The following is a 72,089-nucleotide window of genomic DNA, read 5'->3' as shown; positions in this document are numbered from 1 at the left end:
CTTATTTTGGAGAATTTTACTCCGAAACACGATATCCAACATTAGAAACGTGTAATGTCTAATTGCTGACATGAAAATAAAACAAAGTCAGGAGACATCTTCAGACGGTTGCTGAGGGATTAGTCCTGTTTGTAAGGCCAGATTTCACCTCTTCCCAATGCAGCTTCACTTGTTTCAGGAATTTTTCTGGGAACATAAAGTATTTTTGTGTTGAAACGAGGCAGAATGAGGCAGATTGGTCTCTAGGATCAAGAAAAATGGCAACAAGTTGATTAGATCGGATTTTTCTTGAATCAGAAATCATTTTCTTGATCTTAGAGGCTGATCTGCTTTATTCTGCCTCATTTCAACACATTTACACTCGTTCCCAGAAAACAATCCTGAAACTGCACTGGAAACAAGTGGGATTATCTCATCCCACTGGCAGATTCTTGTACCTTAACTTTTAACAAAATTTCAGCTCTGAATATGTGACTGGATGCCTTGTTAAGACTGAGAGTGTTTGTAGGGTTAGGGTTCACTGGTTGAACATACCCACCATATGAACCATATTTGAGTTGGGAGTGTATGAAGATGTTGTAAATTTATTTCGAACAACAGCCACATGAAATGGAAGTTTTCATTTTCTCTCGACTGGAGGAAATGCAGGAGTGTTTTCATTTTGTCCAAAAAAAAAAAAAAAAAAAAAAAAGTAACTAAAGTTGTCAGCATCCTCTCCAAAACACCATCATTTTTATTCATTTTCTGTCATCAGTCGCTCCGGGAGAGCAGGTGTTGCCGTCGCTGCTTCCAAACGGTAAAAATCTCATTTTAGGACGATTACCTTCGAAATCTGTGTGAATGCATAAACTGTTGTTTTGTTTGTGTGCTTTGACAAAATCAGCGGCACTCGACGTTCACGACCAGAACGAGGCGTAAATGAAGTTAAAAACAAACGGACGGAAACGGGGGAAGACGAGGAGCGAGGTCTCCATCGCCTGACCTGCTTTCCTCTCACATCCCAGACACTGCAGGCATCCTGCTGCATAATCCACCACTCTGCGTGTGTGTGTGTGTGTGTGTGTGTGTCATCCCTCCAAAGACTCAAACAGTGAAGGCAGGAGCCAGGGAACAGTGTGTGTGTGTGTGTGTGTGTGTGTGTGTCCAGGTAGGTTGTGTGTACGGGTATGGTATACCTTAGTGTGTCTGTGTGAGCATGCATGACAGTGAACGAATCTTGATGTGTGTGTGTGTGTGTGTGTGTGTGCATGCGTGCGTGTGTGTGTGTCATCCCTCCAAAGACTCTTAGCACCACAGAAACAGTAAAGGCTGGAGCCAGGGAACAGTGTGTGTGTGCGTGTGTGTGTGTGTGTGTGTTTTCTTGTATTACTACCCTTCTTGGGACATCACCCCATAAAAGTACCTTGCATATTAGGGCCGCTGGACAAGTTAGGACCAAAATCATGGTCCCAATAAGAAGGACCATTGCAACTGATAGAGAATGTTTTTTTAACATGTGTGGTGCAGAAATCTAGAAAAAACGGTGTGGACCCCAGAAGAAGGTATTTTCAAAAGTGTGTGTGTGTATCGGTTTTAAGAAGCGCACCCCCTTTGGCCAACATATGTAATAACAAGTGTGTGTAAAATTTAAAAGTGTGCCCCCTTTGACCCAGTTATGTAACTGCAGGTATGACTCAGACCTTAAAATGAAATATCTGTTTTGTAACTGCCTTAGAAAAAAAATCTATTTGTGTATTATGTATATATTATTTATATATTAATAAAAAGTAAATTTAAGACCACAAAATATTACATAAATTCTGATTACATTAATGGATTGTATATAATTTCCTATACATAATTACATTTCAGACAATGGGTGGCTCTGTACTCATGTTCCCAGTAATATTAACAGTTTACTTTTTTCATTGGCTCCCTTTGTCAAGTTAGAGGACTTAATACACCAGGAGATGATGGCAAAACTGTTCGATCAAATTCATAACATTTCCTTTTAATTTGTCAAGACAAAGAAATTGCTTCTATAGAGGTATCCGGGAAAAAGTTCATAAATGGCAAGAATGCATAAATAATACAACCCAGCAGTGAAGATGAGTATGTCCCAGCATCATCAGAGGCCAGTTCAGATGAATCATCACAACAAAGTAGTCAGAAGCAACACTGTGTGAAAGGGTTAGGATTCAAACTCCACAAGCAAAGGCCAAAGACTTCATTAGAATAAAAAAAAATGACTCCAGTGGGTTATCAGGAGACAAGATAAAGAGGCGAGGCAGGGAAGCAAGTGTGCATTCCAGAGAAGAGGATTCAGATGACTCAAGACTCAAAATAAAGAAACAACACAACAGAAGTGACAGGAGATGCTCAAGTTCAAGTGAAGAAGAGGATTCAGGCGAATCAAACTCAAAACAAAGACAAGATACAAAAGAGTGACAGAGGCACAATATCTCAAGTAGAAGGTGAGCCAGATGACTCTGCATCAATCAAAAGAAAGAAAAATAGGAAGACTTACACAAGATGTAAAAAATCTACTGATAATGCACAGTCAGTTGAGAAGAGTGATTCTCTGGTTGTAGCTGATGTTCCAAAAGTAGATGGGTCCAAAAAATACCACCAGAAGAGAAACTAGTGTATTTACTGCAAGGAACCGCAATCAAAAATTGCATGCCACTTGCAACATAAACATGGGGATAAAATGGAAGTTGCTAGTGCAGTGATGTATGCAAAGATGTCTAAATAAAGGAGAAATCAGCTGGCTCTCCTTCGCAGGCAAGGAAATCGGGCACACAACACTGACACACTCACAAAAGGAGGAGGGACACTGGTACCTTGTAAATAACAAGGTACCTGAAAACGATGGAGGATTACATTAATCCACAACACTTTCACCATGTGATCCGAGCTGTCAAAGAAGTAGCTGGCTTTGATGAAAAGAGGAACGAGATTGAGAAACCCTCCCTAGCCACAAAGTTAGGGCAAAGCATCCAGAGTGTTGCAGACATCATGGAAGCAGAAGCTCTGTCATCTCAGAACGATGAAAAGAAGCAGGAGCGGTCCAAAGGACTATCAGCATTGTTTTGCATGCTTTGGGTACTTAAAACGCAAGTATATGTGGAAGCATGCAAAACGGTGCTCACCTGCTCAAAGTGTTCGCAGAACATTACCTGGAAAAACAAGAATACAGGCACTCTGTGCTGCTGCTCAACCTGCATCTACAGACGTGAACATGAAGGTATGGGCCCTCGTGAATGGCATGACTCAAGACGAAATTGCCCATGCAGTAAAAGAAGACAAATACATCATGAAGGTTGGAGAGAAGATGTACAACCGGCAACGTGAAACTGCCTCTCAGCATGACAATGTTCGTCAAATTATGCGAGGACTGGGGAGACTCTTGATCCTAGGAAGGACGGTGACCCCTCTGAAAATGATGGAGGATTATATTAATCCACAACACTTTCACCATGTGATCCGAGCCAAAGAAGTCAAAGAAGTAGCTGGCTTTGATGAAAAGAGGAACAAGATTGAGAAACCCTCCTTAGCCACAAGGCTAGGGCAAAGCATCCAGAGAGTTGCAGACATCATGGAGGCAGAAGCTCTATCATCTCAGAATGATGAAAAGAAGCAGGATGTCATAGAGTTTAGATGCATGTACAGTCTTATCTGGAATGAGATGATCTGTTCTGCTGCATACACTTGAGAAGAAATGGAACAAATCCAAGCTCATTCCGTTTTGCAGAGGATGTGCACATGTACATGACTGACAAACAGAAACAATATTATGGGCAGTTGTTGGATGACAAAATCTCAAGGAATTGGAGCAATCTTGCTAAAGTAATAATGGCACAGATAATCCTTTTCAACTGAAGGCGAGAAGGCGAGGTCTCAAAGATGTGTTTGGAATCATTTATCACCAGGGACAACTCCCCATTTAATGAAGATATTGGTGAAGCGTTGACAGCATTGGAGAAAAGGCTCTGCCAGCATTTCGAAGGTGTGGAAATTCGAGGGAAGCATGGCAGGAAGGTGCCTAATCATCCTTACTCCAACAATGGTGCAATCTCTGGAGCTACTTGTGGAGGAGAGAAGCTCATGTGGAGTAGGTGAAAGCATCTACTTATTCGCAAGACCAGGTTTTGACACGAGGCTTAGGGGGTCTAACTGCATCCGTGAGTTGGCTAAAAACTGTGGGGCCAAAAAACCTGAAGCTCTGTCATCCACAAAACTAAGAAAACAAGTGGCCACTCTGTCAAGAGTACTGAATCTAAATGACACCGAACAAGATCTTTTGGTGGACTTTCTGGGTCACGACATAAGGGTTCACAGGAAGTTCTATCGCCTCCTCGAAGGGACTTTGCAGTTAGCAAAAATCAGTAAGGTATTGATGGCCTGTGAACAGGGCAGACTGGCAGAATTCAAGGGGAAAATTCTGGACCAAATCTCGATCAGCCCCAATGGTAAGAAACTATTAATTGTAAGGGCAAAGTTGACTGTGTGCCTGTATGATTTTAATTTACACATATTTCGTTTGATACAATTTGCCTTTGTTTGCCATCTTGAAGACCAATCTGAAGTTATGGAAGAAAGCTCAGGGGAGTCATCTGAAAATGAAGATCATCCAGCTGCTCCAGCAGGTATGTCTATGCTTTTGATTGGTGTGCTCAATCACAATAACATTTCCCTTTTTTGTATTAATGCTAACATCCTCAATCTATGGACACCATACAGTCAGACTGTATAGATGGCCAGTCATGCCGTGTACATAACTTTGTTTCCTATGAATGTTTTCCAGGAGAGGAATCTGTGACTCGAGAAGAGAAAGGCACTTCAAAGCAGCAGCTTGGACGGAAGCGAGGCTTGGGAGGTAAGAACATGGTAAGAATGTATGTTAAATTATTGTTCTAGCTGTGTTTGGTTAGAGCATCTGTACACAGTAACTCTGGACATTTATACACATTACAAAACATGCAGAGGCTCATTTTTGCCCTGTTTATGAGTTCATTTTCTATGAATGTTTTCCAGGAGGGGCTTCAGTGACTCGACAAACAGCAGCCTGTAGAAGAGCAAAGCTCACCCACATAGCAAAATTGGTCTGGCCCAATTCTGGCCCACATAACGCACTTACACTCGGCCGACATACCGCAAAGAATGACGGCCCTTTGGTGGCCCGGATCTCATTTGCCAGAGCTGGCCCATACATGGGCCAGCACAAAGCCAGCTGCAGACACACTGCTGGTCCTGTTCTGGCCCCGAACAGTTTCTGCACTGGCACCAGATGTCAGCCTTAAGTATACCTTAATCAAGCCATGTAATAACCACACATGCCCTATTTGGCCCAGATTAAAAATGACTCAACAATGATGGTACAATTATACAAATGACTTGTATTTATTTTGATAAAATTAAATGAGAATTCGAACATTCAACATTCAACATTCAACACACTGACTGCCTATCACTCCATGTACAAATTCACAAAAATTGTATTAAATTAAAGACAATAAATCAACCAAACACACCATTAAACTGTAAACACTGAAACATGACTGGAACATAGTGCAAGAGTCAAAAATGCATTATTATGCATTAGAACATTGTCACTGTCCTTTCTTCACAGTTCAAAAAGCAGCATTAAACATCTGTAAACATCACTAAAACTCAGTATAGACTTTCAAGAGTCAAAAATGCATCATGCATTGCAACAATGTCATTGACCTTTCTTCACATTTTTTTTAAACAGCAGCAGCATCTGTAAACAACTTGGCATAGACTTTCAAGAGTCAAAAATGCATCACACATTAGAGTTTCTCTCATTCTCTTTTCTTCTCATTCGTTCGCTCCTTCCGCCATTCCTATCAGGTGCATTTTGAAGCCATTTTGTAATCCTGGACTCGATTTCTTGGTCCGTGGCATCAGAAGTCAGACGATTACGTCGAACAGCCGCTAAAACACACACACACACGCACACACACACAAATGAATTAATAACATCACTACAGTGCAGTGCGTAAGTGAGACACTTTTCATAACTGGTCCTTTAATGCCAAGAAGCTCTTGATCAACAATCTTTTTAACAACTTGCATAACCCTCTACTACTAGTTTTTAAAGATTAATATTGTAGTATTTCCTTTTACACTTTGCTGTACATTGGAAAAAGATAGTTTTCTCTTTGTTGCCTCAGGACAGTATTGTGCAGAGACAGGTACTTTCCAGAGTAGTATCATGCTCTGTGTAAGATATCATCACTGTCAGGTGGAAACCTTGTATGTCCAAAACTGTTACTTTTCAGGAAATGGAAAAAAGAATCTGTGTTCCGATTGATCCAGTGTAGTTATTATTTAGTCACAAGCTCTTGTTAATACTTTTCATTGGTTAAATATTTATAAAACCCAGACAGACTTAACCACTTTCACTTTCAAAATTCTTCAAAAAAATTAGCACAAATAACAGATCTACAAGCTCACAACTATTTTCACTACTAATTGTAATTTGTAATTTGTAAGCAAGAAATTTGTGGTAAGGTTCAAGAATTTTCATTTTCGACTGTGCATTAATTTACGAAAAACATAAAAGTTGAAATATGGAGACACAAGGCTCCTGTCTGATAACAATGATATGCCGCTTTATCTAAAATGAAGACCTTGGTCAATATTTCTGTGAATATATCAACTGCTATTCACAATAAATGGACATAAGTTTTCTATGTATGTAAGGAGCAAGCTGTATTAAACACAGTCATACTGAACACATAGTGAAAGTGAGTCTGAGAGGGAGACCGTGAGTCTCAAGACAAACTTACCAATCACAACATCTTTAATGTGCAGGTGCTGGAAGCCAATCTTCCCATTTATTCCTCGCATGTTGATCTTCGTCGCCAGAGAGTGTGTTAATGTTGCACCCATGACTCTCTTTACACACTCTTTAACGCCCCCCCCACCTTTAAGGGCCAGCATGTTTCTCTGTGAATTGATATTTCTTTGTTAGTTGATAAGCAGTCCAAGACTCCCTAACACTTTCAAACATGTTTGAAATTATCAGCACAAAATCTTAACTGGTCTGATAGTTTAAGCAGTGTATGACCTATGCAATGAAAGCACAGCAGGAAACCAGGAGATAATTTGTAAAGTAAAATAAAGGATCTGCAAAGTAAAGTCAGCGTAATATTCATGTATCAAGTCTGACTTCACTTGGCTATACAGTTCCTATGGTCTCAACTGGGTCATTCCATGGAAATTCAACAAGTGCCTCCCACCTGACCCCCTCAGCATCAGCTGATTTTTTTCCCTCCAAATGCTAGAAAAAACAAAGTGAATAACATAGCACCAAATTTAAGTATGAATGTCAGATTCTGCATGGGTCCACTGAATATGCAAAGGATACTGGAGGAAAAAAAAACAGCTGATGCTGAGGGGGTCGGGGGGGGGTTTCTGAATTGGCTGATTTTATATGGAATAACCCAACTACTTTCATAGTATTTGTGGCACCTGTCAAACCTGCTGTTAGATTATTAGATTATCTGTTTAAATATAAATGCCAAATTTTTCTTTTACCATAGAATAAACAGCTTCTCGATTCTATACTGTATGTCCCAGCAAGATTATTTAAAGCCTATTTAATTACGATCAGGGTTAGCATTAGACAACTCTTTTTTCCTCAGGAAGAACTGATATTCTTACCAGTTGGTTTTTGAGGTCAGGGCTATTTCTTAGCCGCTCCTCCAGGTTTTCAAGAGACTGGCGATCAGCTACTGGCAGCAGATTTGTTTCAACACCTATCTCTTCTTCAGTTACAGATTTCAATCCCTGGACAATTGTGAAGATGATTTTCATTTGGTCCATCATCATCTCTTGATTTGTGAGAATATTTTGCAGGAGTGCTAGGAAGAAGAAAAGGTTTTGTGGTTAAGTACAACTGATCCTATAAAAATGTGTGCAGTAGACAGCAGATCACAGTTAGCTATAAATACAATAAAATACTCACATGTATGAAGACTGGTTTTTGGTCTCCTTATCATTTCATGTGTCTCAGAAGAAACAGTCTTTGTCTGGTGCAGGTCAGGTGATGAAACGCTTCTCTGATGCAGGCTAGAGGATGCACAGCTTCTCTGGTCAGGGCTAGGAGACGCACGGCTTCTCTGGTGCAGGTTAGAGGACGCACGGCTTCTCTGGTGATGGCTCGGGGACGCACAGCTTCTCTGGTAAGGGCTAGAGGATGCACGGCTTCTCTGGTGCAGGCTAGAGGATGCACAGCTTCTCTGGTCAGGGCTAGAGGATGCACGGCTTCTCTGGTGAGGGCTCGGGGACGCACGGCTTCTCTGGTGAGGGCTCGGGGACGCACGGCTTCTCTGGTACAGGCTCGGGGACGCACGGCTTCTCTGGTGAGGGCTCGGGGACGCACGGCTTCTCTGGTGCGGGCTCGAGAACACACGGCTTCTCTGGTGCGGGCTCGAAAACGCACGGCTTCTCTGGTACAGGCTCGGGGACGCACGGCTTCTCTGGTACGGGCTCGGGGACGCACGGCTTCTCTGGTACGGGCTCGGGGACGCACGGCTTCTCTTGTGCGGGCTAGGGGACGCACAGCTTCTCTGGTACGGGCTCGGGGACGCACGGCTTCTCTTGTGCGGGCTAGGGGACGCACAGCTTCTCTTGTGCGGGCTAGGGGATGCTCGGCTTCTCTGATCCAGTTCAGGCATATGGTGGACTCTGCAATCAGCATGATTAACATTAGATTTTTTTGGCTTTGGATTGCAAGGATGCCCTTCCTTGGTTGGTGGTTTTCTGAATGGAATATGTTCTTCAGAAATTAGGAATAAATAAAGATAAAGATTACTGGTGCATTAGACAGTCCATCTATTACGCAAGGAGACAGAGCAAAGCAATCCAGAAAATTTTCAGATTAAAATAATAGCTAATCAAACTCAAATTAACTGTAGCTGGAGTTTACCGTGGTTGTTCTTTTGGTAAGACAGCTTCCCCACCAGAATCATTCCCTTGGGGATCAGGACCAAATGGAGGAAGAATCTTTGGTGCACTAGGCAGTTCAGCTGGCCTGCAGTGACATAGCAAACCAAATATATTAACAACATTTTACATACCAATAGTAGAGGATCAAACTCAAATGAGCAGCGATTGAAATTTCTTACTTACTTCTTCCTTGGCTTAGCTTTTGGCAAGACATCTTTGGCCTCATCTTCATCTTCATCATCGCCAGGGAAGAGGATGTTCTTTGGTCTAATTAAGTAGTTGATGTTATTAAAATTGAAAATGCATATAGATATAGACATGTAGAAATAAAACATAATAACTTACATTCTTCGCCTTTTGGGTTTAACTGGAGAATCCTCCCCATCTGTCCCAAGGTCAGTGTGTTCAACAGCTTTTGGTAGCTTTAGCCTTGCCTCATTGTAATCATCTACAAAAAAATAATAACAAGAACTTACCATGGATTGTCTGTCACAAATAACTGGTGTGTTGGTTAGTTAGTCATTAGTTGGTTCATTCTTTTGTTATTCACATTTAAAAGCTCAAATACAACTGGTTAAATTTCAATAATGTGACTGATAGTTTGTCTTTCCACAGAAATTCTGTTTTCTGATTGGTGTGCGACAACTTATGCCTATATACACATTTAGCAAAGATATTAGTCTCAACATGTAACAGAATCCACACAATTGGACTTACTTGATGTGAATATAACTCGGACTCTGTATGGTTTCCAGCCTGCTCCAGGTTGTTGTTGACTTTTTGTGGCCTTGACGACATCTACTTTGTGTGGTGGCCACATACATTCCTCTCCATTGACCCACTTTGATGGTACCACTTCCACCTCATTAGTTTTCTCAAAAATGACAATGTGATACATTGCCTATGGATAATGAAAAGACGTTTAGTCCTTTTTTAAGTTACTTTCGTTTGTTATCTGTTAAGAACTCACGAGCAATATGAGAAGAGACTAAAAAAATGTATCTGATGTCAAAAGGAACAACAAGGACCACTTACTTTGTTTGACTCAGCAGCAGATTTGAACTGGAAACACATACGAAAGTGTCATACTGTATGTGTTTAAAACCTGCTGCCAATCAATCGAAGCTATGGGAAACTGAACCAGAACAGGAAATGGGTATGCCACCTTTGGGAAACCCAGGACTACAGTTTGCACAGAGGCAACTGATTCAGTGACCCCTGGTGAGTGATTCATTTGAATGTATGAGGGGCACAACAACAAAGTCATTATGATATGGCAACCTGATGTACTTTTGTACACTTTCCTCCATCTGAAAGTACTTCACATTCATGGACAGGTTAGAAACTTTGTATATTCCTAACTCTCTGGAGTCAAATGGATATACAAAGAATGGTTCCTTGCATCTGTATTCTTTGCCTGCAATGTATTCTATTCCTCCATCAATGACAAAGTTTTCAACCAAAACCACCTTATTCCTAATTCTGATGCAGGAATCTCTCCTTGATGGTTTGACAATTATACCATCCATGGACAACACTTTAAATTGGTGTACTTCTCCACTGGTCGACTGTGGCACTGGACCATCTTCATGCTCCAACGTATATGCTTTAGCCTTTTGTGAACAAAGATCAGGACTAGAGTTGACATGATCCATTTCAGACAACCTGCGGATCACTTGAGTCAGCGCATTGCGTGGCCCCCTAACCATTTTTTTAAGTTGTCCTAAGAAATTTTCAAATGGAAAAGCTGAAATGAGATCCAAATTGCCATGCATTTTGACATCCTGACTCAGATGCACAAGACCATGTATATTGTAAACTAAAAATTCTTGCCCATAAACACAGCCAAAGTGTTCAACAAATGAAACCAGCAAGGAGTTTGCAAGGTCATTCATGCTCAAACAATATTCCGAGCTCACCAAAATGTACACACCAACAGACAGAAGCATAAAATTGTCATAGATTTGAGACTTCAAAACATCCTTCAGTGCAACAGGGCCAGTATACAACAAAAATTGGCGTAGTTCTGTTGCCTTCCATCTGTTTCTCTCAGCCAGTGTACGCGGCCTTCTGGCAAACTCTGATGGAATGTAATCCTTCATAGCAAGTAGTCTCTCTGAAACCAAAGAAACCTGACTAGATGACATACGACAACACAATGGACCAGGAGGACCCATCCACAAATCAAGCAGACGCCTCATTACCCCTAAGCACACCAAGTGCATGTAATCATGAGGGAAGGTGGCAACCATGTCAATATCAAGGTCGGAGAAAGGTGAGCGTTCGTGGTGGTGTTCCTCATCAGTGGCTTGTCTAAAACACTTGTCGGTTCTACGCCTTGCACTGGCCTCAGGGAATGTCATCCGGCTACCTATTCGAACACCAGTTTGGTGGCACTTGTCACATCCATGGTATGCAGTATGTGATTTAACACCTCTGATAAAAGCACGGGCTGGGGTGTCACACACAACAGAGGTGACATTCATAATGAATGTCTTTCCCTTGAAAACGAAACCAGTACTCAGTGTTTTTAATTCATTTACCAGATGCTGCAAATACTCTGACAAAGAATTTGGTTTAGAATACCCACAAAAAAGACCAATCATCACTGGCTTCTTACTGTACCCCTGCAATATTCCAAGTATTGGCCAAAACTGAGCACCCGTGCTCTTAAAAAGTGGCAGACCATCAAAATTCAGCTGTAGTCTAAAGATGTGTCTGTCTGGGAGAACAGACCACACCCTATCCAGAATCCTATGAAATGCATTCAGAACTCCAAAATAGTGAAATATTCCACCTGCTAAGGTCTCAATTTTGTATTTTGTTCTTGTTCTAAGTAATGTTCTTCCATCTTTGGGCAGAGAGGGATGGAGAGGTTTCAGGATGGACAGCAGGGCCGATAGAGCCATCAGCGAAATGCCAAACTCAATGGCCCAGTCTGCCAGAGAAGTCCTTAAATCAGTCATACTCTCACTGCATGCATCAGTATGATCCATGTCCATCTCATCAGAATCATCAAACCTAGGTTCTGCCTCCATATTTAGACTATGCTCGCTCTCTCCATCACTATCAGCATGCATCTCTTCACACCCACCTGATGCTTCAATATTTAAGCCTTCCTCCACATTTCCATCATATTTTGCATTTTCCTTCTCATTTTCACATGATTCTATTAGTTTTTTAACTTTTTTCAGTGCTCGTCTTCTCATATTGCTCCGCTCATTGTAGGCCCAATTCCCCTCCATATCACTTACACTTCTGCAGTTCTGCTTCAAGTATCAAGCCCAAACACAGCCCTGCAAGGAAGGAAAATGTAAGATTAACTGTAATAAAAACAATAGCAATAACAATGTATACAAATATTGAGACAAATACTGATTGTTTACAGTTGCCATATTTTATTTTTAAAATAAAAAAATTAATTAAAATTGAAATAAATTAGGCTATATGAGATCAGTGGTTCTCAAACATTTTTGTGTCAAGGACCCCCAAATTGATATGTATGTGGCTTTAGACTTTTCATTTACACTCTGGCCTGCACAGCCCTGCAATTTAAGTAAACTAAATATAAATTACTGAGGTAACTTCATAATTAACTAGTTCAAAAAGCCATATAATTATTCTACATAGAAACCCCAGTTATGTTTTTGTTTTTAGCGGCTTGTTGACTTCTAAAACGTCTACACCTAATCATATGCACATTAGTAACTGAGTTAGCTTCACTCCTTTTTGTACCCTGGTGACAAGACCAATTTGTTACAGGTAAACAGAATTTCAACATACAGGGTAGCAACACTATGTAACTTTGACCGCTAACCCTGGCTTCCAGACTTAAGGATGCACATTCATACTTGCATAAAACAGCAATTTTAGTAAAACCGGGTCATATTTTACAGAGAAAATGTCCTTTGGTTTTCTCTCTGATGTCGTGCGACTGTTCTGCCTCAACTCTGTGGTTCACGGAGGTTCCTACAAGCTGCATGTCCGCGTCCTGCCAACTGAAGCAGCAGCTACAGCATCGGGACGACCGCGGGTCGGTTGCTGGTGACAGCTCCGCGAAAATAAAAGGCTGGAGACAGGCAGAGCAGTCGTACGACATCAGAGGGAAAACCAAAGGACATTTTCTCTGTAAAATTGCTGTTTTATCCGACGTATGAACGTGCATCGTTAAGTCTGGAAGCCAGGCTCCACGGTCAAAGTTACCCACAGAATACTGTTACAACACATAACAGCTTGCGGGGACATATGTGCACTGTGTGTTAAGTCACAAAGTTATTCCTTAATCAACAATATTCAGAAACTGTACAAGTGGATATAATAAGACCGTAAACATACCTCCTCTTTTCTCTCTGTTTCTCTCTGTTTCTCTCTGTTGCTCTCTGTTGCGCTCCAAAGTAAACATTCAATTCTGTGCGCGGGAGTTACAACAGGAAGTAGCTACAGCCAATGAGAGCACAGGAAACGGAGTCACATGTTGAGAGTTGGCCAATGAGAGTGAAGTACACAGCCTGACACGTTGAGTGGCGACCGAGCGGTGGTTTTATTGGTTGGCTGTCAGGGAAACATCACGACCAATCAGCGGACAGTCTTTCAGGAATCAGGCAGTGAACGTTTTCTTTTAATATAAATAATATATTTAATATATGATATTTCTCAACACAAAAACACGAAGTTGTCCTTGATAACTCAACAATAAGGTTAAGGCCATCAGTTTTAATTATTAGCCTACTCATTCGATTCTGAGAAATAAAGTTTTTTTTTTTTTTTGTCAGTGTTGAAGCTCATTGTGTTGTGGATGTGTTTATCATTTTAAATTCACTTATTACTATAAACTCTTAAAGACTCAACTGAATTAGGAGTGTATATGTATTTTTGGGTGGTGATGTGTGAGACAAGGTAGAAAAACATTTGAAAGGTAAGACTTAACAGTTCTTTATTTGTACAGAACCATATGCGTCAGTTAATATAAGACAGATCTGGGCCACATAAACCCAACCACAATCGGCCCACATGTGGCATGCCGTCACATAAACAGTGCCATCAATTCCAGACCTGGCCCACATCCGGTTAACATACCACTTGCCATGCCAGCAGTAGCCCAGCAGTGCCGTCTTAATGCCGGATCCGGGCCAGACCCATCTGCTATGTGGGCAGGAGGTAAGCATGACGCATGGCTCTTACTTTTCCCACCATGATATATACAAGTGTGTCAGCAGCAGTTTCTATACTCCGTAACGGATCAGCAAGAGGAGAAATCAAAGGCTGATCGACCCTTTTCATGCCAGACACCATGCAGCCACCATGCAGCCAGTATGTCCAGTCTCTTCTAGTGGGGCTGCTAAGTTGAAGTATTCATGACAATTGTGCATTTTTTGGAGCGCTGATATCAATATCTTTTCATAACATATCAACCTACATGTCCACCAAATCTGTTGCTTTTATTGTAAAATGCACAATTGTTATGCTGAACTGCCCCACTGTTCTGCTTGGCTGGGATATTTACTTTGTCATTACAATGCCTTTGCCTCACAAATGGTGTGAAGTGAAAATATCCTCTTGATTGTTTTTATAGGACAAGGTCTGTAGACCCCTTCATGGCATACGTCACTGCGACGTCACGACACTAGCTGGAGGCAAAACAAACTGAAGCTGGAGGCAAGCACTGTACACACAGTACGAAGAATGCCGTCCTGCTGTGTTTTTGGGTGCCAAAACTGAAAAACTAAATACACAAACTTAAAATTTTATCGAATACCAGCAGCTGCAACTCAAAAAAATCATAGACAGCGGTGGTTGAACACGATTACACGAAAGGATTGAACCGAAAATATCAAAAAACGCCCATGTTTGCAGCGTACACTTCATATCAGGTAAGGTGGTTAATATGCAATATATCATCAGTTTCAGCCTGAATAACCTCATGGACTAGACTAAATTGTGACTGAAATAAGTTTTAAGATTAAGTTCATCATTATTTACATGTTAACGCTAATTCTAACTGCTAGTTAACTCAGTGTTGTCCAGGGGTCCGTTTCCCAAAGCAGGTTTAATGAAAACTCTGTGTCTGTTGACCCTGAAATGAGGGAAACTCTGAGTTTTCCGTTTCACAAAGGGAGGTAGGCCTAACTCAAAGCAGAGAAAGAGGGGTAACTCTAGCCTGTTTCACAGAGGGAGGTAACTTAAGCTCTCGGTCAGTTACCGCAGTAACAGACTCCATGAAACTAACCTGGTCGGGACCAGGTTTTTCTCATGAAACCTCGAGTTTCTCTCTGTGTCCGCCTTCTTTCAGCCACACACCGTATTATTATTATTACACGGTAACGTCCTCATTCATTCATTCAGTCAGTCAGCAGGCAAGTTTTGGCATGGCATATGAGTTATGCCGTCGGTTATTAAAAAAAAAAAAACAGTCAGTAGGCCTTCATTAGAAGTCCGTTAGTAGTTAGATGGCGTCTTATTTTCACGAACATGGCATGTCCTTTCGACAACGATCCCGTGGATGAACGTGCAGTGTTACTGTGCAGAGAATTAAATATTCGTCGGGAGATGGTTATAAGACTGTGCATGAGATTATGCCGAGAGTTTGTTGAACCTGCTTCGTGAAACGGACCCCAGGCAGGAGTAGCATGCTGCGTTAAGCCCCACAGTGGTTCCGCTAACTCCTTGTAATATCTCTTGTAATATCTTTCTTTTGTAATATCGTTTCGGGCAGTACCGTCATATCGTCCATCCAATGAGTGATCATGTAGGGGTCGGGGAATTTCATCCCATCAGCAAGAGTCAGGTTTTTTTTTGATAACATTCACGCTAAGTAAACAGCAGTGTGAGAGAAATTACCAAACAGGTAGCTACTTAACAATGTATTGAAAATGAACATGAAATGAAATAAGCAATTTTACATACAGACAAGTTGTCCAGGCCAAAAATAGGTAGGCTCTCAAACCAGTCAACGACCCCTTGAGACTGAACGGCAGCACATACACCTGTTGGTGGGAGGGCAGGAAAGTCAGACTGGCTTCCCCTTTCCTGTTAATGTCTGACAGTTTTCAACATGTATTAAATTTCCTGTGTATTAAATGTTCTTTACAATCTCTTCTCCAAGGTGCTAAAAAGGCATAACGAAAGTGGTCAACAGAGGAGGTGAAAGCAGTTGAAAAGTTGAAAAGACTGTGAGAGGTGCATCGCCGCTTCCCCTGAAGCCCTCGCTGAGAGGGACTGGAGAGGTATAAAGTTTTATGTTCACAATAGAATCGTTTCAGATCAGAGGCTGTAGACATGGACCATGTTTACAAAGGTACACCTTCCACACCATGACACTATGCCTTCTGTTTCCATAGGAGCAGAATAGTCACATGGGATATAGCGACTGTATGTTAGCTGTACATGTAGCGAGGCTGAAACTAAAAAAATGACTTTGATCATTGTTACAGGGTTTGATTAAGGGACCCCAAAGGTTCAAGGGACTTATAATGCAATGCAATACAATGCAACAACTTCCTGGTTCATATTTTCTACTGCAGTGTACCTTTTGATATGTGATGTTCTGTCTGAAAAGGCGCTGTTGTGACTCTGACTTGTTGAGCTGTATTTAAGTCACGTGTTCACTATTTTATGGTTTTAACCCTTTGAGTAGTGAGGGTTTTGTTTTTTTCAAATGCTGCTTTCAGCATTCACTTCAAATAGTTAAGGAGCTTGAAGGTCTCATTTTTATGATTTCACCAATTTTATGATTCTCATGTGTCTGGACTTATTGTTTGGATATCATTTTAATGTGATATGTATTTTTTATTATTTATTTATTGATTTATTTATTTTTATCTCAGCCTAAAACAAGCCATTGTTTAGATAGTGTCCTTGGCTCTATTTTGGGCTGTGCACATTTTAAGTTATGGATAATTAGCTCTTTCCTTGGATGACATCACGAGGGGGACCAGTTCTGAACAGCTTGTTTAATCCTCCTTTCAGTCCTTTTGTAATGTTTTCTTTGAATTTCGAGAACAGTACATCTGAATGATGTCACAGTGTCTATGGTCAGAGGGGTAGAATTCTTATAGTGTGATTGTAAATCTCTCTCTTAATCACAGTTTTTCAGACACCATCCTTAACCTAATGGCAACTTTTCACTGTCTTAGTCGACTATGACAAGCCAACACCCCTTTTCCATAATATGAGACCTTTAAGATTTTGTTGTTTTGAAAGATATTCACATTTTGCGAATGTTTATATGTTTTGCTCATACAATGCACTTTTTCCACTTTTCATGGAATTCAGGAAAAAAATAAAAATAAAAAGCTGTACTGCATAGATACATGGATTTTGTTTCTACAAATAGTACAAAATTGTTTTTGTACAATGACTTTGTATTGGAGCTGTCCCTAAAAGAATTGTTCTTTAAAAAGCAACATTAAATGCTAATGTTCTGGCAGAAGTATCTTTGATTTCATTAAGTTCCATATCTTCCCAGTCTTAATTCGGATGGCTGTGGTATTTGCTCTCACTTAGACACACTGGGATGGGAGAGACATGGTTGTTTGAAATCTAACAGCTTTAGTCTCTGGCACAAACTCAACACGTCGTATATTTATTGTCTAAATCTTCATCTTGAATTGACAACACTGTTATGGTGTTGTTTCAATATGAACCTAAACATAGGACACAGAGGTGAGGTGAAGTCATGGAGATTTATTGCAGGCTGTTTGTAGTTAGTAGTTAGTGCTTGTTGCCTAGTAACAAATGAGCTGTTTTGAGTTGTATCACAGTACTGACACATACAGGATATTCAAAATTTACTCTGTGTACTTGATTGAACTCATAAAAGCCAATGAAGCAGGGTTACTTTAAAAAAAAAAAAAAAAAAAAAAAAAAAAAAGTTGAGGCGGGCCTAACTAGTAAAATTTATGTAAAATAACCTCTTTTTATTTATTTTTTTTTGTGGATCTTAAATCTGAAGTGAAATTATTAAAATAGATTTTTGGTCCCAGCAAGGTAGGCATTTAGACGAGGTCCCAAGAAGGTAACAAATACAAGAATGTGTGTGTGTGTGTGAGAGAGAGAGAGAGAGAAAGTGTTGGAGTGTGTGTGAGTTCCTAGTACATGTGCATGTGCCTCTGTGTTTGTGTGTGTGTGTGTGTGTGTCCAGGTTAGTTGTGTGTAGGGGTATACCTTTGTGTGTCTGTGTGAGCATGCATGACAGTGAACGACTCTTGGTGTGTGTGTGTGTGTGTGTGTGTGTGTGCGCAGAGAGGCTTTGAACTCTCTGTTCTCTGCAGATGTCAGTGTGACCGAGATGATTTGACTGGAAATGTGTGTGTGATGGTGCTGTTTTCCTGTCTCTGTGCCTTCCAGATTCGGAAATTGTTAAAATCTCCTGGAAATATTCTTAAGATACTGGGAAATTAGAAAAATGACCTGAGCTGACATATTTAAATATTTTCCTCCGTTTTTATTATACCTGAACCCTGACTTCGTAGGGCAGACAGACAAACACTGACATTCACACACGCAGTCACACCTAGGGGCAATTTAGCTTCTCCAATTCACCTGCATGTCTTTGGATGGTGGGAGGAAACCAGAGTGCCCGGAGGAAACCCACGCAGACACGGGGAGAACATGCAAACTCCACACACAAAGGACCCTGGGTGGGAATCGAACCCAGGACCTTCTTACTGTGAGGCAGCAGTGAGTGAGGACACCACCATGCCGCCCTCATCCACACATGAAAATAAGAAATATTAATAATAACAGGAGGAAACGCTCTGGATGACACTGAAAGACAAATGGACAAATCAGCAAAAAACACAGATAATAATAAATAATGTTGATAAATAAAAGCATATGAAGCCAGCACAACGTACAAGCCATACTGTCCAGCAGACGAAAGGCCATGAAAGTGAATAAAACTCAAAGATTATAAAAAGATTCATGATAAAAGTCAGTTTTACAGGTGAGAGATTCTGCCCACAGCTGTGTTGCTGTTTTATCTCCTTACATCTTATAGTGATGAAAAATGAAAAATCCACCTAATGCGAGCTAAAAATCAATGAATGAATTATAAAAATAATCTCCTCTTTTGAGCTGCCTGATATTAACAGCTTTAATAAATTCAAGGTTTGTGCACTAAACTAATATTTTCAATGACTCTCCAATGAGTTCTCCAAAAAAATCCCTGTTTTTTTGTTTTGTTTTGTTTTGTTTTGTTTTATATTTTCAACTTTTAACAAACTGATTATATAATAAATACACAATAGACATCCTACAGCAGCACCACAATGCTTCCACCCTGCTATATCTTTTTTTTTTTTTTTTTTTTTTTAAATGAGTCAAAGTTTAACAGGGAAAGAATTTTCCATGACTTTTCCAGGGCCGAAAAATTGTATTGTATCCAAAATGTTCATGACGTGTGTGAACTGCAGCCGGAGTGTGTGTCTCGTCCGTCTCCACTTTCCCCTCGACGTTTATCGCCGACTCGTCTCCTCGGCTTTAAACTCTGAGCTCTGAGCGTTTCCTGTCCCCGCGCGCAATTTACCCGAGACATTCAAGCTCTGGAAAAAAAAAAAAAAAATCCATACGGGTCAGTCGCCGGCTGTATCTCTCTCTCTCTCTCTCTTTCTCTCTGTCTGTGTCTCTCGCCCAACCTTTAAACAATGAAGAGCTAAAAATCCATCAGGTTACGAGTTAGACGTCTCGCTCTCTTTCTCTCTGTGTTACTTCTCTCCGTCTTATCGGCCTCGCTCACCTTTCCTTCTCCTCCGTCTCTTCCCCTGCAAAGTTAAAGAGCTAAAAATCCATACGGGTTACAAGTCGGCTGTCGGCTGTCTCTCTCTCTCTCTCTCACTGTCTCTCTCTCTCTCTCTCTGTTCTCTTTCTCAGTGTTAAAAATCCATAGGGGTCAGGGATTAGTGGCTAAGTCGATGCTAAATTAGCGCTGCGCAGGGGGGAGACGGGGCTTTGAATCATGGCGGAAGCCTCCAGACACCGAGAGGCGGCAAGGGTTCGTCTCCTGACAGAGGCTGTGGGATTTCTAGCCGGAGTTTTTCACGCCGGCTGATGAAGCCGAAGTCAAGGGTTTCGTTTTCGCGATGAACCCCTGAACCTCCAGAATTCAATCCACGGCGTTTTTTTCCTCCCCCGACACGTTCACGTTTCATTCACAATTTAAATGAATCCCACAATGTTTTGGGCAAAATCCCAAAGGAGATCAGGAGAAGTTGAGGAGAAGTTAATTTGTGGTGGATCTCCCTCGACCTTCAGCGACGGAGGGATAAATGTGCTCAGTTACAGCGCCACCATCTGACTTCTCCTGAAATGACTTGAGTTGTTTTTTTTTTTTTTTTTTTTTTTAAATCCCAAGATGTGTATTTCAAATCCACATGACCCACTGTGTAAACCAGACAGCTCCGAGGTTACTGTGAGGTTTATTTTTTTCACTTTGACACAGCCAGGCTAACGACTCCCATAGATTTCAAGTCTTTATGCTAAGCTAACAGGAAATGCTACCCATAGGAGGCAAACCACTGGACGTACAGATCTAAGAAAATAAATAAATAAATAGAAATGGTATTGCGGCCAAAACTTTGGAGTATTCCTTTAAGACCTAATTCATTTCATGACCAAACTGGCAGAAAAGTATAACGTATATGAAGGAATATTTGGGCCCCAGAATTACTTGCAATGTGGAACTGTATGTTTTGCAAGAGTAATGTGTGTGTGTGTGTGTGTGTGTAGAAGAGCCACCACATCACAACATGCCGGCTGTGTGTTATTTCTGCCTATTTTTTCTCCCTGTTTTCTCCCCCCAGTGTGAGGCTCTAAGGACAGAGGATTCCTGTAAAGCCCAAATTTGTAATTTGTGATTCTGGGCTAAATAAATAAAATTGAATTGAATTGATTTATTGGTCTCATGTCAGTTTGGTTTTTGCAGTTTTGTGATCAGCACCAGTTTTTCCCCAAAACTCATTTAAAATCCAAACTGAGGTGAATGCACCTTTATAAAAAATGACCTAAAGTTTTGCAGATCAACATCACATGGGAGACATTTGAAGACATTATAAGGCCTGAAATCCAAATGACTGGGTTTTGGACTTTTCAAGGACTCTGTGAAAAAAAAAAAAAAAAAAAAAAACCCTGAGGGAGAGCAGCCTCCTGGGTTTTATTATTCAGTCCAACATCTGGAGCGTCACCTCCTCCCTCCTGACCGCCAGGCTGAGATGCCGGAGCTCCTGGTCGTCCCAAAAAAAAAAAAAAAAAAAAATTCACAGCCAATCCTTAGCGCTGTTATAATGAGTCTTAAATTCATACTGCAGTTCATAACAGGATAATTTTACGTAATGTACACAAAACTGAAATAAGAACACAACAAAACATAAAACACTCCACATTTAAGTACATAATATGGCCAAACATTTCAGTGAAATATGATCAAAACCCTAATATGCACCAATCAGAGGAGGTGTAATTGTCTGATGAGGCTAAAATGCGACAAAATATCATTATGGGTGCAGATTGTGGTTCTACAGACGTAAGAAAACACAGAATGATCTTTGTTTGGAGCAGGAGAAATCAAAGAGGTGGGAATAAAAAAAAAAAAAAAAAAAGAAGCGGATACTCCTGGGGAAAGTGGGAGTGCTGACATTAAAATCTTCGCTTGCAGGTGCTGTGATGACATTTGAGTTTCTTGCATATACAATCTGTCCATGGAAAAATGTTAAAAAAAAGACTGATGTCTTAAAGCTTTCCGGTAAAGGACAGCTGTCATGACGGAGAGTTAAAATGCTTTAAATTACAAAGCCGGATGAGGAATCCTTCAGAAAAACTGAACCGTCTTTACAGAAACTGAATGAACTCAAGGTGACAGATTCATGTGCCATGAAATATTATTTTACACAACCAGAATAGAGGATGTTTAGATCTTCTGTCTCTCTGGCCATGAGCGCCGTTAATACCTCCATGCTGTGATGTGTTTTCTCTTCAAGACTGAAGAGAGACTCGACCAGGCCCACAGAGTTTCACTGCAACTGTGAAAATATTTAGTTTGTGTTTAGATTTGATGCGATTAATCTGCTGATTTGAGCTGGTACACGCCTCAACTCTGAAAAAACAGTGGATTTGTTAACCCCTTAACCTGAATTGTCCCTTAAATATCCACTTCAGGTGCTTCAGAGTCAGAAAAAAAAAAGCTCCATCACTCTGAGACTGAGGGAAATATTAAAAGTGGAGATGTTGTTGTTTTCTGGCTGCAGAATCGCATCAGATAGAAAAGATGTGCATGTCTTCTCTTATGGAAAGAAAATATATTTACCAATATATTACATGAAATATATTACAGTATATTACAAAATATTACATTTAATATATGGAATTACAATATATTGAAATATATTTTATATTTGAAAATGTCTTAGCAATACATGGGAAAATATATTGGTGAAACATATATTATGCAATATATTTACATATCGCATCAATATATTGTAATGTATTTCAATATATGGAATAATACATAAGTAATTGCGCATTTCAGATATTGCAAAATATTGCATATGTATGTATATATATGTTTTTTATATCCTGTAATATGTCATTTTATATTTATAAATATCCTCCATAATGTATTTAGATTTATATGTGATGAATACTTGGTACATATATTTAAACATAAATGATCTATGACTTTTGTTGAAGAAAATCACTGTTGTCCAATCTAGGAGTTTGCTGTAATGGTGTGAGTTTATTAAAGTATACCGGCACACTGGTGAACTGACCGACACAGAGGGTATCTGGTACGGTGAGCTGACCAAGAGCAATGTCAGGGGGAGACCTTTATACAGTGAGTACAGACAGTATGTAAATAGGCAGAGAACAAAAGGTGAGGGAAGGTATTGTAAGTGATCAAGGTACGTAAGGCAGTGATCAGGTAGGGTGAGGTTCCAAATGGGAACAAAGATATGGTAAGTGTTCATGTGCATGCCTAAAGGATTGAATGCCGGGCCCAGACGACAGGATGGGCCCGTCGATTAGCTGAATCAATCAGACTTCCTGAATCAATCAGGAAGTCTGAGCCACCCGAAATGTGTATTTTGCTTCCACACTTTCCAATTATATGGGAACATGTATTGGAAATATATGTACAGATACATGTCATGCATGGTCCATGCATATGTTATGTATGTTTACTGGAAAATATGCAATGTTAAAAAAAAAACATCCCAATATATTTTTATATATGTTGCAATTATATATGTGTGTGTGTGTGTGTGTGTGTATATATATATATATATGTATATGCATATACCATATATGTGTGTGTGTGTGTGTGTGTGTGTGTGTGTGTGTGTGTGTGTATATATATATATATATATATATATATATATATGGTATATGCATATATTGCAGTATATTTGAACATACAAAGACAAACTATTACATGCAAAAATATAGTGCCAGTTTTGATTGCAATGTATTTTTTTTATATGTATCAATATATAGACATGTATGGTCTATGCAAATATTTCAATATATTGGAAAATATAAAGACTAGTTCCCTCATATGGAAATGTATTATCTAATAGATCACATGATATTTTCCAGTATACTGCAATATATTTTTGTTTCGTAAGGGTTGTGCTTCATTTTAGACTCATTTCCCTGGAATTCAGCAGCTCATGTTTGGGATCTCTGGAAACCTCAGGATCTCTAGAATTTAAAATAAAGTTGTGCATGTCTGGATGAAGCTCGGCTGTGCAGCGATGGCGGGGCGAGGCAGAGTTGAGGAGGCTTTGAAAAATCGTGCAAAACTCTGCACATGAGAAATGGTGGCGTCTGGCCTCTTTGTAAAGAGCTTTGTAAACTCCTCAGCTCTCCGTCGGCGGGCGATGGGGGGTCCGACCGCACCGCTCCCACACCGCAAGCAGCCGGATGATCAGACAGACGCTCCATTTGCATCGCAGCCACCATCTGCAGCTTTAAAGCCGTCAGATCGGCGGCGTTTGGCTGCTCGTGGCGCTGCCTTTCATTTTGTTGCATCACTTTAATTAGTTAACAAAGTTAGTTTGCAAGCTTTAATTAGGCAGAATTAATCAAATAAACAGAAAAACAAAATCATTTCAGGGCTTAACAGCGACCCTGCGGACGGATACAACAAACTTCTTTTTCAGATGTTTGTTTTTTGTCGTCTTTCAAATAAATCCCTGCATTTCAGAGCTGTGATCAGTCCAATCCTGATGAAACAAAGGAGAGCGCACATATTATGATGGATGTAAGTAAAACGATTTTATTTATCTGCAAGTAAAGTCTACGTACATCTGTGAAAAGCAAATCCAAAGGAGCACATCAGACCTCTTGTGCCGCTCTGCCTGCCTCCCACACAGCCGCTGGGTTTCCATCCAAAACGTTTCACATATTTTAAGCACATTTCTAAAAAAAAAAAAAAAAAAAAAATGTAAATGAACGCAGGTCTCCATAAACCACATTATGCGAATGATGGGGAAAAGTTCAAGTTCCGTTTTATTTAAGAGCCTCAAATCCCTCACTCCCTCGCTGCCGCACCCGCACCGTCTCCTCTTAAATCTTTTTTTGGGAAAAGGCAGAAACCACCTCATGCAAGTGTAAAAGCTTTTTTTTTTTTTTGCTAAATTGTGGATGTATTATTGTTATTATTATTATTATTATTATTTTTTTTTTTTCAGATTGAGCCGCTTCCATCAACCTTTCCTAATGTGATATTTCATAATGCATGTAAAAAAACACGTTGAGTGACTGGAACCCCCTCGTTAGTCCAGATGTGTCAGGATTATTCCGGATTATTCAGCATTTATTCCAGATGGTGATGCATCCCTGCCTGGAAAGAAGAGGGAAGTAGCAGCTAAAATCCTGACAGAGGCTGGCACACGACAAACCTTTCCCACTTTCTCCTCAGATACAAACACTGGAGATTTCACGGCAGATGCGTGTGTGTGTGTGTGTGTGTGTGTGCAGAGTGTTGCCTGTGGTCGGGCTGGATGTAATTCTTGGGCGTGACCTGACAGGAGAGAGAGTTTTGGCCGATACCTAACGTTGCGTGACGTCTCAGTGAATGATCTGTTTGGTCGTAACGTTTTGTAACAGAGAGCAACATGCATATGAAAGATATGTAGACTGTTAATGACAATTATAAGGTGATCATGTCTGATGAAATAAAGCACTGGTATAACTTAGTTGACATGTCACTTAGTTGACAATTTGTGTGTTTCTTCTGCTAGCTAAAATGGTGGACACAAGCTAAAAAACCACATGCCATTTTCTTGATCTGCTTAATGTTAGAATTTCACACATTTCATTTTTATGATCAAAAATACTGAACTACAGCAATGTACAGAACATAGTTGACGCTTGATTAATATACTCATGGGTAGCATGCTGTTTTACATCAAATATTTTAAAAAATGAGAGGAGACTCGCCATGGTGTGTTCGAAATGCCCGCCATAGAGGAAAATGGCGTCACATTGTGCTGGTCACATGGTTTTAGGACAAACCATTTTTGAGTTATAGCGGGGAATACACTAAATAACTTAGTTGACAGACTTTTTGTGGACATGAATAAAATAACATATTTAAAATATTTAAATGACAAAACCAACTTTTAAAATAATAGCTTCCTTTAGTATTGTGAGTTCTGAAATGAATTACAGGAAGTTTTTATGTATTTTAATGGTTTTTACCTGATATTTCAACACATCGACTTCCTCAACTGGAAATCGGACATGGCAAAATCTATGAATTTAGGGATATTAAGACACATTTTAAGCAAAATAATGCACATAATGCTCTGTCTGTGCTTGGGTGTGCTTGGGGTTGGACTGAACTCGGTTGTGGTGGGGGCCGCAGCAATGTTTTCGACGGACCATAATGACGTGACGCTGCCATGCTGCACGTGCACGGCACTGCATGCGTGTAATTGTAACAGCAGCTGGGTTGAATGTGCATGGAGCAGCTTGCGCGTGTCGCGTGAGCATAGCCTGTACAAAAATCAGCAACCTAACCTACTACACCTGGTGACGGAAGTTCTGCAAGTCAATGGACAGACGAACACCGGACAGACACGTCTAACCTGCCGCCCCCTGGCCAATCAGCTGTTTGCCAAAACGTGGCCTGCCCAGTCATTGAGGATCCCCTTGAACAACAAGTCCAAATGAGGAGAGCATTATGGCATGAAAGGATTTTCCTGGACGGGTCATATCTGTTAGATTTTGTCGATGACTCTCTGTATAAGAGAAAGGGTGTAATGTAATGTATGTAATGTGAAGCAGCACTTCAGCCTGGCTAACAGCTGCCTGCTATACACAGCTGACACTCTGTAGGAGAGGAAAACAGAAATGAGAGATCATTAAAGGAAATTTGATAATTAAAAGTATTTTTAGAGGCGTTTCACAACATTTTAGGGACATTTAAAATGGCACAATTAATTAGCTCTAAATGTTTTTTGGGGGCAAATTATTCCTGTGTGAGAGAATGGGCCTGATTGACAGCTGAGGGGTTAAACCTGGGGGAATTCAACTATACCTGTCATACACACAACACATCTGTGTAGTGCAGTGAGTTCATGGGTTTCAGTGTCAGATTTGGACTTGAGCCATTGATGTGTAATGTGCGCATTTATGCAGTCGGCAATTTGTTGCCAAGCATTCTGCCTTCTCTTCGCAGCAGCCGCGGTGTTCGGTTTAGTGTGTTAATGTTGTTTTTCCTCCTCATACTTTTCCAGTATAATACGCTGCTCCTCCGCCGTGACATACGCTGTGCGTTTTTCCTTGTTGCTCATGTTTGGGATTGGTCTGCTGCCTCGGAACCCGCCCCTTATACGTGCGCGTTCACGGCTCTTGATGAGGCAAATCTGGATTGAGTGAGCGAGTTGATAACCAGCGTCGTGATACCGGTTATCCCTGATCACCATGGTCTCCACTAGTGTAGCTGGATATGTCTGAGCAATCCAGGGAAAACTACGCTTGCTTCATGATACAGGCCTCTACACTGACAGAACTGTCCCCAAAAGACAAGACCCACCCAGTTTTTAGGCCCAATAATATCAGACCCACCCACTTTTAACGTCAGGAAATGAATGCATTTTCAGCACGCTGTCAATAAAATCCATTCCGTTGCAATAATACTCCATATGCCAGGTTTTCACTGCTCTGTCACTGTCACTCTGCCGGTGTTATGGCACAACACCGGTCCCGGCCAGGTTAACGTTAGACAACGGAGCAGACTGAGCGGCACACACGATGGGACTGGACATAACTGTGACTACAAGCTCGACTGTGATATTCCTTTATTAGTCCCACGGTGGGGAAATTTCACAAACATATTATCTGAAAGAATAGCTGAAAATGTTAACAAGAAATAAGTGAAATACGCTATGATGTGGAAATGTTGCATATGTCATTAGGCAGCAGAGAGGGCAAGTGGCGGCAGTAACAACAGAGCAGGAGACAGACAGACAGGGAGAGGCAGGGAGACTGAGCTAAGTTACATTTTTTGTCTAGAAACATTAGCCAGTCATCCAGCCACTACTGTACAGTCCCTACCAATATAAACACTGTCCCGTCGGTGTCTACTCAGTGCTTACGGTACACAAAGGGTTAACAGTCGGTCTCTGCTAGTCCTGCCTCTAACCTAATATCGCTCATCGATTGGCTCTGCTCTTTCCTGCTAATGTGTGATTGGCCGTCCCTGCTGTCACTGCATGTGGTTGTAAAAAGCACGTGAGGACGAGCACAGTGGAGTTTGTTTGGCTGGTTGGTCAGCAGCTGCAGTCCTTGTGCATCTGCAACTGTCAGCTGTTCATGTTGGGCGTTTGCTCTGCCTGAGTCACGTCAGCTGGATGGAGTTTATCAGATTTGACCAGTCTTGGGCATGTTACTTTGAAAAAGTAATTCATTATAGTTACTAGTTACTGCTGAGTCATTGTTTGTCATGCCACAGCACATTTTTGGGCAGCTGGGCAATTTTGGAGTAGCCAGTGTTCATTCATTCATCAGACTTGTGTGCATTTCACTGTCACATTCAAGTAGTAAATTTTGATAATTCGCTGTATAACATTGTCATTATTACAGCTGAAGGTTCAAATTCACAGCAATGCCATTCTCCAAAGCTACCATGCTGTTTTTGACATGTTAATGCATTTGTCCCTCATTCCAAGCAGCAGTTTAGCTCCGTTCTTTGCAGTGTGTTTCAAGTCTTTGCAAGTTGATTTGAGATACACAGTCAACATCAGGTGTGTTTTTTGTCATTGTGTCATTGCAATTCAGTGCAACATTTGATAACATTTGATAAAAAACAGTCAAGTGGGGGCACTACATTATCATCACTTATGATCTTAACATGCTTATACATGCTCTGATTGTTCACAAAGCACCGGACTGGTCCTAATGCCCTGCAGCTTGTAGGACAAGCTGCAGGGCATTAGATTAGGGCGTTTTTAGATATTAACACTGTCATGCATCCATACAACAATACAGATGAGAACATTACAACAAAATCTAAACTCTGTACTTATATTCATATAAACACAGACACACACACACACATACTCAGACCATGTACATCAGGGGTCCCCAAACTTTTTCCTGTGAGGGCCACATAACTTTTCCCTTCTCTGATGGGGGGCCGGGGTCAGTTTGTAACAGAAAACGTGTGACGATTGCAGGGGTGCCTAAATGTAAACATTGATTGTTTTCCAGAAAGCCACACATAACCAAATATTAATAACCCTTTCCGGGATCTTCACAGAAAAAAAACTCAGGAAATAAATAATAACACTATTAATGAATACTATTTGGTTTTTATTTACTATTTGGTTATTATTTATTTCACTATTTGTGAAATAAATAATAACCAAATCCTCTCTGGGTTCTTCACAGAAAAAATAAAGTCAGGAAATATATAATAACACTATTTATGAAATAAATAATAACCAAATAACCCTCTCTGGGTTCTTCACAGAAAAAATAAAGTCAGGAAATATATAATAACACTATTTATGAAATAAATAATAACCAAATAATCCTCTCTGGGTTCTTCACAGAAAAAATAAAGTCAGGAAATATATAATAACACTATTTATGAAATAAATAATAACCAAATAACCCTCTCTGGGTTCTTCACAGAAAAAAAAAGTCCATGGAACATTAACTTTCTGTTGTGCCGTGCACAATCTTAACAGGTAAAAGTCCAGCTTAGTTGTCAGAGCAGAATCTCTTACTTAAATGCAGGGACGGTTTTTGCTATGGGCAGTGTGGGCCAGGGCGCAATCTACTTGGGGGCGCATGAGAAAAAAAAAAAAACGCCAGTTTTCTAGACTACCGTATGGACCCGCACATGCCATCAGTACCATCAGTCGGCATCAGGCGGCTCCTGATGCCGACTGATGCTGCCCCGGTTGGAGTAGTAACATGAAAGGGCGCAAGCCAGTAATTTCGCCTAGAGCGGCGCATAGGCAGAACCGCCACTGCTTAAATGACTCATATGAACAGTCTCTCAAAGTTCTTGTGTTCCTTTCTTATAATCCTTTTGTAGGTTCCAGTAGGCTTGTCACGTTCTATGCGTGTATTAGTCTCGATCGCGTGGCCAGACTGAAAAAAAAAAAAAAAAAATCATAATGCGTTTCTGGTATTGTTCAGGGGGCCAGGCCTAATGTGGAGGCAGGCCGTATCCGGCCCGCGGGCCGTAGTTTGGGGACCTCTGATGTACATATTCAAAACCCTGAGCTGCAGTATACAGTCAAGATGCAGATGTGGCTGTGAGTCCACTGGCTGTTGCTAAGCCTTACTGCCTGTGGACAGAAGCTGCCCTGCTATTTCATCACTATAACCAATGACTTCATGCTGTTGGTCCATCTGACCTCCCATCTTCATCTTGGTTTGGTCCACCATTGTTTGGTTGATTTAGTTCTGTTTGCTGTCCTGTAAAAACACACCAACAGCTGTAAATGTATAGCAACTCCTCCACTTTGCATGAACTCCTTCAAAACACAACAGGAAAGTGCACACACAGACTGGGAGTCACACTGCCACGATGCTCCTCATGAAGCCCATACTGAACAAGGCGACTTGTGTGCTGACTGCCAGCAAGCACTGACGCAAACTCAAGTTTAATTGAGTGAATATGAAGAAAACAATGCAGAATACAGTGCTAATAATGAAGCCAGGGTTCAGTGTTGATAGTTTTTTGCCACTGGCTAGGACCAGTGCATCTGAAAACTACTGGCCCTGACACAATTACACAAGCAGGGATTAAAGTTCTCCGTCTCTAGACGGATTTCTGTCAGTTGGAAAAAGAGGGGAAAAAAAGACCAAAAAAAAAAAAAAAAAAAAAAAAAAAAAAAGTTGCACATGCATTTTGTTGTGGTACAGTTTCGGCTATCCAATGAAATCATGTTAGGCATTAAACTGACACTGTCGTAAACCAATAAAGCCAGCCAGAGCCTTGGTATTAGCCAATCAGAAACAGAGGAGGGCGGGTTCACCCTGCCCCTCGGAAGGATCTGTTGTAACTTGTCAGAGACTGGAGGGCAGGGTTGCCAAGTCCGCATTTTTTTCCGCCAAATTGGGCTACTTTTTAGGTGTTGCCGTGGGGTAACAAATTTTGTCTGCGGGTTGGGCTTGGGCAGACATGAATAACGATTCATATTTTGAATGACCCATGTTTATACCCAAATCCTGTCAAACTGACTCCGGGCCAGATCAGCATATAAACTATCCACATATGTCATCTGCTCCACAGACAAATAATATGCCAATGCTGTGTGAGGCCAGTCAGCACATGACCAATCACATCATCAGCACCACTCCTGCCCAGTGCCTGCCAGCTGAAGTAAGGTATCCCATATTATATTTTAAGTTCTGATATACTGTAAATTAAATAGGTGAAAGAACTGTTTCGGGAAACTGCCTTTAATGTTTATGGTGTTATTTTATAGATATTATAGCGCATTTTGCAATTATAGCAATGCTGTTGGACTTTAAAAGCAACATATATGGATTTTTATGGGCATGTTTTGAGTTCTGGTGTTGGGCTGATTTTTGGGCCCTTTTTATACCAGGTTGGGCGGGTTTTGGGCTGGTTTTGAGTTGCTGTTCGGCTGCTTTTGTCTCACAGACCTGGCAACCCTGCTGGAGGGAATAGTTGCATGAGTGGAATTGACAGAGATGTAACATGTGGATTTTTTACCAACTCAAAATGGATAGCTGATGGATAACGTCATCTGAGAGCAGCTTCTTTGGTAAGTGTCTATTCCCTGTTGAGGTTCGGGCTTACTTTATACTTTATACTTTGAATAGGGACAGAGCATATTAATCGTCATGTAATGAAAGTTGAATGTTAATCTCTGTGTTACTACAGCTGTTGTTGCCAACTTTTGCGATTGGTCATTTATATTTGACACAAAGAAGATTCCAGTAATTTTCCACATGCCAACATGGACGCATTGATAGCGAAGGAAGGCTCCGACGTTTCAAAAATAGATCAAACTGTGAAAAACAAATGGAGACGGGCATGGCTTAGTGAAACGGGGGGCGACGGAAAGCCCGTTAGCTCTTGATGTAAAAAACTAAAACTGCCAGGTACGTGTATTTGTGTCGCGTGCCACAAGAATATTCAGTACGGCAGTAATGGCAAAAAAGTTCTTATGTGCCACCAGGCAGAAGAAAAGCACAGAGCTGCTGTTCGTTCCCTGCAGCACACCGCCTCCCTACCGGGTGCTACAACAACAACAACTGAGGTTCGCGCATCCATGACTGGCCGTGTGCAACTTGAAAATTCGCATATGTGTGTTCATAGCATCGCAGCCTCCTCCTCTGCAGGAGTCAGAGCACCTGGACCCTCCTCAGCCTCCTCTGCTGGAGTCGGAGCACCTGGACCCTCCAAAGCCTCCTCTGCTGGAGTCGGAGCACCTGGACCCTCCAAAGCCTCCTCTGCTGGAGTCGGAGCACCTGGACCCTCCAAAGCCTCCTTCTCTGCTGGAGTCGGAGCACCTGGACCGTCCAAAGCCTCCTTCTCTGCTGGAGTCGGAGCACCTGGACCCTCCAAAGCCTCCTTCTCTGCTGGAGTCGGAGCACCTGAACCCTCCAAAGCCTCCTCCTCTTCTGGAGTCACAGCCACTGCACCAAAGAAAACCCAGAAACGGGCATCAAGTGTGCTTGAGGCATTTGGTTTCACTTCCAAAAAGCAAAAGAAGTAATTCAAGCACATAGACATTTGCACCATAGTATATAAATTACAGTTCTTTAATGCTGGCACTGATGCATTTTGTTTTGTTTGGTTTTGTTAGTTGTTCTTCTGTTAGTTGTTCTTTTAAGACGAATAACACTTGCACTGAAAAGATTTGTAGATGGTTAATTATTTGTGTGACTACATTACAAACTGAGTCAAGCCCTGCAAAAAGTGTCAGTTTTGTTGAATAGATCAAAACATTTAAATTAAAAGCAAACTTACAATAATTAAACTGCTCAAAATCACCTTCCTCCTATACAATGCTATTGGTCTTGAATATTTAAATAGTGTAGGTTAAAGTTTTCTTACAACTTAAATGCTGTATTAGAGAACAGAAGGGCTAATACAGCATTTAACTTTTTTACATGAAACCTTTGGGAAGCGATCGCACGGCAGAAAAGAGGCCATTCTTAAAGCGTGGTACAGCGCATTGCGGGGGAATATGAACTGGCCTGAAAAAAAAATTTCAGTCAATATTTTTTTTGCTTTAATCCCTGGGAAGGTGCACACACAGACTGGGAGTCACACTGCCACGATGCTCCTCATGAAGCCCATACTGAACAAGGCGACTTGTGTGCTGACTGCCAGCAAGCACTGACGCAAACTCAAGTTTAATTGAGTGAATATGAAGAAAACAATGCAGAATACAGTGCTAATAATGAAGCCAGGGTTCAATGTTGATAGTTTTTTGCCACTGCGTCTGAAAGCTACTGGCCCTAACACAATTTTTACTGGCCTGGCTTCCAAAAGTTGTTATTATCAGTATTATTATCAGCTTTTATTTATTCATTTGATTTGTTTATTGCAGGGTTGCATAGACACTGAGTGGCTTATTGTCACAAGGCTTATGTTTGAATTTGTATGAATTCTGGTTGCACTGAATGGATATTTGAGTATATCTGATGAGGAGGTGAAGATAACATACACCCAACAACCCCAACAAGACCACACCTGCACATCTAGGTAGGCCAAAGGGTTTTCATTTGCAGGATTGTATTGTTTTTTGGTTTTTTTTTTTTTTTTTTTTGCATTTCTGCTTTATTTGACAGTCACAGTAGAGATAGACAGGAAGGGCAGGGGAGAGAGAGAGGGGATGACATGCAGCAAAGGACCTGAGGTCGGATTCGAACCCCGGTTGCTGCTATCGGGACTAAGCCCTGGTACACGGTATGCGCTCTTAGCCGGTGAGCCACCGGGGGCCCCCAGGATCTTATTGTTAGGGTGATGTTGCAAGTGCACGATTGGATTTGAACTTTGCAGTGATTTTATTTACTGGTGTGGGTCTGCCAGTGATTCATTTTGTTTCTGCTGTAAAGGCTTGTTAACAGCTCAAGAGGAGGTGGCAGAATAAATGTAAATGACATACTGTAACAATAACATACATAACAGAAAAGCATTTGTGATATATAATGTGAGAAAATAAAATTCAAAAAGTAGCGATTGCTATTCCCCACATTTTAAGTATTTAAATCTGCATTTACACTGTCATAAAAGCCATGGAGACTTGCCTTCTTCTGCATCATCTGATATAGAACAACATTTGATAAAGTTTGATGTAGGTGCTGGAGAAAAGAACAGTTGTCATTTTCATTTCAAGAACAAGAGGGATAGTTGGTAACACCTGCCTGCTTACTAATTCAAAACAGCTAATTGGTGTGTGGCTTCTGTTTGTGAGTCTAACAACTTTGTTACTGACAGTTGATTCAGTGGCTGAGGGAAAATGGGCAACAGTTGTAGAAAAGAAAAGTGCACAATAAGGTGCTAATAACTGGTTTGTAGTAACTCGAAATGAGCCAGTAAGATAATATGTATGTTAACAAGTTACTGATGAGTGGTTAATGTCTTCCCTAATCAAAATTGCTGCTGTGAATTCGAATCATACATATATGCCAAAATGATAATTATTAAAAAAAAAAAAAAAAAGAAAAAGAAAAAGTACTTGTGAATTACAAATATCAACATATTAAAAATGAGCAAGCTGTCATTTAAAGTTTTAAATTCACCAAAAAGCAACATAACTATTACTGGTGCTGCTTTTATTGAAAGTAATGTTTTTAAATAATTATTTATTTTGTTATAATTGTGATTCCACCTGCCGATCTTTTCCATGTCCTGTTGTTAGTTTTTCCCCAGAGACAGAGACCAAGGCAGGTGAAAAACTCATGTTAACATGTTTTTGTTCCAATGCTTTTGTGTGAAACACCTACCTCTTTCACGCAAAATTCTGCTACGTAATGAAAAGACCTTTACTGCTATAACAGCTGAAATGAAGCACAAGCACACAGTGGAAATATTGCATTAATGCATGTTGTCATGTTCTTGTTTGTCTGCCTATAGGCACACACACACACAAACACACACACACACACACACACACACACACACACACACACACACACGTACACACGAGCACACACACACACACACACAATGAACCCCAGAGGCCTGTATCATGAAGAGGGATTAAAGCGTTAGCAAGATAACTTCAGGCTCAACTCCGGATTTTCTGTATCACAAAGCTGGTTCACCTCTGATCGGGATAGGAAACCTGTCCTAATCCTATCCTGAATCCTACATAAAGCACCGCCCCCTGGCCAATCAGCTGTTTGTCAAAACATGGCCTGCCCAATCATTGAGGATCCCATTGAAGAAGGAGTCCTGGACCGATCAAATCCGTTAGATTTTGCAGACGACTCTCTGTATGAGAGAGAGGCTGTAATACTGATGTGAAGCAGCACTTCAGCCTGGCTAACAGCTGCCTGCTATACAGAGTTGACACTCCGGAGGAGAGGAAAACAGAAATGAGAGATCATTAAAGGAAATTTTATAATTAAAAGTATTTTTAGAACTTTTTTGGGACATTTAAAATAGCACAATTAATTAGCTCTAAATATTTTGGGGGCCAAATTATTCCTGGGTGACAGCTCGCTGATGCAAATGTGACAAAGGATCATTTGTCCCCTTCATTCAAGAGGGCAAGTCGGCCTTTATATTTGCCTTTTGTTCCTGCTAAGTTCTAACGCAGCTCAGTATATGATTTTATTCAGGCTATCAACCTGATGTACTGATGTGATTGAATTTTGGCGTCCGCTTTATTTTATTATAGCCTGTATAACAGGGTTTAACAGGGTTTCAGCGTCAGATGTGGACTACTTGAGCCATGTTTGTGATTGGTCGGCTTCCTCGGAACCCGCCCCTTATACGTGCGCATTCACGGCTCTTGATGAGGCAAATCTGGATCGAGTGAGCGAATTGATAACCAGCGTCGTGATACCGGTAATCCCTGATCACCATGATCTCCACTAGTGTACCCGGATAGGTCTGAGAGATCCTGGGAAAACTAAGCTTGCTTCGTGATACAGGCCTCAGGAAAGTGTAACTCTTCATAAACTTGCATATGTGTTGATTAGGAATTTGGAACAAATGGAACGCAGGTTACTTACAACAAATCAAATAAAAATACTCACCAGAACCCACAGAACCACCCAGAAAAACTACAGCCAGCACCACAGCCATCACACCAAGGGAACGCAGAAGTTCATCTGTTAAAAAACAAAGGCTTAGTCAGTGCTAAAACTCTGTTAGTCAAGCCACAGTTCACAAACCAGATTATCACTGGAAAATATATCAATAGCCATAAACAGAAAAGCAACACAACTATTACTGGTACTGCTTTTATTGCTACAAATGTTTTTAAAATTTATATTACTTGAGTATTTTCCAATGCCATAGGAGCCATAGAGACTTGCCTGGATCATGAGAAGGTGATAGTGCTTTGCCATTGGCTGCAGAGTTTTAGTTTCATTTTAAGGTCAGAATGGATATGATTTAGCATGCAACACCTGCAGGCTAATCCCTGTCTCACCTCAGTTTGTGAGTTTTACTGCAGACATGAGGGACGCAACAACAACCAAATGCTGCTGGTGTCTGTGGGAACTGGCCTTTTACTTCAGCTGCTAAATTCCTACTGCTTTACTTCAGTTTTATTCTAAAAACCACCGTGTGCAAACTCGGAATCTGGCTGCCACTGTGGAAACTGAAGGAAAACCATTTTCCTGCAGGCCAGTGTTGAGTCCTAATGACAACCTGGAGGTGCTGTTTGAAGCTGAAGGTGTGGTGGTGAATGCAGGAGTGTGCTCAGTCACTTTACAGCACTGTCAGTATCATGTTCATGACCGCTCACTCGTGTGTGTGTGTGTGTGTGTGCATGCGTGTGCGTGTTAGTCTGAAAATGTATCATGCGGAACTACGTCTTGACATCAGACAACCCGGACTCATTTGCGAGTGGCTCAACACACAAACACGTTGTCATAGTGAATTCAAATTATACACAGAGAGGGAGAGAGTCAGTTTGCAAATGGAAAAATGGACAGATACATCACAGGGGTGAAAAAAAACCAAAAAAACAGGCGATGCATCAGAGACAGACGAAGTCGGCCGGTGGTGAGGTTGATCAACCACGAAAACCCAAGTCAAGAAAATATGACGACGCATATCTTACTCTTGGATTTACAGCGAATGTGGTAGGAGATGAGGGGAGACCTGTCTGTGTTTTATGTCTGAAAAATGTGGCAGCTGACTGTATGAAACCAAACCAATTAAAGAGACACTTGGAGACTTTACACCCCACTCACGCCAGTAAGCCACTGGAGTTCTTTAAGAAAAAACCTGATGAACATCGCAAACAGGAAAATCGCTTAAAATAAAAACAGCATCAGTGATCAACAAAGCACAACTGGGGTCATTCAGAATTGCACATCCAGGGAACCACACGATAGCAAAGAATGCTATCCCACAGCTCTAGATATCATGCCAACTATGATTGAAGAGACAAGCGCTGAAAAACTGAAGGTTGTCCCTGTCTAATGACACCAGTGCAAGGTTATATGGGACATTTCAAATGACCTGGAAGATCAACTGAAAGACTTGTTTTGCCTTACAAATGGACGAGGCTACTGTCAGCAATAAAGACTGTCTGCTTATTGCTTATATGACTTGCTCATCTTTGTTGCCAAAAGTCTGTTTGTTGTTTTCCTTAGCACAGACTGAACTTGTTGTTATTGTTGTTGTTCTACAAAGGTTAGTGCACATTTCATTCTACTGTTATTTGAGAAAGCACATCTTCCAAAAGGGAGGCATGACAGAAAAAGTTTGAGAACCACTGCTTCAGGGGCTGAAACTTTCAGACACGTTGCACTTCTGGCCACATCCAATCAGTGATCTCACATCGCAGGAGCACTTGAGTTCAAACAGGAATGTTTTCAGGAGCTGGAGAGTTACTAATTACAGCTACACTGGTTACTGTGGATGAGGAAAGTCTTTGAGTAAAGCCACGAATTTCAGCACTTTAACTGTCACGAGTTCAAAACCTAAAACTAAATACTTCCATAAAATATCTTGATCCACTCCCTCTTCATTTTTCTTTGGATCAAATGATTGTGTTTCCACCTGCTGATCTTTTCCATGTCCTGTTGTTAGTTTTTCCCCAGAGACAGAGACCAAGGCAGGTGAAAAACTCATGTTAACATGTTTTTGTTTCAATGCTTTTGTGTGAAACACCTACCCATTTTACTGTCAAGTCCACCATGTAATGTAAAGATCTTTTCTGCTATAACAGCTGAAATGAAGCACAAGCACACAGTGGAAATATTTCATTAATGCATGTTGTCATATTTTAGCTTGTCTGCCTGCAGCTTCACATACACTTACACAGACACACAGACAGACACACAGACACAGACACACAGACACACAGACACACACACACACACACAAGGAACAGGAAAGCGTAACTCTTCATAAACTTGCATATGTGTTGATTAGGAAGTTGGAACAAATGGAACGCAGGTTACTGACAACAAATCAAAAAAAAAAAAAATACTCACCAGAACACAGAGAACAACCCAAAGAAACTACAACCACCACCCCAAGCAGCACACCATGGATAAGCAGAAGTCTACCTGTTTAAAAACAAAGGCTTAGTCAGTGCTAAAACTCTGTTAGTCTTCCATCAAAGTCAAGCCACAGTTCACAAACTGTGGCTTGACTTTGAGTCTTTGGATCAAATGATTGTGTTTCCACCTGCTGATCTTTTCCATGTCCTGTTAGTTTTTCCCCAGAGACAGAGACCAAGGCAGGTGAAAAACTCATGTTAACATGTTTTTGTTTCAATGGGTTTGTGGGAAACACTTACCTTTTTCAGTGATATGTGCTCCTACAAAAACTGAAATTAATCACAAGTACACAATGGAAATATTTCATTAATGCATGTTGTCATGTTTTAGCTTGTCAAATAGCAGATATGCAGGCACACACACACACACACACACACAATGAACAGGAAAGTGTAACCCTTCATAACCTTGCATATGTGTTGAATAGGAAGTTGGAACAAATTGAACGCAGGTTACTTACAACAAATCAAATAAAAATACTCACAACTGATCATCAAAATAAATGGAAGAACTATAGCCATCACCCCAACCAGCACACCAAAGGAAAGCAGAAGTTCATCTGTTTAAAAACAAAGGCTTAGTCAGTGATACAAATGTGTTAGTCTTTCTTCAAAGTCAAGCCACAGTTCACAAACCAGATTACCACTGGAAAATATATCAATAGCAATAAACTTGTGTTTGCAGTACAACACTGTGCCATAGATTTAATGCATTCTTCAATTTGTGACAACAATGCATAATATTTCAATCACCTTACCGATGAACCAAATCAAGTTTTGCTTTTCAACACACAAATAATACACAATAATACAGTAAAACACTAACATTACATAAATTGTGATTTATACTTTCATTTAATTAATCACATATGAAAATGACTCTGTGGGTCAAAGTTCATTAAATAGGAACTCTGACCTTCACACACGTGATTTTTTTTTCATTATTTACTATTTCAAATGGACAGAAAACCGATAAAACTATTACTGGTACTGCTTTTACTGCATGAATTCTTTTTAAAAAATAATTTACTTGTGTTTTTTCCAATGTCATTGAAAACATGGGGGGCATTCAAAACAGGTTGTCATCTCTTTGTGTAAGGTATTGTCTCTTGTATTATCCAATATATTATATAGTTCAGGACAGCTTGACCGCTAAGCAGAGGACAGATAAAGCAGGAGCCAGATGTAACTTCTCGATCTTGTTATTTAGGTCTGTTGCATTAGATACACGCCCAGTCAACATTCACACACTAGCATAACACATTTTAGAAACAAGGCATGGACAGTGGTTGGCCTGTCCATGTCTGGGTAACTGGCCAATTATACACTCCTGATCAAAATCTTAAGACCAGTTGAGAAATTGCAAGAATTTACATTTTGCACTGTTGGATCTTTAGAAGGTTGTAAACAGAGCTTCAAAATGCAAAAAGAAGAAATGTGAGTGAGACAAAAAAAAAAAAAATTGAGTAAGCAATTTGTTGCAAACAACCATTAAACTGAAATAGGCTGTTCATCAGCTGATCAAAAGTTTAAGACCACTGCCTTTAAAAGCCCAAATCTTCGCAAAAATGTGGATTCAGTGTCATTTTCTGTCAGGTGGCCACTCTGTCTTACTCTGGGGGGTTTACCGCTCCAAATAAATCTAGATAATACCTTATTGCATTCTTTAAATGAATTATCAGAAACATTAATAGGTAAGGACTGAAAAAGATACAGTAATCTGGGTAAAGTATTTGTTTTTATTGTCATCACTCTGTTGCCAAGGTCCAGAGGCAATAAGGCCCATCTATCTCAATCCTGTTTTGTCTTTGTGTTGATGCGTTGATAATTTTCATTGTACAGTTGGGACATGTCTTTGCTTAGTTTTACACCCAGATGTTTTATAGATGTTGAGTCCCATCTGAACATTAATCTACTTTTAAGATATTGTGATGGTGTAAAACTGAACAGTAATGCTTTCCTTTTGTCAATATTAATGGTATAGCCTGATATACCGTATTGATCTGAATATAAGACAATATTTTTTCCATTGAAATTGCCCTGAAAAAACGCCCTCGTCTAATATTGGGGGTCTAAGCAAATACACATGTATTGTACTTGCATATGTTCCGTGCTTGAATACAGCACACTTCCCCCGCTCTGGCGCGGTTGGAAGGGGTGTGCTCCAGCACGGTACGGGTGTTCATGCACGAGCACATGCACGGTCACGCACGCAGCGCGCGAACGTGGATACAATGTAAATCATGCAACTTTCGATTAACGCGCGCAGCGCGATTACCGGCGAATGGCCGCATTGCGCAATCAATAATCAACCATGTTGTCTGTGTCGCTGTCCATGGTGCTGCTGCAACCACGTATAAACAACAGTTGATTTATGATGACAGGTATATATGGCAGTCTGTGTGTGCCGCTCACCTGTCAGATCCGGCAGACCTGACCGGGTGGGCATGGTGCCGGCTGAGGCACCGGCTGGTATCAGGTGGGCCGGCCGGTGTGCGCCGCCACCCGGTTGAATGTGGTAGCCAGCTGACATGCTGCTCCGGCTGTCAGTTGGACGCTTTCTGAAGTTACCTCCGAAACTGTCGAGGTAAATAAACATCCCTTAACCCCTTAACCCTGGCCCTGAGTGCAATGTGAGGCGGTGGCGGTCTCAGAAAGAAGAGCTAAAAAATGCCCACAGCCAGAGAAGGGCTTTTCGTGGTCCAAAAACTGGTCGATTCAACGAGACTGACAGGAGGGTGTGCGATTTTGTGAATGAGAAACGTAGTGAAGGACTGCCCGTTACGAGGGCTGTGATGCAGCAGAAAGCACTTGAAGTTGCAACAGAGCTCAACATACCCCGCACTGAGTTTAAAGCTAGCATGGGCTGGTGTCGCAGAATGTCCATATAAAAAGTATATTTCCAAAAAACTGGAAATATACTTTATATATTTATATACTTTGAAAAACATGGGTCGTCTTAAAATCGGGGTCATCTTATATTCAGATCAATATGGTATTTCCATACATATGCAGCACGTCCATTACTTTAGGAACTCCCAATTCTGGATTCTTTATACTGACCAAGATATCGTCGGCAAGAAGGCACATCTTATATTCTGTTTCTCTTATTGCAATACCCTCCAGTTCTGGATCTTGTCTTATTGCCTGAGCGAGCAGTTTGATAAATAAATTAAATAGTCCAGGGCTGGCTGGACAACCCTGTCGACATAGGCGGAAATCCCAAGTGGGTAAGGGGGACAAGACCCCTCCCACCATTAAGTGCCCCCTAGTAGGCCTAGTTATTACCTTGACGTAGATGTTCAGTTGACAGATATCTAATTTCTTTTTAAGTCAAATATTGTTCAGTTCTGATGTTAAAAACCTTCAATTAAAATCTCCCAACTTTCTGAATTTTCAGCCAACTTTCAAGCAGTTTTGTTTATCATTAGTGTCAGGATAATTGTTCTGGACTTGTACACTCTGACAGCAGAATATTGTTCTGCTTCTTTGGGGTGTACATTCAGTAAGACAGTCATAGTGAATGGGTTGTTAAAACATATTGTTATAGGCCCACAGTTACAGTTTATAATTTAAATGTATAAGGGCTGTGCATTTTAAGTTGCATTATTTTGTGGCCTAGTTTCATTTCATTTTCTTATTTTATCTAAAAGGGACAGTGTACAGCTCAAACATATACTGTATGTCAGTGGTCCCCAACCCCCAATGGAATGAATATTCCATGCCGTACCCCAGAGGGTGGTACTAATGAATGCCCAGAGTGTTCAGTTTTCCAATCAGCTTCATGGGGGAGATTGTATTGAAAGCTGAGTTGAAATCAACAAACAGCATTCTGATGTACGTGTTGCTTTTCTCACGGTGAGTGAAGACTGAGTGGAGAGCAGTGGAGATGGCATCCTCTGTGGATCTGTTGGTTCTGAATGCAAACTGCTGAGGGTCCAGACTGGCAGGGATGTTGTTCTTTATGTGCCGGAGAACCAGTTTCTCAAAGCACTTCATCAGGATGGGGGTGAGTGCCACAGGGCGGTAGTCATTTAGATCAGACACTGCAGGCTTTTTAGACACAGGGATGATGGATAGCTACATAAAATTTATTATCTTGATTTAAAAACACTGATCGGACTATATGCCCCACATTCCATTAAATCCTATCGATACACTTCACCTTCAGTAATATCAGGTTCGATTGCTTGTGTTTTTTCTTCCCATTGCACTGATGGGTGGACAGTTCTCATGTGCCTGTGCAGGTTGTTTGTGGAGCCGGCTTGGTAAGACATTTTTTTCTCATGTTAACATGTTTTTATTTCAATGCTTTTGTGGGAAACACTTACCTATTTCACTGTCAAATACGGCAAGTAATGTAAAGAACTTTCCTGATAAGACAGCTGAAACAAAGCACAAGCACACAGTGGACATATTTCATTAATACCATGTTTTTGTGTGACTGCCTGCCTTGTCTGCCTGCAGATACGCACACGCACACACACACACACACACACACACACACACACACACACACACTCGCCCAAACACACACACACATACACACACACAGTGAAAACAAGGGAAGTGTAACTCTTCATAACCTTGCATATGTGTTGATTTAAAACTAGAAACTAATGGAATGCAGGTTACTTACAACAAATCAAATAAAAATACTCACCAAAACCCAGTGAAAAAAACGGAAGAACTACAGTCATCACAAAAGCCAGCCGATGAAAGTAAAACTCAAGTTCATCTGTTAAAAAACAAAGGCTTAGTCAGTGCTAAAACTCTGTTAGTCTTCCTTCAAAGTCAAGCCACAGTTCACAAACCAGATTAACACTGGAAAATATATCAATAGCAATAAACTTGTGTTTATTGCTAAACAAAACTTGGTTTGTCTTCCAAGCTGTTGGTTCGTCTGTATTTCTGCAGAGTGTATCCAACGGCTGAAGGACTGCATCTGCACTTCCTGGCTATCTGGCGGCAGCTGTACCCTTCCTGGCTGAGAATCTTTATCTTCAGGCGTGATTCCTGTGTTAGGTTTCTTGTTTTAGCCATTTTTATGTCTGAAGAATTTTCAAATGTGCTGGCTTTATATAGACACCAAGCTTGGCAACAAAAATTGCGTCTTTTAATAAAAAGAACGACCTTCATCACTGGTACCAAAATGACCCAAAACTCAAAATTTCATATGTATTTTTATGGAACCAATCAATTTTAAGTTTTTAATGGCTTTTTTAGGATTTGTTTAGTATTTTGGCTGTGACTGTACTAAAAGAAATTGCACTTGAAGACCTAAGAGTGATTCTTAATTCAATATTTCACAAATGCATGGGGTGTCCGAAAACTTTTTTCCACCACTGTATTCACAGGTGGCTTCTTCTCCACAATCTGCACGTTTTTCGTATTTGGTGCGTGGACATAGGACAAAAGCTCTGCTCCCCGCAACCTTGCGAAATTTAGCCCATTCATTTCGCATGGCCGAAATTTGTGGGGCTAAAACGAAAGCTGTAGGAGGAATAGTGCGCCGAAAAATTTGCAGAAAAATAATAACTAGAAAATTCTCCCGCGGAAATTTTGAGAGTGCCTTGGGGGCCGTCGCCAGGGGGTGCGCATCTGACCTCTGTCTGAATCACTATAACATAAGAAAGTCAATTACATTCAGCTATGTAGTGTATGTGCCTGGAAGAGTGTGTATCTGTATGGTGGTGTGTGTGTCTGTGTCACTAAAAAGTATGAAGAGTGATCAATGAACAAAGTGAACTGCACTCAGTTATAATGTGTGTGTGTGTGTGTGTGTGTGTGCAAGAGTGTGTAGAGTGTGCATTATATCAATAAATGGCCTCACAAGGATATAAAGACAGGAATATGTGTGTCTGTGTGTGGGCATGTAGTGTGCACATGTGATGCTACCTCCCATTAAAAACTGAAAAAAGCTGACCAATACATTCATACATTCCTGAAAAACCAAGACTTTTGTCATTGTCACCTTTGTAAAGTTTGATTCACATTTCTGCGTGACCATATGACCAATATATGCAGCGTAAGTGTTGTGGCTCTTGCCCAGGCGGGGAGTTGAACCCTGGTCTCCTGCATGGCAGGCAGAGACACTATCCACTGTGCCACTGGGGCTTGTGTGGGCGGAGCCAGAAATGAGGCTCTAAGAAGCACACAGCATGAGTGATGCTTGGGAGAAAATCGCCTAAAAGTAGTGGTCAAACAACTGCTTTTTTCTCAATGATAGTAAGTCCGAGCAGAAAATAAAATGTACCATGAGAAAAAAAAAAAAAAAAAAAAAAAATTATTTTCCAACTCCCAAAAATGCCCACCCTGGAGCGAGTTGAAAAAGTGTGTGAGCACACAGCATGAGTAACAGTGGCACTTGGCAGAGAATCGCCTAAATTAGTGGTCAAACCAATGCTTTTTTCTCAATGACAGCAAGTCCGAGCAGAAAATACCATGAGAAAGGTAACGCTTTGGGCTTTCAAACTGTGTCAAAATTATTTTCCAACTCCCCAAAATGCCCAAGATTCAGCGAGTTAAAAAAGTGTGTGTTTCTCCTTCTCTCCCCAGATTGTGGGTTCCAGATATAATGGGAGTCTATGGGGGAGAGAGCTGGCACTCCTGCCTCGTTAAGTGTCAGTGTGTTAAAAGTATACGTTGCTTTGTTTTTGTATTTACATTTTTCAAAGCAGAACTATTTTTCCTACTACTTTTCCAAAAAATTAAAAAACTCGCACAAGATTAAGATGTGTTGCCTTTTCAAGGCAAGCACATAATAAACTCGCAAGATAATAACATGTGTTGTCTTGAAAAGGCAAGCACATAACAATAAGAATAATAATAATAATAATAATAATAAAAAGAAGAAATATGCACAAGATTAAGATATGTTGCCTTGAAAAGGCAAGCACATAAACATGCACAAAATTAAGATGTGTTGCCTTTTCAAGGCAAGCACATAACTGGACTTTGTAAAGTTTCTGAAGAAACTTTGATGTGCTTGCCATCCTTGCGACCGCCTGGACATGTAGTAAACTGCCAGCCCTATGCAGTTTGTAGATTGTGCAGTGTTACTGGAAGGCAGTTACTGTGGTCTGGGACTTTTCCAGGCAGTTTTTATCATTTTTTCAGTGGCCACTAGAATGTCTTTGGCCAGCTGCTATGGTATAGTGTGTGGCTGCTAAGGTGCTGCAAGGCAGATACTATACTTTTCCTGATGGTTGGTATTCCACTGCTAGGCGGTTGCTATGGTGTTCTTGATGGTTGCTAGGGCATTGCTAGGCAGTTGCTATGGTGTTCTGGGTGGTTGCTAAGGCGTTGCTAGGCAGTTGCTATGGTATTCTGGGTGGGTTGCTAGGGTGTTTCTAGGCAGTTGCCATGGTGTTCCTGATGGTTCCTAGGGTGTTGCTAGGCAGTTGCTATGGTGTTATGGATGGTTGCTACGGTGTTGCTACTTCAGCTGCTAAATTCCTACTGCTTTACTTCAATTTTATTCTAAAAACCACCGTGTGCAAACTGGGAATCTGGCTGCCACTGTGGAAACTGAAGGAAAACCATTTTCCTGCAGGCCAGTGTTGAGTCCTAATGACAATGACAATGACAATGCTGTTAAGCTGAAGGTGTGGTGGTGAATGCAGGAGTGTGCTCAGTCACTTTATAGCACTGTCAGTATCATGTTGATGCTGAGGTGAATGGCTGACTAGAGAATCAACATCTGTAACAAGTAAGTAACATCTTACATGTCAGTCAATTCATTCCCACACTTACAATGCATGCAGTTCCCTTTAAAGAGGGCAGAGGCGGTCCAGGCTAGTTTTGCGCCCTGGGCTTTTTTTTTTTTTTTTTTTTTTTTTTTTTGGCATTTTCACATAACCCAATAAATTACATGTAGCTATAAGGGGTCTATATTAATTTAATGAATGAAATACAATTTATTTGGAAGCAGCAGTTTGTGTTGTTTGGCCTGGGATCTTTCATATCAGTGGTTAGTCTATCCCCCGCCCCCCTCCCCTTTGCTTTTCCTGAGACTCACAACCTGCGCACAGCCTCTGCAGTCGCAAGTTGATCCCCCGCAACCCCCTCCCCCTTGCCTTTTCGCCTTTTCACACCCGACCTGTATACATGACTCTCAGCAGCAAGTTGATATGATAGTAGGGGCACCTCAGTGCCCACTGCACCAACTTGACGTGGAAATGAGCGATATTAGTCTAGAAAACTGGCGATTTTTTTTTTATTTTTTTTTTTTTGCGGACGCAATTTTTTTTTTTTTTTTTTGGACAGTAGACAAGTAGATTGCGCCCTGGGCGGTTGCCCACATTGCCCATAGCAAAAACCGTCCCTGAAAGAGGGCGTCAACAGCAGCAGAAAACTTCTGCTGCGCTGCCCTCTAGGGGCTGAAACTTTCAGACACGTTGCACTTCTGGCCACATCCAATCAGTGATCTCACATCACAGGAGCACTTGAGTTCAAACAGGAATGTTTTCAGGAGCTGGAAAGTTACTAATTACAGCTACACTGGTTACTGTGGATGAGGAAAGTCTTTGAGTAAAGCCACTAATTTGATCACTTTTACTGTCACGAGTTCAAAACCTAAAACTAAATACTTCCATAAAATATCTTGATCCACTCCCTCTTCATTTTTCTTTGGATCAAATGATTGTGTTTCCACCTGCTGATCTTTTCCATGTCCTGTTGTTAGTTTTTCCCCAGAGACAGAGACCAAGGCAGGTGAAAAACTCATGTTAACATGTTTTTGTTTCAGTGGGTTTGTGGGAAACACTTACCTATTTTCCTGAAACGTACTCTTAGAAAAACTGAAATCAAGCACAAATACACAATGGAAATTTTTCATTAATGCATGTTGTCATGTTTTAGCTTGTCTATCTGTAGGCACACACACGGACACATACGCACACACACGCACACATACACAATGAACAGGAAAGTGTAACTCTTCATAACCTTGCATATGTGTTCAATAGGAAGTTGGAACAAATGGAAAGCAGGTTACTTACAACAAACAAATAAAAAATACTCACGAGAACACAGAAAAAAAAACAGAGAAACTACAGCCAGCACCACAGCCAGCACACCAAGGGAAAGCAGACGTGTATCTGTTTAAAAACAAAGGCTTAGTCAGTGCTAAAAATGTGTTAGTCTTCCTTCAAAGTCAAGCCACAGTTCACAAACCAGATTACCACTGGAAAATATATCAATAGCAATAAACTTGTGTTTGCAGTAAAACACTGTGCCATAGATTTAATGCATTCTTCAATTTGTGAAAACAATGCAAAACATTCAAATCACCTCACCTATGAACCAAATCAAGTTTTGCTTTTCAACACTCAAATAATACACAATAGTACAGTAAAACACTAACATTACATAAATTATGATTAATACTTAAAATCAATGAATCACATATGAAAATGACTCTGCAGGTCAAAGTTCAATAAATAGGAACTCTGACTTTCACACGTGATTTTTTTTTCATTCTTTACTGTTTTAAATGCACAGAAAAGCAACACAACTATTACTGGTACTGCTTTGAGTACCCTGGAAAGTTACTAATTACAGCTACACTGCTTACTGTGGGTGAGTAAAGTTTTTGAGTAAAGCCACAAATTTGATCACTTTAACTGTCATAAGTTCAGAACCTAAAACTAAATACTTCCATAAAATATCTTGATCCACTCCCTCTTCATTTTTCTTTGGATCAAATGATTGTGTTTCCACCTGCTGATCTTTTCCATGTCCTGTTGTTAGTTTTTCCCCAGAGACAGAGACCAAGGCAGGTGAAAAACTCATGTTAACATGTTTTTGTTTCAATGCTTTTGTGTGAAACACCTACCCATTTCACTGACAAATCCACCACGTAATGAAAAGATCTTTCCTGCTATAACAGCTGAAATGAAGCACAAGCACACAGTGGAAATATTCCATTAATATATTGCATGCTGTCATGTTTTAGCTTGTCTGCCTGCAGTTTCACATACACTTACACAGACACACACACAGACACACACACACACACACAGAGACACACACACACACACACACACACACACACACAGGAAAGTGTAACTCTTCATAAACTTGCATATGTGTTGATTGAGGACTTGGAACAAATGGAACGCAGGTTACTTACAACAAATCAAATAAAAATACTCACCAGAACCCACAGAACAACCCAGAGAAACTACAGCCATCACCACAGTCATCACATCAAAGGAAAGCGTATCTGTTTAAATACAAAAGCCTGTCACTGCTAAAACTCTGTTAGTCTTTCTTCAAAGTCAAGCCACAGTTCACAAAACAGATTACCACTGGACCAAGGCAGGTAAAAAACTCATGTTAACATGTTTTTGTTTCAGTGCTTTTGTGGGAAACACCTAAAGGTTTCGCTGCCATTTCTGCTACGTAATCAAAAGATCTTTCCTGATATAACAGCTGAAATGAAGCACAAGCACACAGTGGAGATATTGCATTTATGTCATGTTTTTGTTTGTCTGCCTGCAGATGCGCACACACAAGCACACACACACACACACACACACACACACAATGAACACCAGGAAAGTGTAACCCTTTATAACCTTGCATTTGTGTTGATTAGGAAATTGGAACAAATGGAAAGCAGGTTACTGACAACAAATCAAATAAAAATACTCACAATAAACCAGCAAAATAAATAGAGGAATTGAAGCCATCACCCCAACCAGCACACCAAGGGAAATCAGAAGTGTACCTGTTAAAAAACAAAGGCTTAGTCAGTGCTAAAAATGTGTTAGTCTTCCTTCAAAGTCAAGCCACAGTTCACAAACCAGATTACCACTGGAAAATATATCAATAGCAATAAACTTGTGTTTGCAGTACAACACTGTGCCATAGATTTAGATCTGCAGCTGTCGAATATTTTAGTAATCGAGTATTTGACCAAAAATTCTGTCGAGTAATCGAGTAATCGGATAAAATGCATTTTTGCCAAGATAATGAATATATATATATATATATATATATGTACACACACACACACAGTACAGGCCAAAAGTTTGGACACACCTTCTCATTCAATGCGTTTTCTTTATTTTCATGACTATTTACATTGTAGATTCTAACTGAAGGCATCAAAACTATGAATGAACACGTGGAGTTATGTACTTAACAAAAAAAAGGTGAAATAACTGAAAACATGTTTTATATTCTAGTTTCTTCAAAATAGCCACTCTTTGCTCTGATTACTGCTTTGTACACTCTTTGCATTCTCTCCATGAGCTTCAAGAGGTAGTCACGTGAAATGGTTTTCCAACAGTCTTGAAGGAGTTCCCAGAGGTGTTTAGCACTTGTTGGCCCCTTTGCCTTCACTCTGCGGTCCAGCTCACCCCAAACCATCTGGATTGGGTTCAGGTCCGGTGACTGTGGAGGCCAGGTCATCTGCCGCAGCACTCCATCACTCTCCTTCTTGGTCAAATAGCCCTTACACAGCCTGGAGGTGTGTTTGGGGTCATTGTCCTGTTGAAAAATAAATGATCGTCCAACTAAACGGGATGGCATGTCACTGCAGGATGCTGTGGTAGCCATGCTGGTTCAATGTGCCTTCAATTTTGAATAAATCCCCAACAGTGTCACCAGCAAAACACCCCCACACCATCACACCTCCTCCTCCATGCTTCACAGTGGGAACCAGGCATGTGGAATCCATCCGTTCACCTTTTCTGCGTCTCACAAAGACACGGCGGTTGGAACCAAAGATCTCAAATTTGGACTCATCAGACCAAAGCACAGATTTCCACTGGTCTAATGTCCATTCCTTGTGTTTCTTGGCCCAAACAAATCTCTTCTGCTTGTTGCCTCTCCTTAGCAGTGGTTTCCTAGCAGCTATTTGACCATGAAGGCCTGATTGGCGCAGTCTCCTCTTAACAGTTGTTCTAGAGATGGGTCGGCTGGTAGAACTCTGTGTGGCATTTATCTGGTCTCTGATCTGAGCTGCTGTTAACTTGTGATTTCTGAGGCTGGTGACTCGGATGAACTTGTCCTCAGAAGCAGAGGTGACTCTTGGTCTTCCTTTCCTGGGTCGGTCCTCATGTGTGCCAGTTTCGTTGTAGCGCCTGATGGTTTTTGCGACTCCACTTGGGGACACATTTAAAGTTTTTGCAATTTTCCGGACTGACTGACCTTCAGTTCTTAAAGTAATGATGGCCACTCGTTTTTCTTTAGTTAGCTGATTGGTTCTTGCCATAATATGAATTTTAACAGTTGTCCAATAGGGCTGTCAGCTGTGTAGTAACCTGACCTCTGCACAACACAACTGATGGTCCCAACCCCATTGATAAAGCAAGAAATTCCACTAATTAACCCTGATAAGGCACACCTGTGAAGTGAAAACCATTTCAGGTGACTACCTCTTGAAGCTCATCGAGAGAATGCAAAGAGTGTACAAAGCAGTAATCAGAGCAAAGGGTGGCTATTTTGAAGAAACTAGAATATAAAACATGTTTTCAGTTATTTCACCTTTTTTTGTTAAGTACGTAACTCCACATGTGTTCATTCATAGTTTTGATTCCTTCAGTTAGAATCTACAATGTAAATAGTCATGAAAATAAAGAAAACGCATTGAATGAGAAGGTGTGTCCAAACTTTTGGCCTGTACTGTATGGGCCCTATCCGCTAGGGATAGCGGATAGCGGGTGGTCAGGACCACCCGCTATCCGCTATCCCTAAAGTTTGGGCTGTTATGAGAGCGCGCCCAGGCGGCTTCAATGCGCGCCCCGACGGAGCCTCGCCACGCACGCGGTCGGACTGATACCGGGACGCCGCCGGAATGGACTGAGTATATTACTCATAAAGACTGTTTAGAGGAAAGACTGTTTTAATTGGACACTTACGCCAGCACGTTTTATTGTTTTATCATAAGCCAGCAGCTGTGCTATATTTTTATTTTTAATATTTTATTTGCCCAATCTACCTTGTCAATAAATTAGTTTACACATAGTTCCACCTCTGCCTCTTGTGTGTGTGTGGTGTGACCCGGGGATTTTACTCAATCAGTACAACCTTGTGACACGTCCACTTGGACACATGTGGCTCCACCTCCCGAATTAACTCACCTATAATATAATATATAATACACTATATTACCAAAAGTATTCGCTCACCCATTCTAATGATCAGAATCAGGTGTCCTAATCACTTGGCCTGGCCACAGGTGTATAAAATCAAGCACTCAGGCATGCAGACTGTGAAACAAGACATTTGTGAAAGAATGGGCCGCTCTCAGGAGCTCAGTGAATTCCAGCGTGGAACTGTCATAGGATGCCACCTGTGCAACAAATCCAGTCGTGAAATTTCCTCGCTCCTAAATATTCCACAGTCAACTGTCAGCTCTATTATAACAAAATGGAAGCGTTTGGGAACAACAGCAACTCAGCCACGAAGTGGTAGGCCACGTAAAGTGACGGAGAGGGGTCAGCGGATGCTGAAGCGCATAGTGCAAAGAGGTCGCCGACTTTCTGCACAGTCAATTGCTACAGAGCTACAAACTTCATGTGACCTTCAGATTAGCCCAAGTACAGTACGCAGAGAGCTTCATGGAATGGGTTTCCATGGCCGAGCAGCTGCAGCCAAGCCACACATCACCAAGTGCAATGCAAAGCGTCGGATGCAATGGTGTAAAGCACGCCGCCACTGGCCTCTAGAGCAGTGGAGACGCGTTCTCTGGAGTGATGAATCACGCTTTTTCCATCTGGCAATCTGATGGACGAGTCTGGGTTTGGAGGTTGCCAGGAGAACGGTACATTTCAGACTGCATTGTGCCGACTGTGAAATTTGGTGGAGGAGGAATTATGGTGTGGGGTTGTTTTTCAGGAGCTGGGCTTGGCCCCTTAGTTCCAGTGAAAGGAACTTTGAATGCTTCAGGATACCAAAACATTTTGGACAATTCCATGCTCCCAACCTTGTGGGAACAGTTTGGAGCGGGCCCCTTCCTCTTCTAACATGACTGTGCACCAGTGCACAAAGCAAGGTCCATAAAGACATGGATGACAGAGTCTGGTGTGGATGAACTTGACTGGCCTGCACAGAGTCCTGACCTGAACCCGATAGAACACCTTTGGGATGAATTAGAGCGGAGACCGAGAGCCAGGCCTTCTCGACCAACATCAGTGTGTGACCTCACCAATGCGCTTTTGGAAGAATGGTCAAAAATTCCTATAAACACTCTCCTCAACCTTGTGGACAGTCTTCCCAGAAGAGTTGAAGCTGTAATAGCTGCAAAAGGTGGACCGACATCATATTGAACTCTATGGGTTAGGAATGGGATGGCACTTCAGTTCATAGTATGAGTAAAGGCAGGTGAGCGAATACTTTTGGTAATATAGTGTATGTATATAGCCAACTTGCTTTAGCCTCAGTAGAACCCCTGAGAAAATCTACCTCCCTCTCTCCATCGCGGGTTTAGGATTTAGGATTTAGGATAGTGCAGCCTGCCCTTAAAGGCAATGGCACCTGGCACACTGATTGGTGTAACTGCGTAACGCCCAAAACACGCCTATGCATAATATAGCGGGTAGCGGAGGTGTTTTGCGGATAGCAGGAGGTGCACAAGATAGCAACTTTTACGGGGGAACGCCTCTTCCTAAATCCTAAATCCGCAAATAGCGGGTTTAGGGAGTCTGGCGCAAGATAGGGCCCTATATCTCTGTTTTCCCAGAGAACATCACCTTTGTCTCTTTGCAGTCTTAAGCTGAAGGTCCTCTGTTCCATGCACTGAATGTTTTTAATTATATCTTTCCATTGACTGAAAGTTGGAGGTTCCCTACGAAGCCAATGTTTTGTTATGGCCTTTTTCTTTGACACCATGAAGACTTTAAAAGATATCTGTCATTTTTAGGTCATTCTAAGTCCAAGCTCCCTACATAAGAAGATTCCTTTTCTTTCTCAATGAATAAAGCCTCTGTCACTCACAGCTGGATTAAAATCTGGATCATACACCGGCCATGTTAGTATCTATATTTCTTTTTGAATGTCGAGTTGTTTCACTAAACAGGACCAGAGATCAATAGAAAATCTATCCCACTGGCTCTGGGTGATATCATTTTTAGTGATTAATAGATATCCTAGCAAACTCTGTAAAGGTCAGTCTAACAATGAGAACTCAAGGATTTTTCATTTTGCAAAGTATTCCTGATTGCACCAGAGTAACAGTGGTTTTAGCTGCGCCGCTAAACAATAACCTTTAAGGTTTGGTAAGCCCATCCCACCACTATCCTTCAGTAACTGTAAAGTTTTCTATCTTACTCTGGGGGATTTACCGTTCCAAATAAATCTAGATAATACCTTATCGCATTCTTTAAATGGATTATCAGAAACATTAATAGGTAAGGACTGAAAAAGATACAGTAATCTGGGTAAAGTATTTATTTTTATTGTCATCACTCTGTTGCCAAGGTCCAGAGGCAATAAGGCCCATCTATCTCAATCCTGTTTTGTCTTTGTGTTGATGTGTTGATAATTTTCATTGTACAGTTGGGACATGTCTTTGCTTAGTTTTACACCCAGATGTTTTATAGATGTTGAGTCCCATCTAAACATTAATCTACTTTTAAGATAGTTTGATGGTGTAAAACTGAACAGTAATGCTTGCCTTTTGTCAATATTAATGGTATAGCCTGATATATTTCCATACATATGCAGCACGTCCATTTCTTTAGGAAGTCCCAATTCTGGATTCTTTATACTGACCAAGATATCGTCGGCAAAAAGGCACATCTTATATTCTGTTTCTCTTATTGCAATACCCTCCAGTTCTGGATCTTGTCTTATTGCCTGCTCACGCAGGCAATAAGACAAGATCTTTAAATCTGACCAGTGGGGATTTATACAATGTTTTAATGCTCTTAATGAACTTTTCATGAAAACCAAACTTTTCCATTACTTTGTAAAGAACTGCCCATCCCACGGAGTCAAAAGCTTTTTCGGAATCCAAACTAAGTCAAATAGCTCTGAGTTTTTCCTTTTTTATATATTCAGTTGTGTGGAGGCTCCTCCTAATGTTATCCTGGGTCTGCCTACCTCCAATAAATCCAGTCTGATCCTCCTCTGTCAATAAGGGCATCACTTCCTCCATTCTTTGAGTTAAAATAGCTACATAAAATTTATTATCTTGATTTAAAAACACTGATCAGACTATATGCCCCACATTCCATGAAATCCTTACCCTCTTTTGGAATTACCGTGATAATAGCCTCCATCCTAGATGGAGGGAAAAGCCCCTCCCTCAATGTATAATTAAAGCTTTTGTGTAACATTGGTAGTAAATGCTCCCTCAATGATTTATACTATACTGCCGGAAATCCATCAGTCCCTGGATATTTGCAGGATTTCATCGAGGGGATCGCCCTGTCAGTTCTTCTAGTGTTATTTCTTTTGTTAACTTATAATTATGTAGTTTGACCAAAGAGGGCAGCTCACACTGGCTCAGGAATTCTTCAGTCTAACAGGGATCAAATGGTGTAGGCTGGGTGTACAGAGACTGATGAAAATGTTTTCATCTATGTCATGATTGTCTTAAAAATAGGATCCCTAATTTTATAAACTGTGTTTTCAGACTGTTGCTTTCTCAGCCTCCAAGATAATAACCTAGAGGCTTTAGATCCAGGTCATAATATCTGTTTTGTAAATCCAAGCTTTTCTCTACTACAGTGTAAATCTTACCCCCCTCTTTTTTATTGGTCTCATTTGAAGGATTAAGTGTGAGTCCATATTTTTTACTATGCTGTACTTCAAGATCCAGAAGCTGTTTTTGTAGGTCTGATAGTTTTTTGAGCTTTTATCTTTCCAGCACATGCAGTTTCAGAAATCATTTTTCACCACACGACTGCTTTGGGTGCATCCTATAGTATTATAGGGTTTACACTTCCATTATCATTATCCTTCAAATATGGCTGTAATTTGTTTTTCAATGTTTCCTTAAACCCACTGTTATTCAGCACACTTATATTTAGCTTCCATGTTGTTGATTTTGGTCTGCTATCTAAATCTAATTTTAAATAAATAGTTGAGTGGTTTGATATTTCTCCCGAGCTTATCTCATATTCTTTTAGCCTGTGCCTTTCAGATTTTTGCATAAAAATATAATCAGTCCTTGAATAAACATTATGACGATTTGAAAAAAAAACTTGTACTATCTATCCAGACAGTGAAAATCTTTCCAGATATCAATTTTTATTAACCCATCATTCTGTGGTGATTTTCCTGTTTTGATTAGTTGTATCAAGTCTTTGATTGAGAATAATCTTAAGATCACCAGCACAAATAAGAACTCCAGCAGACTGGAATGCTCGTAGATCAAATATTTTTTTGTAGAAGACCTGTTGCTATCTGGAGATGCATAAACATTGAGAAGAAACTTGAAGAAAAGTCATAGAATTATTTTACACCGGAAGCCGTCCAGAGTTTTTGTTTCATTTTAAGGTCAGAATGGATAGGAATCTGCATGCAACACCTGCAGGTTAATCTCTGTCTCTCAGTGGTTTGTGAGTTTTATTGCAGACGTGAAGGACGCAACAACAACCAAATGCTGCTGGTGAAAAGAATAAGGCAGGTGAAAAACTCATGTTAACATGTTTTTTTATTTCAGTGCTTTTGTGGGAAACACTTACCTATTTCATTGTCAAATCTGCTAAGGAATGAAAAGATCTTTCCTGATATAACAGCTGAAATGAAGCACAAGCACACAGTGGAAATATTGCATTAATGCATGTTGTCATATTTGTGTTGGTCTGTCTGCAGCTTCACACACACACACACACACACACACACACACACACACAATGAACAGGAAGGTGTAACTCTTCATAATCTTGCATATGTGTTACTGACAACAAATCAAATAAAAATACTCACCAAAACCCAGTGAAAAGAATGGAAGAAATGCAGCCATCACCCCAGCCAGCACATTAAAGTAAAGGTCAAGTTCATCTGTTTAAAAACAAAGGCTTAGTCAGTGCTAAAAATGTGTTAGTCTTCCTTCAAAGTCAAGCCACAGTTCACAAACCAGATTACCACTGGAAAATATATCAATAGCAATAAACTTGTGTTTGTAGTAAAACACTGTGCCATAGATTTAATGCATTCTTCAATTTGTGACAACAATGCATAACATTTCAATCACCTCACCTATGAACCAAATCAAGTTTTGCTTTTCAGCACTCAAATAATACACAATAATACAGTAAAACACTAACATTACATAAATTATGATTAATATTTAAAATTAATTAATCACATTTGAAAATGAATCTGTGGGTCAAAGTTCAAAAAATAGGAACTCTGACCTTCACATACATGTGATTTTTTTTTTTTTCATTCTTTACTGTTTTAAATGCACAGAAAAGCATTTAAGCTTTTGTGTGAAACACTTACCTATTTCATTATCAAATCCACCACGTAATGTAAAGATCCTTTGTGATATGAAAGCTGAAATGAAGCACAAGCACACAGTGGAAATATTTCATTAATGCATGTTGTCATGTTTTAGTTTGTCAGATACGTGCATGTGCATGCACACGCACACACACACACACACACACACACACACACACACACACACACACACACACACACACACACACACACACACACACACACACACACAAACAGACAATGATCACCAGGGAAGTGTAATTCCTCATAACCTTGCATATGAGTTGATTAGGGACTTGGAACAAAAGGAGCTCAGGTAACTTATAAGAAATCAAATAAAAATACTCACCAACAAAAGCAACCACAATAACTGCAGCCACGACCCCAACTGCCACAGCAACGTGAAGCTGCTGTTCATCTGTTTAAAAACAAAGGCTGAGTCAGTGCTAAAAATGTGTTAGTCTTCCTTCAAAGTCACAAACCAGATTACCACTGGAAAATATATCAATACCACCAAACAGCTAATCCTGCATGTGTGTGCTGACAAAATGTTAAACTCTTATTCATTTTACTGTGCAGAGTAAACTACAGACCTTTGTGGAATATATTTTTCCATGGCTCACTCTCTTCCTCACTAACTGGGTTCTTCATTTGGCAGAAGAAATTTTCAACACGGTCATCATCGTTGGTGATGTTCAACAGTTTACTTGACTCAGCCCAGTCTCCTGTATCTCGCCTCCAACTGTAGGTGATTGGTTCAGCCTCTGGGATCCCTCCGTTACAGCTCAGAGCGCAGGGTGGTGAGGAGGGAGAACAAGACAGTGGCTCCAGTGCCACCGTGGGCTTTGGGACTTTCTCTGTTGGTGGACAAAACAGATTTCCTCCATCTTTAGTCCACTGGTGGTTCTGGGGAGGGGCCAACAGGGGGCCAGTGCCCCCGTAACACTGAGTCTGGACCCCGCTGTGGCCCCCCCTCAGACAAAGTTTATAAATTGTGATGCGGCTTTCACATAGCACGCGGTTTGGGCCGCGCTCTGCGCTGGGTATGGCGCAGACTTGCGCAGAGCAGCGTGCACACGCGTGCAGAGTAGGGCGCACGCATGCACGTATGTGGCGCTGGTTGCTACGCGACCGAAACAGACGAGCAGCTTCAGATGAACCATGTAAATAGGCAAATACGTTCTTTAATTTATGAATTAGCTGAACTATGTTACATGAACGAAGGCTGTATTTTTTCCTACCCGTTACCTGTTGTGTGTGTGACTTCACATGGGATTTTATAGGCTAATAAATGTATGACTATACTGCATTGTCTTTGCAAGAGTAGTGCATATCTCATGATGTCAATCATCTAGATTTCGAAATATAAACGCAGACCGGTGAGCCCTCGCGCTCCACGATCACATCCACAATGAACGGCTGCGCCGGCCCAGGGCTGCGCCGTGCGCGCGCTCTGTGAAAGCCGCTTTAGAGCGTTGCACCGCTGGAAACGGCAGTCAGCTTTGTTGAGCTACGGTTTCTTTTTTTTTGTTTGTTTGTAAGAAGTTGGATTTTGAATGTAGTAGAGTTGGAGTTTCAGAGGGGAAGAAGTAATAAAATGTTTCATGAAATAGGAACGTAAGTGCTCCTGGTTGACTACTTCAAAATATCCCCACAATTTCCCCACATGACATGCAACCAGGCAGTTTATAATGTGAATACAGTGGTCCCTCATTTATCGCGGGGGTTACGTTCTAAAAATAACCCGCAATAGGCGAAATCCGCGAAGTAGTCAGCTTTATTTTTTACAATTATTATAGATGTTTTAAGGCTGTAAAACCCCTCACTACACACTTTATACACTTTTCTCAGACAGACATTAACATTTTCTCACTTTTCTCTCTTGTTTAAACTCTCAAAGTTCAAAGCTTTGTAGAAAAATAAGTCCAGTATTATAGAATGAACGCATTCTGTACTGTACAGGAGACACGGCACGGAGGAGATTGATTGACAGTGGTCTACAGTCCCTTAGCCAATCAGGACGCAGAGCACAATGCGCTGTTAAAAAAAAAAAAAAAAAAAAAAAAAGCATGCAAAATTGCACTAAAAAAAATCCACGAAACTGCGAGTACATAAAAAGCTAGATAACACAACCTGCACTAACTTTCCGGCTACAGCAGCTTGGTCACTAATGTTCTCTTTCTCTGTACACACACAACTCCTCCTGTGTGAGAGTAAATGTGAGGCTATGAAGCAGAGCTTTGCTGAAAATATGTATCTGTGTTCAATAATCCTACCCTGGGTAGACTGTGCACTGATGGAGAAACCAAAGCCTTTTAGGAAATCATAGGATAAATATGCTGCCTCTGATAGAAACACAGGTTTCACTGCTGATGTTTCCAGTTGCTATGATGTGTCTGGTACAGAGCAGCCAAGAAACGCCTGTAGACAAACACCGATCATATCATGGCCTTTGTATTGTTCTGCATAGAGCATCACAAGGTTGTTGGCAATACCCAGCCCTAATGGTGACTGATTGGACTAACCTGACGTCTTCAGGTCCCAACAACACCCCTGATTCAAACTATTCAGCTAAGAGCTGTTATCAGCTTTGTCTACCCAGTCAGAACAGCTCATTCTCAGTTCAGGTTCTTATAGAGGCCCTGCATTTCTACCTGCCTTGTCAACCCTGTCCAGTGTCCAACGGACCTTTACACACTTTTTTTTGGAATAGGCACAATTTATTCCATAATTAGGAGTCAAAGCAGCAAAGGTACTGGAGCCCTCTTATGGTTGTTTGGATTATTCTGGCTTTCTTGGTTTGCAAAACTTTGCAGCTAGGTTGGAAATCTCGCACACAACTCAGGAAAACAAAATTATACTCATTGGGCCACATGGTGGCGCTGTCATATTTACATTTTCGCCCATAAGTGCTGAACTGTACATGGCAGCAACACATTTTTTTCCAGGATTTCCAGGGTGAAGATGCATCTCTTAGTGTAAGTCTCCCCCATGTCCACCAGAGTAGATTTCCTGCTATTTTACATTTTGTCAAAAACAGTTCTCTTCACTGATCCTCTAATACATTTTATCGGCATTTTGATAATCATTTAAGTTTCCCTGTAGTCTCGGTTTAGAATTTGGAGGCAAGACGAATTTCATAAAACTTGCAGTAACTCATGAACGCACTCAGATATCAACCTGAAATTTGAGATATCCCTCGGGGGTGCCACAATTGGAAAAAAGATTCCACCTTAATTAGCCAACACACAAAGATTTTTTTTTTTTTTTTTTTTTTTTTTTGCCAAACATGGAAGAATACATTCATATTCAAATTCCTATAAATTTTGCATTTAGTTGAAGACTGTTTAATTTACTTTGACTTGTGGTTATATTTAGCATTTTAATTGTCACACCAACTCAAATACATTTGACAAACATAATTTACAACTAAAACTTAGACAAACAGCCTGCTATAAAGGCTAATAAAAATTTGTTGAAAGTTAAAATATTTAAGTCTAGAGGTGACAACAGGAGAAAAAAACATTATAGAAATTGTTTTTGTCCACAGCCACAACTAAAAGCCTTTAAGTAGATGAAAGACAAATAATTCCCAGACCCTAAACTCATAAACTTTCCAAACAGCTAATCCTGCATTTGTATGCTGACAAGATCTTTTACCTTTATTATTATATTACTCTATTACTGTGCAGAGTAAACTACATACCTGGGTAGAATACATTCTTCCATGGCTCGCTCTCTTCCTCACTAACTGGGTTCTTCATTTGGCAGAAGAAACTTTCAACACGGTTGTCATCGTTGGTGATGTTCAACAGTTTACTTGACTCAGTCCAGTTTCCTGTATTTGGCCTCCAGCTGTAGGTGATTGGTTCAGCCTCTGGGATCCCTCCCTTGCAGCTCAGTTTGCAAAGAGATGAGGTGGAAGAACAAAACAGTGGCTCAACTGTCACCGTGGGCTTTGGGACTTTCTCTGTTGGTGGAGGAAACAGATTTACTTCTTCTTTAGTCTCTCTCACAGAAGTACCAATAACTTGGAAACCTCACATACTGTATAAATCTAAATTAGCTACAAATATAGGCATTATCGGTAAAATCAGACCCTGATAAACAACAACACTTTTAAAAACTGTATTATTCTGTGGTGTAACCTTTTATTAGCTATAGCAACACTGCTCATCTAATCTCAAGACGTTGCTGTATCTGTCTCATTCCTGTAATATCTTCTATTGACCTGTAATACCTTCTATTCTGTATTTGTTGTGTATTCTTATTACCTTTACTTGCATCGATTTATGATCTGCACTGATTATCTCTAATAATCAGAAGAAAAGGATTTCCCTGTAATCCTAGACCGCTGACGATATCCCACTTATGTTTCAGCCGACTGGATTAAACTATCACTGGGAACGCACAAGTTGCATTGTAATCACAGAACTTGAATGGAGTAGAGCAGTCATGGGACTGTTTCTGTGGAAATTTTGTTGGTAAAATCCTAACTAATAAAATAATAACTAATAAAATCCTAAACCCTAGGCTAAAAATTAACAACTAAAATCCCTTACACTAACCTATAAACTATCCTTAGCCTAATAACAATATGAACATTGTCAGTCTCATAGCTGGACTTTTCATCAACACAGTAAAGAACAAGAACACACATGACTAAAATACTACATACTTACTGATCACAGTAACCATGTATGTCTCACTCTGGAGTTGTCCATTTAACTCCAAAGAATACACCCCACTATAGACAAGAGTCAAATTGTCGATCTCCAAACGAGCAGTCTTTCTATCCAGGGTTGTGTGGCCGTGAAATGCTCCGTAGTACTCCATACTTTCTAATTTCTCAATCCATTCCACCACCATGTTGCGATTATGTTTCCACAGGATGCTTGTCAGGGGCTTGAACTCAGCAGGAATGGGTGACTCCAATACGAGTTTACCTCCATCTGCACCGTATACTTGTTTCTCTGCACCTGCAAAGAGAGAGCAGTTTGTCAGTCCAGGTGAAAATGAGCACGTGACACTTCAAATGGCAGGCTTCAGTTTTCCCCATTACTTTTAGTGACAAAACTTCTAGGCTGGGTGGTAGCTAAAAAAAAAAAAAAAATCTAAAAAACATTACATTTTTATGATAAGTAGTTAGATTTTGATAGGAAGACACAAGAAAATAAAAACATGTAATTTTTTGGCAATTATTGTAAAATGGTGCATATTATGACCTCAACAATAGGCAGCAAGGTGACTGATGTTGAAGGGGGTTATTATAGATCAGGGTTTCCCAACTGTTTCCATGCCGGGATCCACATGTAGGGGAATTATTTGTCTAGGGACCCACCGCTTACTTTGTACAATAATAAAGCTGTCAAAAAGTAGTTACACTTTCAATGCACCTACATCAGTCATGAGGGTGAAATCTACATTTGCCTTAAATTCAGGCCATTGTCTTAAATTCAGTGTGAGGCCTCTATCAAATGTGGTATTCCATTTAGTTACTGCAGGTCATTTAAAATGATTCATGTGAAAACCATCAGTACTGACATATTTGGCTTTAAACCTAAATATACTTGTATATATAAAAAAACAGCGCCTCTCTGTTCATAAACAATATATAAGCTACAGTGCAAATAAAATACATTTTGTCAAATAACAGTTGTTTTTTGTTAAATTCAATCTCTAACTCAGATTATAATCTCATGAACAAAACATAAAACCGTGAGCTCGTCATCTCAGGCTGATAGTGTTTGCATCACGGACAATGATGCATTAAAGGGGCATGCCAGATTGTGCCACCTAGTGGTTGTACACCTACACTGCATGGTAATAATGGTGATAACAATAATAGTCAACTAAGCTACTCATGTTTTTCTTCACTGTTTATGTTGTCAGGTGGAATTTATAACAATAGTTCAGCATGCTTCTTTGAAATGAGAGCTTTTATCAGGGACATTCGTCTGTTGTCTCTAGGGAAGCAGGAATTTTTACTAATCCATTTTTACTAACCATGATTTAAAATGTTAAGGTTATATAACTGTAGAGCCTCAACAACAGAGATTTAAAAAAAAAAAAAAAAAAAAAAAAAAAGCATAATTTAATGCCAAAGAGTTACACTTTTTTGTTATTTTATTTACTATTTTCATGTATCATTTGTGTGTTGAGAGGCAGCAACAGTTTGAAAAACACCAACAAAGAAAGTCTGTGAGGAAAATACAGTAAAACCTCAGCTTACAAATGTTCATGTGATTTTATACATCCATATTGATGTGGAATAAATTACTCATAATAATTGTGAAATTGGTTTTTCGATACTCTAGATTTTTTTTTTTCTATATCTAGACTATAACCATACCATCACTCCCACTGTTCATATGACATGCATCAATATATTTTTGTCAGGTGACAGGTAGTAGAGATACAGGAGGGGAGGCTGGAGGAGGAGAGGCTGAAGGAGATACTTGTAGAGGAGGAGAGGCTGGGGGAGATACAGGAGGAGAGGCTGGAGGAGATACTTGTAGAGGAGGAGAGGCTGGGGGAGATGGAGGAGGAGAGGCTGGAGGCTCACAGGTGAGGTTGGGTTAGGGCATGCATCAATGTATTTTATCAGGTGACAGAAGCAAACCTGCCAGATAGAGATGCAGGAGGAGAAGATGCAGGTAGAGAGACAGGAGACTCACAGGTGAAGCACTGGCTTGTAACAATGTGATAATAAGAGTAAACATGGATAATTATTTTGTACAGTTTTATATTAAGGCCACTGGTGTACTAAGAGGTCTCATCATGTGTAAATTTATTAACAGTTTGTATATGTGTTTGCAATAGTTGCTACAGAGTTGCCAGTTGCATATTTTGTTTGATTCCTCAGGAAACTGATCGAGCTGTAGGCAGCTCTACATGACGTGAAACTGCAGTCATAAATGCATAAAAAACATCAACTTTCAGGGGCACCGCCTTTTTATGTCCCCACCAATGTCAAAGTCAAACCTATGCCCTTGGGTTGCTGTCCCATCTACACTTCCTCATTTTAAAATCTGACTCAAATGAATTTGTAATTGAACAGCCCTGCTGTTTCCATTCTAGCATTGCCACTTTTAGTACAGTGGTTAAGCCCTCAAATCGAGGGAAATTGTGCACTTTTACATAGAAGCATGAAACTTCTACCATAGTAAGTTTATACCATGAGGTTTATTTTCAGATGTGGAGGGAAGTCAGATTTGACCTCTGAGGCCCGGGAGAGGTCAAATCCAAGATGGCCGCCAATAATATTCAAAAATGCATAACTTTGGAACCAAACACAATAGAAAAAACACTTAAAATGTCATTTCCCACTAACCTTTGGGTGACCATTCTGTTTATGATACCTTTGAATTCACCAGAATTCAAGAATGTGCATTTAGATCAATGTGGAGGTCAAATTATGCAGACAAAGGGAGGTGAACGGTGCAAAAAGGTAGAATTTTTTTGAAACCCCCCCTTTAACAATATATTAAATTATGACTATTATCTTCTTTTTAAATGTAAATTACTTATCAAACAGACCTAACAATTCAGCTACCAATGAATGAGCAGTAGTATGCATGTGATAACATAGATTGAAAAATAAGCCGAAGTGATACCTCTTCTCTGAATAGACAAGCTAAGCCAGTGTGCTGCTGTAAACCAGTGAAAATAGCGCGGAGTGGCAACTCGCTTTGTTACACAATCTATGTCAGTGCGCTGCTGTAGTTGGAAAGTTTCTTTGCCTTTTGGACTCGTACGGTGCCGATGCAGGTGTTGTAATGTTTTTTTCTTGGTGGTGCAGGTGCAGGTGAAACCACTGGAGCGGTTGTGCCACCCAGATTTGCTTCCCTCCATGTGATTTTCCCCAGACATACGTACATATTTCAAACAAAAACAGCATTCATTCAAATTATGTCAAATTCGGTGATATTCTGCGTTAAAAAATAGATTGCGTTTTATTTGGCAAATTTCGTGATCGTGGAAATTATGGGCCCTACAATGTAAACATTAACAATAACATTAGGGTCGTTTTCACAGGCTTGACCAAAAAAGTGGATTAAATTTAATCTTGCCCAGTTACCTTTCTCTTGCCCCTTTTCTCTCCCTCTGCGAGCGCGCAGCAGTAATAATCAAACAGGCCAGTGATGACTAAAGTTAATTGCAGTGTAATGTAACATTTCATGATATTTAAATCATTTCAAACTGTGTAGTATATTTGCGCAAATAAAGGCTACATAGCCTATATATGTGTATATATATATATCCATTTAAAATTGTTTTAACATCTGGAAGAAAAAAAAATCATCATTCCGAAGGTGTGGCGGCATTTATTTTGCCGTGGCGGTGCGCCACGAAACCCTGTGTGGCACTTGGGAGAGAATCGCCTAAAACTAGTGGTCAAACAACTGCTTTTTTCTCAGTGACATTAAGTCCGTAAGTTTAAGTGACATTAAATAAAAGGTATAAGGAGAAAGGTAAGGCTTTGGGCTTTCAAACTGTGTTGAAATTTTCTAACTTATTTTCTAACTCCCAAAAATGTCTGTGTTTTCGCTGAGTTGAAAAAGTGTGTGTTTCTCCTTCTCTCCCCCAGACGTCTGTCGCATTTAGTTTAACTTTACTTTTTACTTTACTTTACTGTTTAGCTCGCTCAGTCCCCTTTTTAACAGCTGATGCTCCTCCATGCTCTCGCTCCGAGTCCGTTCATTCTTTTCTTTGTGTTTTCTTGCGTTTCCATGGTTTCTCGCGCCGGTTGCACTGCAGACTGTAGCGTGTCTGCGCTCAGCCAATGGGCGTCTGATACGTCATCACGTAGCATTGCGGCAGTGTTCATGGGAAATGTAGGAAGTACTGCCAGGGGGGTAAATGACCGAGAACTGTAGAGCGGCTCTGACTGACATGACTGCCTCATGCATCACCGGCCAAACTGGCTAGTACGTTTTTATTAACACCCGCCAAAATTAATTTTAACCCGCATTTGTTGGCGGGTGTTAATTTAGAACCCTGCTTCATCACACTGAAGCGAATGTTTCCGTCGCGAAAGTGAAGTGGGGCGTTTCATGAAACTTACCCTCTGTAAAGTCCAGCAGCAGCACAGCTAGGAGCACCAAGAAAATCACACGTCTACCCATGTCTACAGGCAGAAATGACAAACTGTTTTATATAAAACTGTATTTTCCTTTCCGTCAGCGTCTGAGCTGCAGGTCGCGCCTGTCTTTACATCCGGATACAGAACTGAAAGCGAAAGTAAAATGGTCAGTCTCGGAGAGGGGGGTGGGGGCAAGCCCGGAGTGGCTAATCGGGAGGACCGGGACAATTCTGGGCCGGTCTGATGTTTGGGCCGCGAGGGCCGGTGTTCACTTTTTTATTTTTTATTTTTTTGGGGCCGGTGTTCAGTCATGGCAGTGGGTTGATCACCTATGCTGTTTCCCGCTGTCCCTGGGCCGCCTCCGCCTCCACTGGCAGCTTTTTTTTTTTTTAATTTTTTTTTTTTACAGACTCACCCCCTGACGTAACACATCCATGCACTCGGTCAGTAGTGTTTGAAAGATGGAAGATAGAAAGAGCAAGGGTGGCGCGGAGAAGGCAAGAATTAAAAAGAGGAAAGCTCTGGAAACAGACTCAACCAAATGTGCTAAAATTGGCAACTTTTCCACTAAAACGAGCTCGCGGTTTGAAACGACAAATGAGGACGATGAAACGGGTAAGGCAACATGTTGAACTTTGCCTGCAAACCACCGTTCAAGTTAATTAATTATCAAGTCAATGAATTGTGTGGCATTGTGACATATAACATAACGTTATATAATTTAAATAATAGTATGATGCGACTCCACATAATTAGGAAACTTTGTTTTGTAGCCCTTCAGAGTCAGAAGCAAGATCCAGCACCAAGCACCAGCCATGAACCCACAAGTCCAGAGTGGGCAGGTAGGATTGCTCACTGAGTGAATATTATTAGAATTAATATAATGAAGAGTATGGTGTAGACCTGCTCTATATGAAAAGTGTCCCGAGATGCTAGATGATTCAGCACTACATTAATGAAACTGACCTGAATTGATCAGAAGGCTTTGTAAAAAGGGGAGATTTGTGCTGAGAATTATGACAGTTTTTAAAATGTGATTTGGTGTCAGAAGCAGAGCCAGGAGCCAGTAGTGATGAGGGGATTGCTCCTGTCAGTATGGAAGGAACAGATGTGTGAGTGTGTGAACAAGCAAGCATTAGTTCCAGTATAACCACTTTCTATGCTCAAACAATAGTCGTGACCCGTTATATTTTTTTTATTTTAATAACAATAGGTCATGATTTAAAGTGGGCCGGTCTGAGGCATTAAACTCCAGGGCTGAAATTGAGTCCCACTCCGGTCCTGATTGGGGGGGTGGGCTCGCTGCCTGGACTGACTGCACTTTGAACACTGCTTCGACTGTAAAGTCACACATGTCTGGAATAGATACTGAAATTATATTTCTCTGTTATTAGGGCCCGAGCGCTGGAACAGCGCGAAGCCCTATTGTTCTTGTACCGTTTCTTTCTTCTTATTATTATTACGGCCAACTAACCCTTAATTTGACCCCCTAAACTTGCTCAAAAACTCACCAAATTTGACACGCACACCAGGTCTGGTGAAAAATTTGATAAAATGGAAAAACGGACCCCCTAAGTGCAAAAATGGGCTCGCTAGCGCCACCTATGCACGCAAAACCTGACCTAGGGGTGATAGAAGGACCAAACCGACGCCGAAATGTAGATCTCATGGACATTTCTTGTGTTTCTTGACCTGGCCTCCACAGTCACCGGACCTGAACCCAATCCAGATGGTTTGGGGTGAGCTAGACCGCAGAGTGAAGGCAAAGGGGCCAACAAGTGCTAAACACCTCTGGGAACTCCTTCAAGACTGTTGGAAAACCATTTCAGGTGACTACCTCTTGAAGCTCACGGAGAGAATGCCAAGAGTGTGCAAAGCAGTAATCAGAGCAAAGGGTGGCTATTTTGAAGAAACTAGAATATAAAACATGTTTTCAGTTATTTCACCTTTTTTTGTTAAGTACATAACTCCACGTGTTCATTCATAGTTTTGATTCCTTCAGTTAGAATCTACAATGTAAATAGTCATGAAAATAAAGAAAACGCATTGAATGAGAAGGTGTGTTCAAACTTTTTGCCTGTACTGTATATACAGTATTATATTTATTTGAAGCCAGCCTGTTACCCTAGTATGGAACATCTTATTTAAATCCTACCTCAGCACAATGCACTTTAAACTTAAAAGCGCTCAGTTCTTACCATCAAGCTCTTGGTGTTATTTAATGTTGCTCTATTATGATTTATTTAACATTTTTAATGTGTCCTGTGATGCACTTAGTATGTTTATGCAAATGTGTTTTCAATGTATGCAAGTCGAAGACAAATTTCTGCCTTCTGCACAAAAAAGGTAGACAATAAAGCATTTTTCTCTATCTTGATTCTATCTTGAGCATCCTGCACCAAACATGCAATTAACATTTCCCAGAAATATAAGGTTTACAACTTTTTCCTGCTATTTCAACTGACATTTCAACTGATTTTTTTATTTTAATTGTACATGTTACATTGGTTATGGAACCCGCACCTGTGGGAGCGTACTTTTGAATTTTGAATATTGAATGATCAATTACCAAAAAATCAGGAATCATTGATCTGCATAGGTGAATGATTTGGTGAGTGGCAAGAGTCTCTCTATTTCTTTGTCGAGTCCAAACATTTTGTAACCACTGTGTCCGTGCAATTCTATGCAATGAAATTGAACCATATTTACAACATTTACTTGTAGTAGACCATTATTTATCAGCACATTAGTATAGACTGGCGTAACTGTGCCAATTTTAATCTCACTAAAGGGTCCCTTGCATTGGATTAACATAGAATATTAGATTAGATTATATTAGATGACTTTATTAATCCCCAAAGGGCAATTCAGTTCAGCAATCCGCCAAGACCACACATACATAAACACACATACATACATATGCGTGGGTGCCTGCACACAGCAATACACTCAGTTAAAGCATACAAGACTACACAGTGGCCTCTGACAATAGGGGAAAAAAGAAATGAGTATGGTGAGCCATAAAAAATCAGCAGACCGATAAAATCAAACAATACTAGATCAACAATAAATAAATACGCATAATCAATGTTGGTGGTCAGTTCGTACGAAAAGTCATTCCCACAGGCTTGTGTCCAGGTTTAAGAGTCTTATAGCAGACGGAATAAAAGATCGTGAGAGACGATTTGTTCTCCTAGGTGGGGCTTTGAGACGACGCCCTGAGGGCATAAACTGGAACTCAGCAGACAAAATATGGTCATGCTCTTCCATAATTGCCTTTGCCTTCTTGACCACCCGCTTGTCCCAAAGGGAACACAAGTCCTCCAGCTGCACCCTGATTATCTTTGAGCACACCTTCACAATATTGCTCAGACGATTTTTATCTTTAACACACAAGCCATTATGCCAACATATAAAGGAAAAGGTCAGAAGACTTTCAATGAAGGACTTATAAAACAAGCACTGAACCCTCCTATTAACATTGAAGGAATTTAACTTCCTGAGTAAGTAAATCCTCTGTTGACCTCTTTTAACAATAGAGTCTGTGTTGATGTCAAATTTTAGCTGGGAATCAAAGACTGTACCTAAGTACCTGTACGACTCCACAGTTTCAACCTCCTTGCCATGAATAAAGTTTACAACCGGCCTAATGGAATTTTTGCTAAAGTTGATGATCAGTTCTTTTGTTTTAGACACGTTTAGATCAAGAAAATTTTTGTCACACCAGTTGACGAAGGCAGGGAGAGCCTCGCCGTGATCTGATTCTGGACCCTGGAGGAGGGACAAGAGAACGAGAACGGTGTCATCAGAGAACTTAACAAGATAGCTGTTTTCTTTGACAGACCTGCAGCTATCTGTGTATACAATAAAAAGAAGGGGTAAGAGTACGCACCCTTGGGGTGAGCCTGTGCTAGATGTTAGGACATCAGACATAGATCCATTGACTAAAACCCTTAAGTCAAGAAGTTCAGAAGTTCAGGATAAGCAGCAAGAGCTGATGAGGTAGATTAAAATAAGCACCAAGATCATTAATTAAAATGTGCGGTGACATGGAGGAAGAGAGCAGCAACACACACTCAGGACAATAGGCCTGTTTCAACCAGAATGTTCCTGGTAGTATCTGGGGGGCAGGAGCTGCTACAGGAGCATCCTCTCGCTCAGCCCTCTCACCTGCCGTGTCTCCACTGAGAGGGCCGAGTAGGAGGAAGGTTCCTGTAAAGTTACTGGGCGGTTGCGCAACCATGACCAGGGCATGAAAATGCGTGTTGTTAAAAAAGCCTGTTGTTAGCATTAGCTAACATCCGCTAAAGCTAACGTTAGCGCCCCTAAAAATGCTGGCTAAAAAGTGTCTTTTTAACGTTAGCTAGCACGTTAGTGTTAGCTGGGTAGTGTTGGCCGTGTCGCTAGGGACGCCTGCTTTCTGTTGACATCACATCACACTGTGAGTAAACCCAGGAGTTTTTTCGGGGCTGCTCAGAGTCCCTACCCCGAGGCAGGGCTGTTTTTTAGCCCCTGTAAAGGTTCCTGAACACTCTCCTTCAGGGTAGTTCCGGCGGTGGAGACACGCAACAACGGCCACGGCCCCGTAAAATTACCCCGAAGTTCCGGCGGAACAGTCTTGGCTGCTGGAATGTTGCTGGAGCTACTTGCCATCCATCTATCCATCCATCCATCCATGCATTTATCCTTAAATTCGTCTTCTTCATTCCCCTGTCTTTCCATTACCTGCCTGCCTCGCATCTCTTTTTTTCCAGCTCTGTCACCGTCTGTTAAAGTTATTGATTTTTACGAGCAAATATAAATTTTACTGTGAAGCCCCCATTTTTAATGAATGTTTTTACCTCAAAGGATAATCCTCGCCATATTCATATAAATAGCCTACATGTTTGTTTTGCAACTTTCGACTCCATCACTTACTGATGCAACAACACACTAGAGATTAAAACAAAATCCGGTTCATGAAAGCTTTTACATTCGCTGTTCTAAACGCCCAGTGTCTGGCAAGGAACTGATGCCTTTTACATTTTCGATTTGTGTGGAATCAGGATTTCCGTTAGAAAGAATTGGCACCGGACAACGTGACTGGCAGGTTTTCAAGTTACCGGACAAATGTTTGAAATTCTGGTCAAATATTATCTGAATTTATTGAGCTTAAAATTATATGCAGGCTATGTAAGAATGATATCAAGGCATGTCAGTTTATAGCGTAATCTTTTTATTGAAAAGCAGGCTGTATCAAATAAAATGAGTGCCGTCAATTGACTCACGTGCGTAATGTCTAAAATAAATAAATAAATATTGCACAAGCCTGTGCTCTTTTAAGAATATTCATGTTCTGTGTTCATAAAAAACTTGTTCTGTAAATAGTTTGTTTACTATTGTGATCAAAAACATTGATCTGAAGCTTCTGAGGCTGTTCTGTAAATAGTTTTCCAATAAACAATAAATATGTTAACTTCTGATCAACCCATATCAATTTCAGGCTTAAAATAACATACCGGTTAAGCCCCACTATTTCCGGCCAAACACAGCCAACTTCCGGGTTAAGCCCCGCCCTCTCCCGGTTTCGGCCACGCCCACTCAGAGTACGGATACGGATAATGTAGATGGTTAAACAGATACAGATAGTGGTGTACTCGCTCATACCTAATTTTGAGCTTATACGTGCTTTTCCAAAGTTTTATTTCACTTCACAAACTGTTGGCTAAAAACAGAGACATTTCCCTTCGTTTGTGCCCTTTTTTTACACGCAAACGGCGAATTCGCCTCTGAAAGCAATTCTTTGTAAAAAACTCCAGCCAGAGTGGAGATTTAGGAAAACTCCTGTTTCGCATTTGCATGTAAACTGAGATAAACGGAGAAAAACAGCGTTTTAGGCAGCCGACGTCACATTATGCGGTCGCTCGTGTTATTCCTTGTTGTCAATATGAGGCTTCTGATTGGCTTGCATGGCTTCCTCCTTCTTCCTACACTGCCGCCCATAGGCTTGGCGTAGTTATGATGGCACTCGACGGCGTATTTATGCGGGTTGATGCAAACGAAAACTTTTTTGAAAACAATGCCGTGTGCACAATGTTATTTTGGAAAACAGAGGGAGGGAAATATTCGTTTCTCAAAATACCCGACTGTGTACTGGTAAGAAACCATCCCTCAGACAATCTTTGTGTACACTTTGCACATCCTGCATTTACACACAGCGAAAATAAACACTCATTCTTCACACAATCTCAGGTATTACATGCATTTTTGAGGTAATTTCATCAATTTGTTATCTCTTATTTTCTTTGTCCGCCTCTTTTATTTCGCACACTCGACTGTGCTGTCATTCATATCTTCCGTTCTCTCTATTTGTGTATTTCCTCCTAACACATACGCTGCAGCCACATTCAGACGCCCTCCATTATTTCTGCTCTCATCATTAAAGTTTCACAGTCTCTCGCCTTCCC

At 40.7% G+C, this 72,089-nt stretch overlaps 3 protein-coding genes across 3 annotated transcripts; 1 reads left to right on the top strand and 2 right to left on the bottom strand.

Moving 5' to 3' along the window:
* The first annotated feature begins 3,044 nt into the window (after positions 1–3,044).
* Positions 3,045–5,282, top strand: LOC115363688 (uncharacterized). The gene is made up of 4 exons (XM_030057965.1): positions 3,045–4,451; positions 4,557–4,628; positions 4,787–4,858; positions 5,017–5,282. Exons 1-4 carry the CDS (start codon positions 4,010–4,012, stop codon positions 5,280–5,282), a joined length of 852 nt encoding a protein of 283 aa, XP_029913825.1. The 5' UTR covers positions 3,045–4,009.
* A 279-nt stretch (positions 5,283–5,561) lies between these two features.
* On the bottom strand, positions 5,562–12,254 carry LOC115363687 (serine/arginine repetitive matrix protein 1). Its single transcript, XM_030057964.1, has 7 exons — positions 12,213–12,254; positions 9,676–9,859; positions 9,304–9,406; positions 7,976–8,697; positions 7,672–7,871; positions 6,795–6,954; positions 5,562–5,937 (listed from the first exon to the last, which is right to left on the bottom strand). Exons 2-7 carry the CDS (start codon positions 9,854–9,856, stop codon positions 5,786–5,788), a joined length of 1,518 nt encoding a protein of 505 aa, XP_029913824.1. The 5' UTR covers positions 9,857–9,859; positions 12,213–12,254; the 3' UTR covers positions 5,562–5,785.
* A 19,505-nt stretch (positions 12,255–31,759) lies between these two features.
* Positions 31,760–65,727, bottom strand: LOC115363686 (uncharacterized). Its single transcript, XM_030057963.1, has 15 exons — positions 65,626–65,727; positions 61,241–61,537; positions 60,265–60,528; positions 57,182–57,415; positions 56,559–56,612; positions 56,040–56,114; positions 55,796–55,849; positions 48,811–48,885; positions 48,310–48,378; positions 47,989–48,042; positions 38,636–38,710; positions 38,391–38,420; positions 35,665–35,739; positions 34,405–34,458; positions 31,760–32,085 (listed from the first exon to the last, which is right to left on the bottom strand). The coding sequence occupies exons 1-15, from the start codon at positions 65,684–65,686 to the stop codon at positions 31,760–31,762; spliced, it is 1,797 nt and encodes a 598-aa protein (XP_029913823.1). The 5' UTR covers positions 65,687–65,727.
* Positions 65,728–72,089: the final 6,362 nt, after the last annotated feature.

Source organism: Myripristis murdjan, chromosome 8 (genome assembly GCF_902150065.1).
Source record: "Myripristis murdjan chromosome 8, fMyrMur1.1, whole genome shotgun sequence".
Lineage (NCBI taxonomy): Eukaryota > Metazoa > Chordata > Actinopteri > Holocentriformes > Holocentridae > Myripristis > Myripristis murdjan.
Note: the sequence above shows the minus strand (reverse complement) of the source record. Positions and strands in the feature narration are given on the sequence as shown.

Excerpts from the sequence above, each read along its gene's own strand:
- LOC115363686 (XM_030057963.1), bottom strand. The coding sequence starts at position 65,686 with ATGGGTAGACGTGTGATTTTCTTGGTGCTCCTAGCTGTGCTGCTGCTG. Across the intron at positions 56,115-56,558 it reads TGGATTTGATAATGAAATAG|ATGAACTTGACCTTTACTTT; the intron begins GTAAGTGTTTCA and ends GTTTTTAAACAG. Across the intron at positions 55,850-56,039 it reads ATTCTTTTCACTGGGTTTTG|CTGTTATATCAGGAAAGATC; the intron begins GTGAGTATTTTT and ends GCTTCATTTCAG.
- LOC115363687 (XM_030057964.1), bottom strand. The coding sequence starts at position 9,856 with ATGTATCACATTGTCATTTTTGAGAAAACTAATGAGGTGGAAGTGGTA. Across the intron at positions 6,955-7,671 it reads CTGACCTCAAAAACCAACTG|AGAAACATGCTGGCCCTTAA; the intron begins GTAAGAATATCA and ends ATCAATTCACAG. Across the intron at positions 5,938-6,794 it reads CATTAAAGATGTTGTGATTG|CGGCTGTTCGACGTAATCGT; the intron begins GTAAGTTTGTCT and ends TGTGTGTTTTAG.
- LOC115363688 (XM_030057965.1), top strand. The coding sequence starts at position 4,010 with ATGGCAGGAAGGTGCCTAATCATCCTTACTCCAACAATGGTGCAATCT. Across the intron at positions 4,629-4,786 it reads TCATCCAGCTGCTCCAGCAG|GAGAGGAATCTGTGACTCGA; the intron begins GTATGTCTATGC and ends AATGTTTTCCAG. Across the intron at positions 4,859-5,016 it reads ACGGAAGCGAGGCTTGGGAG|GAGGGGCTTCAGTGACTCGA; the intron begins GTAAGAACATGG and ends AATGTTTTCCAG.